The 72,089-nt window shown below is 34.6% G+C and overlaps 3 protein-coding genes across 6 annotated transcripts in view; 2 read left to right on the forward strand and 1 right to left on the reverse strand.

Annotated features, from left to right (window-relative positions):
• The window catches only part of LOC136038696 (B-cell CLL/lymphoma 7 protein family member B-like), a 17,877-nt gene extending 17,584 nt beyond the window's left edge, over positions 1-293 (forward strand). Inside the window, exon 5 of the mRNA XM_065721997.1 lies at positions 59-293. Coding sequence (XP_065578069.1) covers positions 59-159 — 101 coding nt within the window. The 3' untranslated portion in view covers positions 160-293. The remainder of the gene's footprint in view (positions 1-58) is intronic.
• Positions 294-2,855: 2,562 nt separating this feature from the next.
• LOC136038697 (CCA tRNA nucleotidyltransferase 1, mitochondrial-like) lies at positions 2,856-50,616 on the reverse strand. Its single transcript, XM_065721998.1, has 9 exons — positions 50,504-50,616; positions 45,170-45,324; positions 35,375-35,658; positions 30,343-30,469; positions 25,770-25,963; positions 13,386-13,504; positions 11,099-11,202; positions 7,896-8,068; positions 2,856-3,090 (listed from the first exon to the last, which is right to left on the reverse strand). Exons 1-9 carry the CDS (start codon positions 50,591-50,593, stop codon positions 2,960-2,962), a joined length of 1,377 nt encoding a protein of 458 aa, XP_065578070.1. The 5' UTR covers positions 50,594-50,616; the 3' UTR covers positions 2,856-2,959.
• A 2,212-nt stretch (positions 50,617-52,828) lies between these two features.
• LOC136038699 (facilitated trehalose transporter Tret1-2 homolog) overlaps positions 52,829-72,089 on the forward strand; it is a 78,986-nt gene continuing 59,725 nt past the window's right edge. For 2 of the 4 annotated variants that reach the window (XM_065722008.1, XM_065722009.1), the window contains exon 1: positions 64,566-64,955. In XM_065722008.1, coding sequence (XP_065578080.1) covers positions 64,917-64,955 — 39 coding nt within the window. In that variant the 5' untranslated portion in view covers positions 64,566-64,916. Of the gene's footprint in view, positions 52,952-60,883; positions 61,039-64,562; positions 64,956-72,089 lie in introns of those variants that run through there. The other 2 variants (XM_065722007.1, XM_065722005.1) reach the window with 2 other exon arrangements.

A 72,089-nucleotide genomic window follows, 5' to 3' on the forward strand; every position in this document is an offset into this window, starting at 1 on the left:
AGCTCTTTATAATGAGACATCAATTTGTAGTAGTAAACTAGTATAATATTTATTTTAGGCTTTTCAATGAACAGTGAGAGTCAAGGACCAACGGACTTCAATGCTTCCATTGTTGGAATGTCAGAAGATTCGAATTCAAGCTTTCAACCAAATATGTAGAAGTCATCACTTCTAGAATTTGTACATAAACACAAGAATATTTACCTAAATTTGAATACTTTTAAGACTTTTTGAATGTTTTTAAGCAATCACCTTTGTAAACTTTTGAATAAACATTTTGACGATTTTTAAAACTGGACCCTAATTAGAGCATTTTGACTATTTAGAAGGTTACTATGCTACCTCCCGAAGCCTAAGTCGTATCTCAAGAGAACTTTTGGCTATGAGTATTTTGTGCATCTTTTAGAATTGGCTTTTTCTTACATGTCTTGTTTGTTCCATCGTTATTTATGTTATTTTTTTTAATATAAAATTTCAGGTAGAAAATGATTTGAGAATGCACCTGAGCATTAAATTATAGCCAAGTTCCGCGCTCTCATGCCGATTCATCAGTGACTACTCAACTTTTACAGTCATTTCACGAGGTCAAAGAAAATTTTCGCACGCAAAAAAAAAAACCCTATCAAAGAAATGTCTTCTCATTGTCTGCCTTAAAGTGTGATAATGTATTCTTTACATTTTACAACTGATGATGACAGTGGGAATATAGAGGGAGGTAGTAATAAAATGTAATCCAATAAGAGTGTTAATCTAATCTAGAATTATCTTGGTTCACATTTAATGCATTACTGTTGCCTCTAATCAATCAATCAACAACAATACAAATTATACATGACGTGGAAATGTGCAGCCGAGGATGGTGAATACATTTCTATATTCTAACTGTCCAAGGAATTAGTCAAGATAGTTGACACGTCTCGAGTTCTAAGCAAAACACATCAAGCAAATTTAACCATTAAACTGGGATAAATTAGACCAAAACAACATAAGTAGAATAATTCTGGAGACTTTTGCATTGATATTTCCTCAGATAGTTCAAATTGTTTTTAACAACTAAATACTCTAAGGAACTCAAATGAAATATAGATATTTACCAAGGCATTGGTCTGTATAAGTAAAAATTGTCCGACATCGTGAGCTTGTGATTTAATCTAATTTTTGTCTCACACTTTATAGGATGGATGCCATCTCATAACCATGTTGTGAAGATCTACACTTCCGCACAAAAATTTATTATTCTATTAACACTATCATTGGCTTAAATCTGACAAGCTAACAAAGTTATTTTATCCGCATAAAAAATGTCGATGCCAGAAGGCCACGTGACAGTCCACGAAAGCTTATTTTATGAAGGTGAAGTTAATTTCTTTCCCACTGATGTTTTCTCTTTCATTTTAATCTACATTACGTAATCGTAGTTAGCTAAGATTAAACATACGAGAATAACTTGGGACCACCTATTCTGAGTGTTCAAAAATTTAAAGAACAAATCAGTGTGCCAACCTCTTTTTTTGTATCTTAGAAACATCGAGGACTTTAATAAAAGATTCGAATCTCTCTTGCGTAAAAAACAAGACTCACAACTCTTAAGCCAATAGCAAAATATGTTTAGGTAGAAGCAGCAGATGAATTCATGAAATTTTTATATTATCTGAGATAGCATCCTGAGATACCCCGCTCAGGCTGATGAGGACTTTTAGAGAATCAATTAAACCAGTATTTCCTAATAGAAAAGGTGTCTCCTTCATAAATAATCCGTGTTTGCTAGCAAAATAACAAACACCTTAGGTGTGTATAGTAGATAGCTCTCTCGAAATAAATAGATGGCTCTTTCGGCGAGTTCTCGAAAAAAGACCTCCGAGTAAAGTCTTTTCAAGCTAAATTTTATTTCATGCAAGGACAAGATTAAATAGAAAACCTTGGATTTTTTGATAATTCAGTATTTACTTTCAACTAAATTCTTGCCTTTTTGATACTATAACGATTACCAGAAACAAATTAAAGAAAATAGAATATGTTTTCTTTAACATTGTATTTAACTAACAGCAACAAATTTAATATCAGCTCCTTTAACTAAAACATATTTGACAAAAGTTATTTTTCCTGTGCCCGAAATATGAAACTAACCAAACTATGAAAATTTACCTAGTTTTACTTCGCTATGCCCAAAATACTTTTTCCTTGTTTGACGTTGCTGCACACATGTACAATCTCCCATATGTCTTTTTCTTTGATTTTCATGCATGAAATTTTGCCAGACAAATGCCCAGACAAGGATTAAAGCTACATTGCCATGAAAATATTTCCATAATGTAGGGAAATCTGCGGGATATAAAATTAAGTATGTAGCGTTTGTAGTTACTTTACGCATGAATAGCGATACATTTTTATTAGAAAAACAATCAATTTAACATTATTTATGCTTATTTAGTTTTTTTGGGGTTTAGTCAAGTGAACTCTTCAAAAATTAAAAAGTGTAAGAAATAGCTGTCTAATAGGTTAACGCATCTCTATATCTAAAAATTGTGCCATTGTTAGACTGGGTTTATTTTTTCATCACTAAGCATGCCATGTTTAAAATCTAATAAAGTCGTATGGTTTCTGGTACATTTTGTCACTCAGGGTCGACACATTAAAAGCAATAAAGCAAAAATGATAAAATCAAAGAGCTTTAATTTGATATTAAAACCTCATCCACAAGGAATGAAGTTCCAAACTCGCATGTATTTGGCTGACCACTGTCAAGGCATCATTACGTTCCACCTATCTAGATTGCTTGAAATGGAAAACACAAAGCCTGATTGGTCCAAATTTCTCTATACAGTCATGTTAGTTAGTTAAGCATGAAGACTCTCGAGGTTTGCATAAATTTTACTTCTTTGACAATAAGGGTTTTATTGAACGATAGAAAAATCAATAATAAAAAAACAAGACTAGAAAAACAGATGCAAATCAATTATTAAACTTTTTTGTTACTCTCTTCTAGAATGGCAGGGATCATTTTAGCCAGGTCCTCAGGTGAAATGTTGCAATCGGTATCTATCCACTTGTCCTTCAATTTATCTATCACAACAGACATCATCCTCCCACCTGCAAATAAGAGCATAGATGAAAAAAACACAGGTAGAAAATTGGTTCGAATCTACATTGCACACGTAATCAAGCCTTAATTATGTTTTTTTTCATTACAGATACTACCCCGATTATAGCCCCATGCTAACCACCCTTCCAATATGGGCTTAGTTATTTTCGAAATTGGGCCGCACTACATGTTGATCTGTCTGTTGTTACGTGTATGTTTATTTTTCTTTCCTCTTATGACCCATTATATTTATTGCTTTGCCTTGTCCATTAATCGTTACTCTACAACATTTCGTCCACCGAGCACTGCTCTCTGCTAACTTATGATACATTTTGTATGACGTTTGTTCTAAATAAGAATCTATCTATGAGAACGCCACGTTTTGCAGTGTTGTCATATCTTCTAAAAGAATTGAGTCAGTTAGATTACACGTAAGATATTCTAATCCCTGAAACCAGGGGCGCCAATAAGGGGGGGGGATATGGGTTAATTGCGCTCCATATAATTTGAAAATACATATTTTATGTATTTTCATTAAAAAAGAAGAACGCCCCCCCTCCCCCGTAGATTTTGAAAAAAAGTAAAGAAAAATCCTTACTTTACCTTCCGCTACCCCTACATTTTCGTGAATTGGCTCAAGAATTAAAACTAAATCTTTATATTAATCGTTATTCAAAAAAACTGAGGAATCTTCATTGAACGTCTATATCATTCAACATTTTATACCATGAGGGATCATTATCCAAACAAACTTGTGTCATAAATCGATGCACTTCAGCAACCGTTAAAAGCTTTCAAATAAAACTTAATATTAGCCCTTTGCTATATGATACTTTTGCAGCTGTTGTCTAAAACACAGTTTCATTTCTATTACAATACACCTGCTTCTTTCCATTTGATTTCCTGAACATTCGCCATAATGCAAACCGAGATTTATATTTCCAGTGAATGTTATATAAGCTAGAGAAGAAATATTTTGAAGAGGTCCTGTTTACTCTGAGATAAACTAAGCATTAAATTGTTCAAAGAAAAATGAAATAGAAAGGAAAATGGAGCAACACTCTCTAGAAATAACAAACAGATAACAAAACAGAAATAACAAACAGATAACAAAACCAAGCGAATACTTGCAATCTTGAGTTACAATGCTAGTGATTATCATCATTGGAAAGACAACAAAAGCCAAGTATCTTTCTATGTACTTGTATCCTGTATTTAATGCCCATTATGTGACACTAACACACTATTAACTGCTAATCATAGCACCAAATCATCGAGGCCAACACAGTGGCATACCCTCCTCACACCTTCGCTCTTTACTTCTTCTCATTAATTTCCCGGTTTCGTTCAAATTCTCCTTTTTACCTCTTCCCAAGCCATTCGAGGATACCCTGATTTTCCTTATTTAAATTTGGATTCCTACAGCATGTTTTTTTTTACAACTTTTATCCTTCATTCATAACAAGTGACCCAGCCATCTTAACCTTTTATTCATTATGTTCCTAGACATAATGTATAGTCTAGTACCCTATGGTAGGACAGTGGATTGATGATATGATTGGCCGAAGAGGGTCCAGAAACAATCCTCGTTGCCCCAGGGTTGGGCGACAGGCTTCCTGCTTGTCTCTGTAAAGACCTAGCAACTGAAACGTCGTTCTGACACCATGTGCGCCAACAATGATTTCGGAAGATCTTTAACCACTTTTTTTTATCCTAAATGATGGAATCAAACCAAGCTTTTCGCACAGCTTATTCCTTGATATACAGTCGTTCAAACGAGTACATAAAATTATCCTTAGACAGTGTAATTGCAAAACTTACAGCATATCTTCATTAAGTTTTTAAAGCACCCATGTGTCAAAACCACACTCGACGATGGACATTACAAAGGGTTCTAGCATACCAATTTTAATTCCAAGAATTGTCTTACTATTCCTTTGAATATTTTTCATCTCCAAAAACAACAATCTGAGCATGTAGTCTAAATTTTACATCTTGGCTGCAACTACTTTTCATCTTACTAAAGAATCCTAAGAAAAAGAAACCATCCACTCAGTCCATTTTCAGAACACAACTCACATAATTTTAAGAATTCAGCCCTAAGGGCCTTGTGATAGTGACTTCAAAAGAATACATTATTGCCTCTTCATCTCCATTTGTTTTTTATTTAGGCAGCTTATCCCTTTTAACATCAATTTTTAAAACTAAACTCGAATCCAGCACTTTTACCAACCCCCAAAATTCCTTCCTTTCACTAGCCTTTTTTGTTCTACCTACCACTTGCAGATCATCAGCAAAAGTCTAAGAGATTGTAACCTCTTTATTTAATAGAATATTCTCCCATAGCCTCTACCGTGTTCTTTAGGAGAAATCTATTAAACATCGTCATTGTCAACTATAAGCGTCATGAAAATGGGGATATAACACAGCCCACCCGAAATCCTCATTCCACATGAACGAACTACTAACCTCCCTTCCTAGATTAGCCACAGAACTGTTATTTTTGGGTACTTCATTAATCAGTTTTACATATCTATTTCGTAAACTTGATAAAGGACAGAACATTGACTTAAGGTTTTCTATCTCTTAAATAAAATTTGTGTTCATAGTGTACAGAGTATAAGACTAAAGGAATCTGATTGTTCATATTTCTTGACTATTACTCTAGGTATGAAAATTGGGTCAATGCACCCTTTCCCCCATCAAATACCGCACTGTTTTTCGCTTAAATCTTTAATTGTAACATGTCTTAGGAAAATCAATTTCATCATGCTAAGTAATTTAACTCATTATGTTATATGCCCAATTGAACTCAATTTTGTGTTTTAGTCCACTCGAAAACAACTGTTTATAACAAAAAAAAAGAAAAAAAAAGAATAAACAGCTCTAGGAGCAAAATTATTAAGCAAAAGGCCTTATTAAGCTGATGAAAAGTTGGTAAAAGAAAGTTCATAAATATCTCAGTAGGCCAAGCGTAATGAGAAAGTATATGTAGAAAGCGTAGGGAATAATTATACGCGACTTGACATCGCATGGACCATGACTCGTTGTAGTCAAACCGGTAGGGCTGTGGTACTTATTAAGATGATGAAGTTTTGAAGTAATATTTTCATCACGTCATCATCAGAATTATTATCAATTAATACCATCGTCACGATGCACTTGAAGAGGAGAAAGAAATAAGACTCTCTGAGGAACACTATCTACTGCAGAAACAGGATGATTAACAAATTGTAAAATTCTAAGTAGCATACCACGTGTAGCATTCATCCACAGAGCTTAAATTTTAACCAGTATAGATTCAAATTCAGTACGGTGGCCAAGCCCACTAGCACTGAGGCAATTAATAAGATAAATTCACGATGATATTAAGATTACCCGAAAAAGAATAGACAGTACACCTTCCTGGCAAATAACATTTGCTGGAAAAAAAGGTGGACTCCTTTCAGAACCTCAGTGTATCATAAAACGCTGTCTCACAAACCAAACAGAAAAAACTCTTAAGCAAAATATATACCAAGGGAGTCGGTATCCCCCCCCCCAATTCCGGATAATTATCCCAACATAGCAATTTCTTCCACAAAAAATATTGAGCAGCCACAGATAAATTACAAAATATGTACCTCACGACGTCGACTAGATGTCCTAAGGGGTAACAAAAGGACGATATATCAAAACAGTTTTAGGATAGGGGCTGGTTAGTCTCCAATCGCTTTCGAATTATAAAATCGGACTACAACTCTAAATTTTCAATCGAATGAGCATCCTCTGAAGTTTCTACGACCACAAGGAGGACGTTGGGGATGGGGAAGCAGCCCCCCTCCTATAAAGAATAAACTCAGCGAATTTTGGTGTGCAATGTTACTCTTTACTTTCATTATAGCAGCGTAAACCACAAGTATTCCCAGAAATCGAGAGGGACTAAATTTCAATTTCTAAAGATTAAAAATCGATTTGTAATATCACCAACATCTTTTGCGAATCTCTTCGGTTAATAAGGGTTGTTTTGCATTTGATCTGATCTCTGAATTCTACATTCTCTCTGACCAATGAACTACGAAAATTTTTCTTATGCATTTTTCTTTGAATACAAAAAAAACTTTCCTCGGCTATTCTAGATGATTCGCAACCATACAAAAGCACCAAGAGTACGTTACTATTAAGTAACTACAGCTTAAGCTTCTAGGAATACCTAGAGTATCTCCATTCATTATTACATAGGGAGAATGTTGCCCTATACACGCTATGGGTAGTACAACCTTTCTATTATATTTACTATCTTGTGTGTTCACACTTCAAAGATTGTTAAATTCAATCGTCTCATCAGAATCACTAACTCCGAATTAAAGGCTTGCTGATAAACTATTATTTACTAAATTGTACAGCCTTCGCCTGGCTGAAATTTGTTTGGAGAGGCTCTCACTGCAAGGTTATTTATATTATTCTGCTGGTCTTTACTAAAGTTTGTTAGTAAACCGGAATTTGTGCAGCATCACCGTCATGAGGGGACCACTCAGGACTGAGTTGGATTCCCCCATGAAACTAACATGCTCACAGAACAAAATCAACAGCTTTCAAGTATTAATGGACAGAACAAAGCTTTGCCTTACTGCAGATTTAACTAATATTACTTTGAAGCGCATTGCTAAAAAGACTTGATAAACTATAATTTATCACGTGATGAGCAATCCTCTTAAATATTCGCAAACAAGAGGGTTTCATTTCAATTTATAAGTTTTCTTCTATTCTGTCTAGCTTGAAAAGGTGGCTAAACGTTACAGGCGTATTTACCAGCTAAATTTCAAATGCTTACCTGGAACACCATTTTCTTTCAGCACTCCTCCTTTTACTGGGAACTTAGGAGGTTCCCACTCTGAAAATTCTTTAAAGAGTGATGTTTGGCCTTTGTATTTTATCAGTTCCTCTATGTATATCTTTGCATCTATTGGGGGCTTCTTGCTTTTTAAAGTCAGTTTTTTGTAACGCCTAAAAAATAAGATAAACATTCAGTTTTGCTGCTTTTTCTCTACTACATAGCGACTATGCCTCTGAACATTTGGAATTGGAGAGACAATGAATTTCCGCAATTTACCAGGAATTCAAAGAAAAGAAAGAAAAGAGAAAATGCCTCGACTAAGTTAGGAGACTACCACAACAAGCAAATTGATAGTAAATTATTTTATTTAAGCTAAAGAAAAAAGAGTTAAATTTAGCTGTATTGCATAATCAATAACCAATTCGTTGCAAGATAGTATTGACAACTTTTTGTCTCCGACCAGTCTTGTTAGTTTTCTGCTTGCTCTGAACTATCTAGTATGAATATCTTTCTCTCTTCGGATACTTATTTTCCATTTCATTTCTTTTTCAACAATTTATTTTCTTTTGGTGGGAAAAGACAACACAATTTCATCATTAGTGGTTTTACCTTCTAAGTAACAAAATTCATTGTTGCCAATTTTAGCTTATTCGTTTGCTTTAAGCTTATCAGAACACACCTTCAAAGCAAATATAAAAAAAGTAAAATAAAGAAGGGATATTTTTTTCAGGTTAATTCCCTTTAAGTACAGGCTCAAAACGGGCAGCATGGAAATACCTACTTTATAAGGAAAGCTCACATGGCTTGAAGCAAATACTGCAGAACTGTTTCATGTGAAAATCGCTACTCCTAGACAAAGTTTAAATGTTTAAAATTTAATGACAAAATCCTGTAGGCTATCGGAAAACAAAATTTCGGATCAACTTGAACCAAGAAAGCAAGAGGAAATAAAAAAGCCCTATAAACAATTCAAATAGTTTTTTATTTAAGGTCCCATAGGGGGTTAGACAAGAAAAGAAAATGAACATATCGATTCTTCTCAATCCAGCAGAGCGGTTAAAGAACTTGTGGCTGCTATCTAATCCTCGGCCTACACAAAATTCCCGGAAGTGAAAAGCAGTTTGCTCACAGCTGAATAAAAAATTTAAAATAATATGATTACATTAACTTGACATTACAGAAAAAAAACGTTGCTGCCTGTTTATACTGAATTAAAGCCCACAAAGCACTGTGTGGACAAACACTTGAGCTTTTTAAAGCTTTCAGTAGGTCATAGCCTGATGATAAGCCACAAGTCATAGCTATTATCTTTTCGTTTTTGACTTCTCTTAATGAAGTGGTTCTCAACCTTTTTGTACCCCTTTTCCCTTCTTTTTATCTTGGTGGACCCCTTCATAGCTATTGGACATAAGAACAATTTTCTATTATTCACTAATATAAATTTTAAGGTTTTAATTATCAAAGAAATAGTATACGATTAAGCTTTATTTTTAAATGAAAACTAATTTAATACGAATAAAATGTTCTACTATACTAATAATAATAATTATTATCATTACTATTATTGTGTTAATAACTACAATATTACAATGTTTCTTCCATGGGCAAGCAACACAAGCTCATGGAGAGTAGAGCTCCTCAGGCAGTTTAATTCACTCCAACATTATGTAAATTGGAAAAAAAAAGAGTTGAAATTAAGTGTGTGATTAAAAAAAAGGAGAAGGCATGTTTATTCAATGAGATTCCTCTGGTTGATTCTTCTCGGTGAGTTTATTTATATTTGGTTCTAGTGATGTTAATGATAGTCGAAGATCCCATCTTTTGATAACATTTGAGAAACACAACTAAATCCCGCTTCAACAAGATAAGATGTAGGAAAAGCAATAACGTAGAACTGCACTTTATCCCAGAGCAAAGGGTACTTAGTAGCAACAACATTTGTTTTCCATATATTGTACTTTCAATCTTTGAATTATGCATGCATTATTTCATCACTTTGTATTTTGTTGAGGGACTCTTGCAAAGATATGTCTATTTTGGCAAAATTAACTTCGAAAGGGATAGAAACCCAAATCGGTATATCCATCCCGAGCAGGTCGCCAGCCCAAGTTTGCATATCTTCATGTAAATTTTCCAAATATTCACCATATAATGCAAGATCTTCATCTTACAAATCTCTGTTAACACAGGCCAAACAAGGAAACTGTTCAAATGCATAACGCCTGATATTATTCGTATACAGCTATAGTTTCCTAAGAAAAGCAGCAATAGCACTTTTACTAGATATCAGATCAGAATTGTTTTCTTGGAGCTGTTTATTGAGTGAATTAAATTTTTCAAATATATCTGATAAGTAAAACACATCACATTTATTAGCAAGCAGTTTTGCTCCAAGTTGTGTGTCAGCAAGAAGGGAAACAATAGAATCCCAAAGTGCAATGAAACGCTCAAGACAATTCCCCTTTGATAGCCATCTCACCTCTGTATGTAAAACACGCCGCCCAAACTTTTCTCCATTTTGCTTACAGAATTCCCGAAAAAGGTGGTATCAGAGAGAATTTGAAATAATATGGTTAACTACTTTTATTACAACAGTAAGGGAATCATGCAGACATGCACTCGTTTTCTTTGCAACTAAGTGTTGACGGTGTATCACACAGTGAACACAATATAAAGTGAACAGTAAATTACAGTGGAAATTGAATTTTTAAAAATAAACGGCGTTCTGAGTTGATTTTTTTCATGGACCCCCAAAATATCATTGTGAACTCCCAATTTGTTTTGTTTTGCCTATGGACCCCCGGAAATATTACATAGACCCCGGTTGAGAACCACTGTCTTAACGTATAATAACCCGAAAAGAAAATAAACAAAACCATCGTCCCGAATCCCACGAAGGGCACAAGTAACCTAAGGCTGTTTTCCAGTTCTCGTTCATCGCCAGTCTCCATGAATAGGCAAGCAATTTGTTCGAATATAGATCCAAGATTCTAACAAAGCACGGCTCTCCAATTTTAAAATAAAACTCTGAACAAAAAAGAACATTTTATGACTTCATACCAAATTGATGCAATTATCAAAACTAGCCTGAAAGGCCTGAACTCTTATATTCATTTAGTGAATTACATCCTAAAGAGGGTGTTATGAAAAGGCAGTATACTATCCTATTTTTATCCTATAAAGAAAATGCTATTGTGTACCTGAGTGGGTTGACATCAAGAGTGTCTTCTCGATTTTCAATGAGGAACATGGCCAAATCACGCTCAAATGCTGAAAGCTTCAACCGTTTGTGAAAATTTTCTACCTTTAATGAAACATGTTATTTGTCACAAAAAACAAATAAAAGAATCGAAATTTAATACGGAACTCGCATTTTGTTACATCTTTTGAAAAATTTTCATAAGAAAATTAGTAAAAACCCTCTGACATGCTTTTGTCAATTGCCTTTATCCATTGATCTGTCATTTCCTCTGAGTATATCTCAATGTTCTTTTCTAATTCCAAAAACAAGATTGTCGAGATATCAACTTGTTTTTCTTTTAAATAAAAATGAGTAGAGAAATTTTTTCAAATCTAAATTTTTTAAGGTTATCCCTTAAAAGAAAGCGTCCATTAAAAATTGTTTATCCCCTATTATGCAAAAACTTACTGAGTTCCAATTAATTGTTTTTTTTATACATGATTTGCTGGTATTGTTTTCTCATGTTGAAGTTATATCGGGGACAAAAACAGTATCTATAACTGGCTACCTAAAAATGCATAATGCATTGCTAATTGAACGCAGTTAAAAGACCCTAACATGTTTGAATTGTCTAAGATGGAATTCGTCTAATACTCCTGGAAGTTTTGGCTGTGTGCCAAGGAAAAAAAAAACAACTTTCTTTTAGAAGAAAAGACAGTAACTAATATATCACAACAAATGTTAAGAAAAAAAAAGCAAGGTCAATGACTTTATTATATTTACCTAAATGAAGCTACATTATGTAACACAGTCAGTGCTAGTTTTATTTTCTTAGTGTAAGCAACATTGTAATATTGTCAGTGCTAAAGTATGCCACCAGGCATATGCACTGGTTTTTCATGTTTATTTATGTAATTATTGGAAATAAAAAATTATCTATCTTTCTATCTACAAGAAAAATATAATTTCATTCCTTTGATCTCTCTGAAGTTCTGACTGAGTTTATCTACATGAACGTAAAATAAGTAATTATTCAAATGGACTCTTATCTTTTATAGACACAAGAAACACAAGTAATTTAACAGACAAATTTAAGCAGAAGGGAAAATGCCAGTAATTTTAACAAGGGTGCTGCAAGGTGACACCTCCGTTCTTATTGAATGGTTTTGGCGTTTATTTTAATCCTTTATTGACGTGAAGTGATTTGCTGAACAATGCAGTAGTCTATTATCAATAAGGGGTGGTAGATTGGTGTATAAGGAAGGGATTAAGATACGATACCAAAAGGATTACATTTCAGTGACCTAATTTTCTAAGCTTCAGATGAAAGCTAAACGAGTTTTTGAGACTTTTTGTCTAATTCTTTAAGTTCCCACGTATATTTTCATTGTATGCCTTTATTATAGGTTCCAAGGAGGGGGGTTTTAGTAGTTTCCTAGCATTGGTTACTTGTAGTTTAAATTTTTCTTTCAATGAGCCCTCTCCCTAAATTCTAGGACCCTTGGTGTGATATAATCACAGCTGAGGCATATTTAGGTAACTGAAACTTACTCATTTTGTTATCCTACCACCCCCAACACAAAGATCTACCTCCCATTCTTAATAATTTTTCACTCAATTATGAAGCAAATCACTTCAGTTAAATAAAGCATTAAAATAAATGCCAAAAATACATCTGTGCAATAAGAAGGTACCTTGCAGCATCTTGGTGGACAATAGCCACATTTTCTTCACAGAAAAATCTTCCCAGACAATTTAATCCCTGCTGAAAATTGATCTCTGCTTTTGGTCACTTAAAAAAGGCACGAACAAAAGAAATTCCCATTCGAATGAGCTGTTACACATCTCTCTATGACGTTCTAGTCACCCCCTAAAGTTTGCATTGCAAAAAATGAAGTTTTTCTATATACGAAAATTAGGAAATTACTTTTAAGCCCGGAGAAAAGTCAGAATCTTCATTTATTTTTTAAAGGTGTAATTGAAAGCGTTTTCAGTAAAAAAAAGGGGCTAACTTCCCCTACTGTTTATGGAGTTTATTTTGTCTTCTTATTAACTGGCTGCTTACTACACGCCATTGACTCAAAATATTCATGAGACACAAACAAGAGTGTTGAAATACAGGTAATGTGCTTAGGATTTTATAATAGGATTATAATAAGGATTTTATGATTCATGATTTTATTCTTTGATGAAACTTCCAACCATTTGGTCAATACCAGATATTGCACAACAACTGTAAATTGTTGCGCACGCTTTACTACTACTACTACTTACTACATACATTTTGAATCGAATAAATTACTCACATCTGTTGTATGATTCATCAGAGATGCAACGAGTGTTATTGGATGAAGGTCTAAATCATTATTCTCACTTCTTGAGGTAACTATTTCAAATTCCTTTACATTTGGAGATTTCGGAAAGCCTAAAACAATGGCCGTGTTAGTCATGTTCAATTACAATTTTACCACGGACCTAGGGGTGAGCGTTTGTATTAATGTTCGCAAAGATTGCCACGAATTCTACCAGAATTCCCACAGCAAGCAATGCTACAAACATTTCAGCAGCAAGAGTTGCTGTCTCACGGTTGCTTTCACTTGGTCTCGACAAATTTTAAGGGGAAAGTATTACAAGCGTTCATTCCTAAGTCGCCGCCAAAATTGAACAGAAATACCACTAATTGATTAAATTCAATTGAATATTTCTTGAGACTCTAAGTCTAGCCATTGGATTACCTCTTTTGACGTTCATATGGCCATTTTCTAAAATAACAACTAACACTATATTAAAAAAAAAGAATACTGAATAATATTTTTGGAGGTAAAGCTGACTAAGTTCGTGCTGAAATGTAGTTCTGGACATTATTCATACTTAAAACACATGAGTAAACGCAGAAAAACCTAGAATTTTTTTTCCCGGTGGATTGTTTGCAAAATATAATGAGAACGAACAATGTAACTTGGGCAACGAGCAATGTGCTTAATAAATAAGCTTCTGAGCAGGTCGAAAGAATCACGAGAAAACTACCCTGATGCAAACAGCCACTAAAGTAGATGCAATATTGCTTAACAGATACAACAATAAACCGGAAATATTCCAGTTGGGGAAAAAATTTCAAAGAAAAAAAAACACCGTTCCCTCCCAAAATAAAAAGAATACAACAAAATTTCGAATAATTACAAGCAAAGGAAAGTGTAGAAGTAGGGCTAAGCCAAAATAGTAATAAAATGAAAGACGGAAGATCCCGAAAAATAATACACAAATTTACGAATTCCCGACATCTCGAGCTAGAATTCAAAAACAAAACCTGACATAAAATCAACTTTCCATATTTAAACATAAAATAATTTATTATCATCTTCCATATCTAGATTTAATTTGCTTTGACAGCATTAAGTCGTTCAGCAGCCTTTAGTCGGCTTCACTGATAATTTGGTTGTAGGAATAGCACTTTGCTTTTGTTTCTTCGTCAATAGTAGAAGACTTAGCCGTAAAATCCTCAAACTCTTTTAATAGTAAGTCTTAGAAGAATAGGCTCTTAAAAAGAAAAACAAAAAAAAACAGGAATTTCCAAATATAATATGACTGCTTAAAACCACATCTGTTTTCTAGTTCATCACAACCAATCGATGTTTTCTTTCCATACACAACGTATATAAGCTAATGCTGTACTAGTTTCCCCTGAAACTTTATAACTCTGAACCAATTTTCGAGTTTCTCTAAAAATGCAACATGTGCACATTACAAGCAAACGAGGGTTTGCTTAGTAAAAACAATTCAAATGGTTAAGATCTGGTAAAAAGTCGGTGGCGGACGGTAGGTAGTTGTTAGAGGGACAAAAGACCCATTTTGTGCCAAAAGTTATATAGATTAAGAATCATTGTACATTTTTGATTTAAACAAGAAGAAATAAACCTACTTTTTAGCTGAAAATGTCAAGCCAAGAGGGGCTGGGGGAGTTATACGGGTCTCGGGATTGCTTTAGCCACCCAATCATAAGAGATTAAAAATTTTGAATAAAAATTACAATTGTAAACAATACATTAAAAACAGAAGTAATTTTTCGATAGACAGTGGAAACAAGAGCTAAGTGCTAATATAGCACTTGTGACGCAAGATCGGATCAGGTCCGGTTATGTCAATCACACATCTAGAACTTGTGCTTATTCTCGAACTCACCAAAGCACTAGAATTCCCTCCAACTCCCCATAAGAGATCGAATCTGCTCCGGTTATGTCAATCACGTATCTACAACTTGTGCTTAATTCTTCCCATCAATTTCCATCCCGATCTCTCCACTCTACGCGTTTTCCAAGATTTCCGGTTTCTAAGATTTGAGTTTTCCCGTCCACCCCCCTATGTCCCTGGATCCGATCCGAATTGAAAATGGAGCATCTGAGACATAATATCTTTCTATATATCAAGTTTCATTAGCACGCATTTGTAAGATAAACATACCTCAATTTTCATGATAATACCAAGGTAAGTACCAAGTGCCATAAAAACTCAAATTGAATCGGTGCTCCCGTGTCATAGCAATTGCAAAGGCGTCAGATGGATTACATTTAGCTGACATTCTAGTATTGCGTGTTCAAGGTGTTAAACCCAAATCTCCTTCGCATATCTATAGAAAAGTGATCTAATACGCTTCTTATAACTATCTGTAAAAGTAACCCGAACAGGTGACAGCGCTAGCAAACGGGGGGCTACACAAGCATCTTAAAAAGCAAAAAAATGCTAGGATTATAACATGCTTTATTAAATAGTAAAGCACCATATGCCTCAAGAGCCTTTTCAGCAAAACTTGCAATCAGGCTTTCACAAACTGCCCTTCACATTAGGACCGAGTGAGTCATTGATTCAATTCATGGTATATAACTGATTTGGAAGAAGAAATCACCTGATCACTTAACTTGACCTCAAGCGAAGCAACATTATTACTCTTAAGGTCCAAAACAAGTACAACACTTTTGCTAACATTAGAGGAAAAACCCTTTGTAGCACATTCATCACTTAAAGAAACATCAATTCTGCAATAAATACAACTATTGACCAGATACGAAATATAATCATTTAAACAAAATTTAACATGGCAATGTACCAAAGCACAAACAATGAAGCGACAAAGCAAGAAGTATGCTATACGTTTATTATTGTGTGTCAAATTGTCTTCTGATATTTTCATTTAAATTATTACATACGACCTAGGTTAAAATCCAGTAAAGGTTAAGGAATGTCATGTATGAAAAATTTAATGAATCTTTTGCATTGCTAATCTAGCACAAACTCGTCGAATTTTTCCAAATTTTATTTTATCCTGACCTTTACTATTAAAGTTCAAACTTGTGTAGGGATGCTTATACAAAACTTCTTGATCTTTTGCATACGGTCCTAAAAAAATTAGCCTAATAAAAAAATATTCGGATTTTATTATAGCTAAATTTTATAGTTTAATTTTAGTTATTTCTAGACAACAGGCTATATCCTATTGAATTTTCAGCAGTACGGTCATTTCTTCCGTTTTTGCTTCCATAGTTTTAGAGGTCGACATTGCGTCAAGTCAAAATACGCAAAAATACCTTTCGATTTGCCATTCAATGTTTGTTCCAAATGTAAAAGTCGCTGCCGTCATAAATTTTGTTTAGAACCCTTAAAGAGACTGAAAATGTATCTCAAGATGTCATCTCAAGAGAGGAACTTTTTATCTGATCAGGCTGAAGTTCAATAGGATAAAACCTTCAATATAGGAATACCTAAAAAAACAAAAAAAAACCTGGAAAGTTTCAAGATTGTGTTTTGATTACCCATTATTAGGGAATATACATTATAATTTCAGTATGATTGGATTTTCGTTTTGACTTTGCTAGAAAATTCCTGGTGCCCTCTCTAAACAAGAATTTTTTTTTTATTTTAATACGCTCAGTCTCTAACCTAAACTCCACTATCGCAGAAAGGATCTAAAAAAAAAGAAAAAAATCTGGGAAATATACGCCAGAACGAAGATCTTACGGATTCACAATTTTTCTGTTGCAACGAAAGAATTTGAAAAGAAATTTATGACGGTGGCATTTACTACATTTGAAAAGAGCGTTGAATGGCAGATCAAAAGGTCTTGCAGCTAGAGGAATAATCAATGCTTTGAAGTATTTACCACTGTTATACAATCTTAATAAGTAGTTGAAGAAGATTAGCGAAACTCTCAATAACGGATCAAGCCTAATTGTAAGAAATGTTATTTTTTCTAGTAAACTTGATTAGCATTGTGATTTTTTTTTCTTTGTTACTGATGTTATCAGATGCAGCGATCTGGCGTTGCCAATAGCAAAGACCCATAAAGTTTCAATGCATAGCTAGTACACATGGCAATGGGGTTTGGTTTGGTTTACCGGCTTCTAAGTGCTGTTTCTGAGAGGTTCTTTGGGGGGTTTTGAATAGTTTATGGCACGAATAAGAGCAAAATATTTAGACTGTATTTGATCAGTTGATTTAAATTTTAACATAATACATCATAATGGTGTAAATCTTAATTTCTTTGATAGTTTCGTCACTCTGCTGGAATTCCAACTAGAATGACTGAGCATTTGGCAACTTTAATTGATTTTTTTCTATACCTGGAAGTTCAACTTTTAAACGTTTTTATGATGTGGCGATTGTGTCGGAATCTGATCATCTCTCTAAAATTCTTTCAGTTAAGTCCTTGAGTAAAGCGAAGTCTCAAAGTCGAGAAGCAATGAAAATAAGGGAACTTAAGCCGGCTAGTTTGAGATGATTTCAAGAGACTGTTTCTTGTTGCCCGCTAAAATTGTGAAGAAATTGAAAAAAGAGCAAAGAAACCCATAGATTGAAACTGCGGTAACAGAAAATATTGAAGAAAGAAACAAGCTTTATCATTTTTATCTGGAATCTAATTCGCAAGAAAATAAGAAAAAGTCCAAGCGAACAAGGAACAGGGTGAGTTCCCCTTCGGGGAACCTCTATCTGAAATAATTATTTTGACAAGGTTAGTAAAAACTCTGGTGATATGACAGGTGCTTGACAAATCATTACTGATATATTGAAGGTATTCTTAAAAATTATAAAATTAATGAAATTTCGGTTAATGAGAATGAGTGGAAAGACCAAAGCATGTTGCTAATGAGTTTAGTAATTATTTTGCAAATATTAGTACTTAAATTAAAAAGGACATTGATCCGTCTAGTGATATGAATGTGAGTGAAGGTTTCATTGAGGAAAGAGGCCTGGAAATACAATGGTTATTAAGCCTTGTGTTATGTTGAAACTTAAAAATATTATTAAAAAAATGCAGTCGAACTTTGCTAGGACAGATGGCCTAAACCTTGAAACTTTTAAAGCAGTAGCATGATATATATATATATATATATATATATATATATATTTATATATACATATATATATATATATATATATATATATATATATATATATATATATATATATATATATGTATATATATATATATATATATATATATATATATGTGAAGTTGCTGATGGTGTCCTAGGGAAGAGTGCTAAGACAGCAACTAGGAATATTAGTGAAAAAGCTTTAGGTTTAATAGAGAGTAGAAGGGGTTTGTATAAGAATTATCTGAGCGATAGGTCGTATGAAAACAAAAGGAATGTAAAGAAAGTGGAGAAAGCATTAAAATATGAACTAAGGAGATGTGAAATGGAGGCGATGGATAAAATTGCTGAGGATCTGGAAGATGCGGCTAGACGGCATAATAGTAAAATATTATACTGGCATGTTAATAAATTGAAAGGGAGTAGCCGATCCGGACTAGTCCCAGTTAAAGATAGAAATGGGGTCACAATTAGTGATAAGGAAAAAGTTAAAGAAAGATGGGTGGAACATTTTGAGAATGTGCTAAACCGAGATACAGTTGCAGGAAAAGATATAGATGAAAATGAAAAAGTTTGTGATACCTTGGATGTGAAGGAAGATTTGTTTAGTGAGGAAGAATTAGCGACAGTACTAGAAGGATTAAAAAATAATAAGGCCCCAGGTGCTGATAGTATGATTAATGAGTTCCTTAAATATGGTGGCTCTGAGGTTAGGAATAAGCTACTGAAGATTATGAACATGATTTTTGAAAAAGGGTAAGTACCCAATGAATTTAGGAAAACCTTAATTAAACCACTGTATAAGAAAGGTGACAAGAGTGAATGTCAGAATTATCGAGGCATTAGTCTGGTCTCTGTAGGTAGCAAATTACTGAGTAATATGATACTTTTTAGACTGAGACATGCTGTAGACAAAGTTTTAAGGGAAGAACAATGCGGTTTTAGAAAAGGTAGAGGATGTGTCGACCATGTTTTCACTCTTAGGTTAATAATTGAGAAGTCCCTTCGTTGTCAAACACCTTTGGTCCTTAGTTTTATCGATTATGAGCAAGCTTTCGATTCTGTTGATAGAACAGCGTTAACAAAGGTCTTATCGTTATATGGTATACCAGAAAAATACATTAAAGTGATTTGCGCTATGTACGAGAATAATACTGCTGCGGTTAAGGTAGGAAATGAGGTTAGCAACTGGTTTTGTATTAAATCAGGAGTTAAGCAGGGTTGTGTTCTATCCCCCTTTATATGGATCATTTTGATGGACTTCGTCTTAAGGAGCACAGGAAAGGCAATTGGAGACCATGGAATCAAATGGGGAGGAAGAACGCTCCTGGACTTAGATTATGCTGATGATTTAAGCATATTAGATGAAAGTGTGAGCAAAATGAATGAATTTTTAGAGGTTTTACGAGTTCAGGGTGCTAAAATAGGCTTGAAAATTAATGTTAAGAAGACTAAGTCACTAAGGTTAGGAATAAGTGAAGATGAACAGGTGACCTTAGGTAACGAAAAGATTGATCAGGTTGGGAGCTTCAGTTACCTTGGTAGTATTATTAGTACAGATGGTGGGAGCAGTGAAGATGTTAAAAGTAGAATAGCTAAAGCTCAGGGTGTTTTTTCACAGTTAAAAAAAGTTTGGAAGAATAGAAAGATAAGCCTACAAACCAAGATTAGAATATTGGAAGCTACAGTGATGACAGTGGTCAAATATGGCTCTGAAGCATGGACACTCCGAAAAGCAGATGAAAATTTACTAGATGTTTTCCAGAGAAATTGCCTACGGATTGTTCTGGGTACCCGGCTGACTGACCGTATTTCAAACAGTAGGTTGTACGAAAAGTGTGGTTCAATCCCGCTTTCTGGGGCTATAATGAAAGAAAGGTTGAGATGGCTAGGCCACGTTCTACGGATGAAGGATGACAGATTACCGAAGATTGTCCTTTTTGGCCAACCGTCTGGGGCTACACGGAAAGCAGGTCGTCCTTGTCTGGGTTGGGAGGATGTCATAAATAAGGATTTAAAGGAAATGGGAACTTCCTGGGAGGGTGTAAAGAGGGAGGCTTTAAATAGATTAGGTTGGAGGAGGAGCGTGCGTAGCTGTGTTGGCCTCAGGCGGCTTGGTGCTGCAGTGAGTTATTAGTAGTAGTAGTAGTAGTATATATATATATATATATATATATATATATATATATATATATATATATATATATATATATATATATATATATATATATATATATATATATATATATATATATATATATTACCCTGTGTTTTAATTGGATTAATCTTTAAATTGAAAAAAGCCAATTTCCAGATGTTCTGAAGCAGGCCCATCTTATCTTTACTCTAAACACGACGCTGAAGGAATTTAACGAATGGAGAAGACATATGTACATATTCTTCGTTGACTTCAAGAGAGCGTTTGATTCAGTGGATTGTCCAACCCAGTGGAGAATCTTAAGTTTCTACGGCATTCCCGAGAAGCTAGTCCGTCTAATAGTTGCCATGTACGAAGAGACGGAATGCTGTGTTAAAACCTCTGATGGCAACATGCACCACTTCAAAGAAGATGATTGTCTTCAAGCTAGCCTGTGTTCTGTCACCCTTTCTCTTCCTCCTGGTTGTACACTACATTTTTAGACAGATAAATGGAAATGGAATCCGAATTGCAGGAAATCGTCCCTAGGACGCCGACTACGCCAATGATGTTCGGCTCATTAAAGCCGACAAGCAAAAGCTTCAGGAATTCCTGAACAACCTCACGAAGAAAGATGAACAAGAACTCAGGAACAAGAATTAGAAGTTCACCCATGCAAATCCAAGTAGGAGTAAAGAAATCAAACAAGTGACAGACTTCAGATGAACAAGAATTCACGAACAAGAATTAGCAGTTCACCCATGCAAATCCAAGTAGGAGTAAAGAAATCGAACGAGTGACAGACTTCAAGTATCTAGACAGTACAGTAACTTCCAGTGGCGATTCTGATAAGAATTGCACGCCAGAATCGCTCTAGCTATGAATGCCAAAAGCTAACCGCGGAATAGGAGAAACGTCTTACCGCCCTACAAAATAATTATTTTCGCTGGATCCTAATTGTCCAGTAACGATAAGATTCGTACTCGCACATGTCAACCGATAATTGCCTTCGTTCTGAGGCAAAGAAGATGGCGATACCTCGGACATAACCTCCGCATGCAAGATCATAGACTTCCCATAATACTTCTTCACTGGTAACTGGAAGGCACCCGTAACCATGAAAAACCAAAAGAACACGCTCCTTAGACCGTACAATAGGGACAGAAGAGCCTTCCAGACAACTCTCATCACAGAGTGGGAGGACATCTACGCAGCAGCTCACTTTACGCAATATTGGAGATTTCTTAATGACGCCTTGCGCGCCTCAAGAGGCACTGGAGGAACCAGAGTCTAAGGTAAGGTCTAAAGCAGACAAGAAACACACTACTGCATAAAGGTAGAAATAAGCAACAGATCATTAATTGGAGACCAATATCAATCCTACCATCATTTTCAAAAAATGTTTGAGAAACCTAATCACAAGAGAATATACGGATATACGGAGTCATTGGACCAACTATGCAATACTCAGTTTGGATACTCAGTCAGTTTGCCATTCCACAAGTCATGCAGTGTATCCCTTGGTTGACAATATCAACAATGCATTTGAGAGTGGAAAGATTCCGTTAACATTTCTATCGATTTTACAAAGGCAGGTTAAGGGGGTTGTTCAAAAGCAGTCGGAGGGCAACCATCCGCTCTCTTACTTACCTTATTTGAATGACACTCTAAAACACTGATTGATATTTTGATGAAAACAAATTGCACAGAATAGTCAAAAAGTCTAATAATTCATCCAGTAATGCTAAGCGCCCCAGAGCCCCCGGAAAAAGGTTGTAAATTATGCAATTTGTCCATTCTTAACACACAGGACTTGTCATTGAGAAAGGGGGGGGGGTTGATTCTGGCCGTGACCGGAAAAGAAAGGATACCTAAGGTGAAACTTCAGGGTATGTAAAGGAGGATGCTAAACAAAATCAAAACCGTGTGCATCCAGGCTCACAACAAAAACATATCTGCAATATCTTTGGAATGGCCAATGGTATCAGCTTAAAAACTTTAGAGAATATTGAGGGAGTCGTTGAACTAATTCTAAAAACACTCTGCGCATCCAGGTTGTCGAAATGACCATAGTATGGAAATATATTCATACAACTTACTGAGACAACTTACGACTGTGTCTGCAACTGCTTCCAACTGTGACCACTTCTACTTGTGACTAATTTCAGGAGCTGCTGAGGGTGTCGAACAAAATAAAAACGCACTATATGCCTTCTGGTTCAAAAAAGAGCGCATTAGCAATATCTCAGGAACGGCGGAAGGTATTAAGCTGAAACTTTCAGAGAACGTCCAAAACAGTGCTTGGAGGCCAAAGGACTACCATTGTCCTTCTTAGATACTCCCTCAATACTGATAAACTTTTTTAGATAGCCCCTTTGTTCAAAATAGTCAAAAGATCCAATATCTATATCTCTGGGCATCCCACGTTCTATAGGGAAAGGTTTGTAAATTATACAATTTGCCCATTTCTTATATACAGGATTCATCATTAGAAAAGGGGGGAATGTTTGATCCTGGGTGTGTCAGAAAAGGCTAACGGTATTAAGAGGAGACCTGAGGGAATATTGAGGAGGATATTCCAGGTTATCAAAATGTTACATCTGTAATATCTTAGGAACGGCTTAGAGTGTTAACATGGAGCTCTCAGAAACACTAATACTGCTACTAATATAACTGCAACTGCGACTGCAACTATTTTTGACGGCGACTGTGACTACATGCAACTACTTGCAAGTGTGACTACTTGCGAATTTGACAATGACTACTTGTGACTACTTACGACGGTCACTGCGATTTCTTATGACAGCAACGGCAGCTGCTTGTGATTGCGATTACTTGTGACTGGGCCTGTGACTACTTGCATCTATAACTGCGACTAATCGCGACTGTAACTACTTGCGACTCCGCATTCTAATTGTGACTACGACTGAGACTAAGGTTATTTGCGATTGTGAATATGATTAGTTACGACTATGAGTATCTGCGAGTAAGACAACTTGCAACAGTGACTACTTACAACTGTGATAACGTGCGACAGCGACTACTTATGACTGCAACAACTCATGGCTGACGCAGAAACTATTTGAGACTGCAAACACAATGCGACTAGACTGCTACTGTGGCTACTTGCAACTGCAATTGCTACTACCGGCAACAATGAGTACAAAAACTTACGGCTGCGAATGCGACAACTCGTGACTGCGACCGCTACTACTTACGACTGTGACTGCTATTACTACTGCGATTGCGACAATAAATGCTGCTGCAAGTTCCGCTATAACAACTAGAACTAGTGAACTACATCAAAAGAGCTTAAATGCATCCTGCTTGTGAAAAAGCTTATCTGTACTTACGTCGAGAATGGCTAAGGTTTTGAGTTAAAAATTTCGGCAAATATTAAGGGGGAGGGATTGCATTAAATCTTAAGACGCTAGGTGTCTCCAAAGTGGCCAAAGGACATATTTAGGCGTATCTATGTTGATCTTGGAAACAGCAACGTGTATTAAATTAAATCTTTCAGGGATTGCTATGGACGATGTTTAACGCAATCAATAAACACTATATGCATCCAGATCCGGCAACCATGGAGTCGTGTTTATGATTGACCACCGTACATAAAAAGCGCTTCTTGCATAGGATCCAGTTAACTCTAGAATAACCAGACTACAACTGAAAGGAAGACTATCCAAAGGAAGGCAGCTGCTGTCTACGCACCAACGACAGAGGAAACACATGCTGATAATGACTCCTTCTATACTAATCTGGAGATTACAATGCACAAATACCCCCGTGTTGGCCCAACTGACTCCAGTGGATCGCAATATTGTTTGTCAGTTCACTATAGACAGCGATGCTCAAATAGGGATAGACTACTCCAGTTCGCAAGATCCCACAGCCTTACCATTACCAGCGCCATGTTACAACACAAACCCTATCGATAGATAATTTGGCGCTCAAACAATGGCTCCATAGCTACCCAAATTGACCATATATTGATCCGTCGGCGTTGGCACTCCTCGGTCATAGATTCTAGAGCTTACAGAGGAGCTTGCACGGGATCAAAATCTGGAAGAGATCATACGCCTATAGGTGCAAAGATACTCCTGAAGTAGAGTGCCAGGAAGAGACAATCCCCAAAAAGAAAGTTAGACGATGAGATACTGAAAATTCAATCAGTGAAAGAAAACTTCCGCCGTAGTGAAAAAGTCACTACGTAAACATATTAAAATAAGCTTACGTCGGGATCATCAGCCATTCTGGGAAGAGGTTGCTTTTAATATGGAAAAAGCAGCCAGATATAATAACGGAAAAAAAAGTCACCTATTGCTTAAAAGACAGCGTGCAAAAATTAGCTGAAAAAACAAAGCATCAATTTTTGATGGAATAAAGGAGTAAAATTGAAATTAAAAACCAAAAGAAATTATTACTTGGTAGCATACATAACATATATCTATAAAACCAGCTCAAATGGACAAATTCATGACATTTCCTCATATTTGCAAGATTCTGAAGAAAAAACTAGCACTTAACTAAAAACACAAACCCACAGAAAAACAGGATGTTGCTTAGGAGTAGAAAAGTCCTTAAGAAATGTAATTTAGCACTATTCGAGATCAAAAATTAATAAATCGCAACATAAACTCCTGAAATCCTTTATTTTTTACTATATTCCAGATATGGAATATATTGAAGGTTACTAGCCAGAAACATTCACTTCAGACTTGTCTCCAAAATATAATAAACGATTCGTATCAAATTAAGCGAATTCCAATCGTACAAACACATCCTAAAACACACAATTTTTCTACTGCAAATCACGTCCTAAAGCGGATTATTTAGTTAAATAATATATTGTTTTGTGTTTGAGCAAAGCGCTAGTTTTTCAAATTCTACGAATGTACTGAAATACCATGAATTTGTTTATTTTAGCTAGTTAAATATATTATGTTGAATATGCTAAAACATGAATCTTTTTCCCTCATTCTGGAATAAAAAAAATTAGCAAACACCCGTTGAATGAGAGCAGTACAAATTTATGACTTCAGCTTCTTCACTTTTAAAGATAGTCTAATGTAAACTTTGAAACCTCTGAATTTGTCTTCATTAAAAGTTGTCAACAAATCGTTATATTTAGAAATTCGTTGCAATCATGTTTTGACTTCAACTGTAGTTTTGCTAGTAACACTTACCTAAGTACACGGCTACGCCATCTTCAATAATTCTGTGGACTAATTGAACCTTAAATCTTCCAGAGAGTATTTTACGAAGCTCAACCCAAATACGTTCACCGGAAATTGCTTCTAATCCTTCAGCATTATCTTGAATAGCTTTAATAGTTTCCAAATCATGAGAATTTTCGCAGTGTGCAAATCTTCCATAAAATCTGAAACAATAAGATGAGTGGTTTAATACCTTTGTTTATTTGCTATGATACAAAAATTCACCGCCTGTACACTCCTAAAAAAGACTCGTAACAAGATTAAGTCACCCCACAAATTCACAAAGGCCCCTCAACCAACAGCCAACCCTCTTTAAACTTCCAGTTTTAGCCACCTCCAACAAAATCATCAAGGTTTTTAGGTCATTTCTATGATGTCATGCAAGACTAATTAGAGGCGTCTTGATTTTCTTTTCCATTTAAAAACAATATCCTAAGGATTCAGTTTTTGAACAAAACAAGGACATACTTAAACCGTTTTAACTTCGTTAGGGTCGACATGAATATTGAAAGGGCTCGAACCTTTTCATTCGCAGAGTAGCGTTTGTTTATTCTTTCGTCCTTTTCTAAAGTGACAGTCAAATAATTTTTTCCTAAAAACAGCGTCTAGAATATCCTTTTCTTCCTCCTTTAGCATCCGTGCATCTAAACAGAACTTGGAGTCAAAATACAGATTGCATTTTTTTTTTTTTTTTTTTTTTTTTTTTTTTTTTTTTTTTTTTTTTTTTTTTTTTTTTTTTTTTTTTTTTTTTTTTTTTTTTTTTACAGAAATAGGGACATTTAGAAACCTTCAGGACACGGCAAAAGAGATCAATAAGGACATCGATCACCTTTTTAACTTTAAAATGACACGACCAATATCATGCTTGACATTTATACCGATCGCTCCAAAATCTAAAATCAGGACGGTCAGAAACAGTTGCATGTAGCAAAACTAAAATAAAAAAAGAACAAACTAAAAATAATACAAGCATACAAACAAAAACGCTCTTGCTAATAAAAAAAGTATTTCGCACTAGTTTGTTTTGATTCTCAGAACGTTGAGGAATATGTTGAACTAAATTAAAGACACTATGTACATCCAGGTTATCATACAGGCGTGTCTGCAATAACTTACGAACGACTAAGGGTATTAACTTGAAACTTTCAGGGCCAATACCACTATTACTGCTATTATTACTACGACTACTTGTGACCACGACTGCTACTACGACTATATCTACTTGGGACTGCGACGCCTTTTATTTTTGACTACTTTTAGGAAATTTTGAGTAAGAAATTGAACAAACCAAAAATACATTACGTGCATGCTCGGGAACAGCTAAGGGTGTTAAGTTGAAACCTTTAGGGCTTGTTGAGAGGGATGTTTGAGAGTGGTGACAGGACAACGAGCTCCCCTGCCCTTTTAAATACCCTGCCTCAACTCTGATCGAAACATTGAAACACGTCGTTCAAAATTGTCAAAAAATTTAATATCTATGCCCCCGGGGATACCAAGACCCCTGCAGCCCCCGGGGAAAAGGCTGTAAAATATGTTATTTGCCTTTTACTACATTGTTTAGATGTCATATGCACCAAAGCCCTGATCACTATTTTGGAAAAGGTATTTTGTACAATACGGCCAAAAGGTCTACAAACTATGCCACCGGAAATGACATGCCCCCCTCCCAGATCAGGGGTAAGAGTAATAAATTATGTAATGTGTCCATTGTTTACATACAGAGTTTGTAATTGGGAAATTGGACATGTTTGACCCTGGGTGTGTCCGAAAGGGCTAACGGTACAAAGGAGAAACTTCAAATAACTTCAAACAAAATCAAACGACACAATGTGCATCCAGGTTATCAAAAAGACGGATCTGTAATAACTTAGGAACAGCTAAGGTTATTAACTTAAAACTTTCAGGGGCTCTACTACTTATAAAAATCCAACTGCGATTGCGAACATTTGTGACTACGATTATGACTACCTGCAACTACTAGCAACTGTGACTACTTGCGGTTTCCACTACGACTACTTATGACCTGGAATGCGACTACCTGTCTGTCACTACTATTGACGGCTACTGCGGCAAAATACGACTGCAATTGCAACTGGTTTGCGACTGTGACTGCTTGCGACTGCAACAACTTGCAACCACGGGTGTACTTGTGACTAATGTGACAACTTGTGACTGCCATTACTACTACTAGCACTGCTATTACTACTGCGATAGCGAATGTGACAGCCAAGATTACAGCTATTTTTACTGTTACAACTAGAACCATTGAACTAAATCAAACGAATTTATGGCATGGTGCCATAAATGGCATGGTGCATCCAGGTTGTCAAAAGGGCTTATTTGCAACATCTGACGAATGCCTAAGTATATTGAAGGTAGAAAATTTATTGAAAGTTGAAAATTCCAGGGAAAGTTGCACTAAATTAAAGACATTGGGTTAATCCAAGTCTTCAAAAGGGCGCATCTGGATGTATTTATACTGAGATCAGGAGCGGCTACAGGTAATACGTTGAAACTTCGAGAGAACGCTAAGGGGGATGTTAAACCAATCAAAAGACACCATATGCTTCCAGGTTGTCAAAACAGCATATTGTCAGTATTTCAAGAACAACAGGAGAAGGGTATTTCGTATAAACTTAACGAAAATGTCAATTGGGATGTTGAACTAAATAAAAAGACATCATACGCATCCAAGTTGCCAATATGGCATATCTGTAATATCTCAGGAACAGTTAAGAGTGTTAAGTTGAAAATTACAGAAAATACTGAGGGACTTGTCAAAAGGACCTGTCGGCAATATCTCAGAATCGGGTGGTAGTAGCCTTTTTAGTTGAAACTTTTAGGGAATGTTGAAGGGACGTCGAAGTAAATAAAAAGATATTATTTTCATTGAGTTTGTTAAAATGCTGTTTGCAATCTCTCAAAGAGAATTAAGGGTATTAAGTTGAAACTTCTAGGAAAGTTGAGGAGTATGTTGAACTTAATAAAAAGACACTTTGTGTATCCCACTTCCCGAAAGGATGCATCTACAGTACCTCAGAAAGGCAAATGAAATGTACTTGAAATTACAGGAAATGTTGAAGAGAAGGTTGAACTAAATCAAAAGATTTTATGTGCATCCATGTTCCTAAAATGATGTGTGCAAAATCTCAGGAACAGTTAAGTGTATTAAGTTGAAACTTTCAGGGAATGTTGAGAGGATGTTGGACTTAATCAAAAGACACAATGTGCATCCCGGTTGTCAAAAAGCTGTATCTGTGATATCGTAGGAACGACTAATGCCATTTAGTTGAAACTTTCAGGGAATGATGATAGATAGGTTGATATAAATCAAAAGACACTATTTGCATCTAGGGTGCCAAAAGGGCTTATGTAAAACATCGCAAAAACGGCTAGAATATTAAGTTTGAGCTTCCAGGGAATGTTTAGAAATATGTTAATGTCAACGAGCTCAACCAGCTTAGGTTTGCTTAGGTTGTCACAATCATATTTTTTTCCACGCCACACCTAGCAAACACTCACGTCAAAGTCACAAATAAAGGAGTTTAAAGGGTCATGAATAAGGAGAGCTAAGCGACGTCTCTGATTTTCATTCATTCCCATATTATATTTTTATTCATCTATAATATTTGGAACAGACTCCCAGGAGGATTCTTTCAAGTGTCTTATCTTCAAATTGCTGTTGAATCAAAATCTTAGTTCAAGAACCGTTCCAGTCCTTTATTTAAAATTGAAGGAAATTTTACATAGTAACTTTATATAAATTTATATAATAATTATATTAAATAAAATCAAAGCCAACGCTCAGATCACCTTAAGCAACTTTAAAACTTAAAATAGAATCGAAAATTTTAGTTCTTAAGCCTATAACCTGAAAAACTGGATAAATATTCACTATATGAAAAAATAATAAAACTTCAAAAAGCCAACAAAAACGAACAAAAATTAATTAAACAAAAATTCTGAAAATAAGTTTTTCAAAGAAAAGTTAAATGTTTTATTAAATTTGACACGATCAAAAATAAAGTCATATTATAGTTCAAATTTAAAACAACTGGATATTATTATAAAATCCAACACGAAAACGAAAAAAAATAAAATAAATATAAAGATAACATATATTGATAGAGATGAATTAAGAAATCCTGAAAGGTAAAAACTAAATGAGTAAAACCAGAAAGGAGTGCTAGAGGATTGTTAAACGTCGTGAGAACTAAATAAATTCTTAATCGTGATGTTTGGTGTACAGACACAACCTGAAACCTGTGGAAGGGAGGAAGAACAAAAATTATCCTAATCTGGATATCTACCGGAGAGAATGTCAAATCACAGGCATATTTCCTGGAGAGTAAGAGTAAATGTCAAAGTTTTGCCTGTTGAGGGATCCATACCGGATCCAACCCCAGTGAGGGTTGGGATTCCTCTACTGTTTTGGTAGCGATATCAGCCAGAACAAGCTATCACAGTTGCTGGGTCAGCAGTACCGTAAGGCATTATACAGTACTTAAAATTTTATGGAAAGATATTGGAAACAATGATTCACCTGTAGTATCTCAGAATCCTTAAAAAATCCTCTTGTATTCTCTGAGCTGGGTCACCAACAAATTTAATGCGGCGGTCTCTCAAGTCCTCATATCCACCAAAATAATCAACTAAATTGCCATCCAGGTCTAGAAAGGGTGAAGAATAAAGACAAAATTAGTTTTAACGTAAAATGCAACGTAAAATTAAAGTAAGTCCTCGTACCCACCAAAACAATCAACTAAATTGCCATCCAATTCTAGAAAGGGTGAACATTAAAGACAAAATCAGTTTTAACATAAAATGCCACGTAAGTAAATGCAACGTAAAATTAACGTAAGTCCTCATACCCACCGAAATAATAAACTAAATTGCCATCCAAGTCTAGGGAAGGGGAACAGTAAAAACAAAATCAGTTTTAACGTCAAATGCCACGTAAGTAACGTAAGTAAATGCAACGTAAAATTAGTGTAAGTTCTCATATCCACCAAAATTATCAACTAAATTGCCATCCAAGTCTAGAACTCTAGGGTGAACAGTAAAGAGAAAATCAGTTTTAACGCAAAATGCAACAGTGAGCCCGTAGTTATTTTTCGTTTAAATTAAGATATAACGTACTAAATCTTTAAATTTTAATGTATTTAAATCGTTATTTAAAACCCGTATTTTAGATCAATATTCCTTACAAACACAGCAAACCCATAGCTAAGGGTCTTTTACAGTTCTCATCATCAGTTAAATTAATACACAAACACAGAACCATTCTGCGGATACATATATTTGATTTCCTCAGCCTAGATATGAATATTCAACGGCATCGTGTATGTAGATGACCCCCCTCCCATATGTCACACAATTAAGTAAAGGAATTGGGATCTTCAAATTGAGGCACAAAACAGTAAGATTTTACAGCGATTTTACTTACTTTGCTACAAAATTACAGAGGATTAAAAGAAAGATTTTTTCTGAGGAGGAATGGGTCAAAAGACTAAAGTGTATCGTTATGCCACTAATTTTTCTGAAGGAGAGAGGACTTTCTTTCCTTGACTCAAGCGCCTTTGTAGTCTAGAAGCGTCGTTAATCAAAAGATGAATGAATAAGTTCATTCCAATTATCATTCATCCCAAGCATTCCAATCACCGTCGATTATTCTCTTCAGGCTCTTCCAAAACTACGCTGTGTATTTTCAACCTTTCATTAAAAGCTACGATAGTTCTTTCGCTGAAATTTAAAAAAAGCCCAGCATAAACCATTCTTTACCAATAAAATATTCAATTTTCTGTTTCACTCTTTTGGTTAGTATTTCATTATCATCCCATTGCTTTACGCTACTTTAGCTTTTTCGAATATTATTCAAACGTTTTATTAATCTTTGCATTTCTCCAGTGATACAACGGAAGCACTGTGCCCGGGGTACTCAAACTAACGAATCCTTTACCTAATCACAAACAAGATGTCAGATTATGGAGACTTGCAACCTCTGTGACAAACCACTGGACAGCAAAATGGTCATGGGATAGTGTCCCATAAACGAAAACGTGACCCAAAGCAGGAGGGGGACAGTGGAGTCAATTGGAGGGGATACTTAACCCTCTCCCCAATTTTTACCTCCTATTAGAATTTGAAATATATGGTTTTTGGTATTTTCATTAAATAATAAATCTTTATGTATTTTGATTAAACCTTTCTCAGGTTCTGAAAAGCTCAGTTTCAGAAGGGTTTACTGACGATGTAGCACTATTTACCTTTGCTAGCTTCTTCGAATGAAAAAATCTGCTTCTTCGAAAACACAGAATCTGCAAAAAGTGTCTTTAGAAAGAAAATAAGATAACCAGATGAAATGAGTCAGTCAGCTCAACTGAAATTTCAACTTTGGTTTCCCATTTACTGGAAAAGCACAGAAGGCATCTTATAATCACTTCCTCTTAGCTCGTAGCAATTAGTTCTAAGCGTAAAATAATAATGTTTTACACAATACATGAACTGTTGGAAGCAATAGCTTAGAGATTCCCATTTAGGTTTCAAGTTTAAAACCTAGTTTTTTTTTACCCGTATATTTAAGACCAATTTACGAGTCACAGAAAAATACTTTTTTGAAAGGAGCGGATGGCTGGGGGTCAGACTATAATCCCTCCCCTAGATACGGCCCTGATGTTGCTGCATCAACTAATTTGACTTTGGGTCATAAATAAAACTACCACAACAATCTGCCCCCGGATCTGTTCAAAAGGATTGTTTTTAAAACTTAGGTCTGAAGTTGTGCATTTCAGATCCCAAAGTATAAAGTGAAGACTATATGCACAATTTACAACCAATCTGGGCGTTAAATCAATTACTGAAAAGAAAACTGACCCTAGTCCTATGATAATGGCAAGGGCAAGTTGAAAAATTCTAAATCGAAAATTATCTTTATCTATTTGACTCTTCGCTATCAGTTAATATCGAAACTTGGGTCATAAATCAAACTACCGCAACAATCTGCCCTCGGATCTGTCCAAAAGGATTGTTTTTAAAACTTAGGTCTGAAGTTGTGCATTTCAGATCTCTAAGTACAAAGTGCTGACTATGTGCACAATTTACAACCAATAATAAGGTCGAACATCAATTGAAGTCCAGTTTTGTTTCGTGGTAAGAGAATAATATGCACTAGTCAGTGTCCCAAATTTAAAAAATTTGATGCTATTCGGACCTCCGAATTACTCCTGTCAAGCTAACTCAGATACTTCTGCTGATTAATTTAGAAATTTTTTTTCCAAAAAATCCAAAGTGACATGCGAGCAGTTTCAGGGTAAATATGACTTACTTCTCGTTCGAGTTTGAGTTGCCTAGTCTCTACTTAGATAGAGTTCTGAAATCTGTTCCTAAAGTTCTTGTCTACGGCTGCGCTGTTTCATTAGTTCTACGAAAGACCCAACAGTGTAAATTGTGGCAAAGCACGATCCCTAACTGGCTCTGTGAAGGACTCCCGTCGAATATTCCCTTTAGTGATCAACTTGTTTCTTTTTGCGGCAATAATGATTTTTAGACCGTTGACAGTTTGCTTTTCCCCAGGGATAGTTTCACTTATTGATTAACTAGTAAGCTTCTAGGTTTTAGCATAACAACACTACATTGCTTCAAAATCTCTGCTTCCAAGCGTCTGTGAAGTTCGGGTGTTGTATGATATTATTGAGTCTGATCACTTCCCTCTCTCGTGTGCTTTGAATCTAAAGTATGTTTTTGTTCCTATTGTAGGTTCTATCAGTGCCAACCTTCTGAAACTACACAGGAATGGTGCACCTGGAATTCAGCTGCTCGAACATTTAATGCTGCGGTTTCCGAACTCCTTATAGATTAAATGATAGACGATGCGATTACCAAATGCCATGACCGTCTGTGCTCTTAAAAATCTCACAGAACGACAGTTTCCAATTTACATAATGCTAAAATGATTTCTGTCGCGTTAGCTACTGTTCTTTCTGATAAGTCTCAGATTTTTCAAAAGAAGTTTATAGTGCTGTGTTAGTCTCTGTATGTAAAGCCCTTCTCCGGAGGATCTAAGAAGAATGTCATAATGGTGTTTTTTTGTTTTTTGTTATATTACACGCGTCGGATTTGAAAATCGCAGGTTCGGACTGCACTCTTGTGGGTGCAACGCGCTAATCAGCTTGCTGCCAATTTATTTTAGAAATTTGGGGTATTTTGGCCAAATATTCCTACTTAGAATCGTAAAAGTAGCTCCCTCCTTCCGGTGGTTGAAGGAAATTCATCCCCTCGATCAGTAAATCTGTTCTGGAGGGATTATTTTGAACGGATCTTCAATTCTATTGTGATTAATTTTGTTTAAAGTTAGACAGGAAATTGTTAGGAACAACCATTCTATTTGAAAGTCCAATTCTGACGGCGGATCTGATGGTATATTTTTAAACCATTTAGGAAACTGTGCGGTAATTGTTTCTCTGTATCTTGAAATTGTTTTTTGTTCAATTGTTATTCATGGAATAGTTCTCGAGTCTTTAATGATAGTTATCTGGTTCCAATACAGAAGAACCGTATGCATTGTTCTGGTTGTGCGGATAATTTTCGGCCAATAGCATTAGCGTCGATGACGTCAATACTGATTTTCGGGTTGTCTCTTGTTTATTGTCCCATTTATGGTTGATGTGAACTTAAAGTTGCGTACAATGATACCTTAAGTTTCCTGCGTGAACTGCCTCTTTATGTTAATACTACTGAACTGTGTGCTGAGTTTCGTTTGCCAACGTTTACCCAGCTACATTTACATACGTGTTTTCTGTTCCGTGAGCGTCTACTGGGATGAGATAATGAGCTTGTTGGTACATTATGTGTCCCTCTCTTACACCTTCCATTGCCAATTTAGCAAAAGCTGTGGAAGCCTCATGATTCCTGCTAACCAATTTTTTCGGCATTTTGCTTTTTCTTTGTTTTTTTCCCCTTTAGTGTTGTTTTTATAGACACTTAGATGAAATAAAATTATTGAATTGAAATGAATTTGTGAAAAGCGACTTTGAAATTCCTACTATATAGTATAAAAATCAACTTTAGCGGGATCCCAGATGCCCGTGGGCCATGACAAACTTCTACTTGGGTTGTTGGTAAATCTGGTCCCCTCTAATTCAGTAGCCCCTCTGGATACGGTCTTGTGTAGGAGTCCTACGGGCTTGGTCCTAATTTAGACTCTATGATAGGCAAATATAACGTTAAAAGAAATTCAACAGACGCAAACCTGCCAAAAAAAAGCGACAGTAAAAAAAAACAATTCGACTATTAACACATCAAACTCGTAGTTTTTACCATCCTGACATCATAACCGGCACCTATATAACATTATAAAGGCAGTCAGGTCCATAAAAGAATTGTGTAAATACAATAAATTGGCAGCACACTGAATTTAAGTAAGAATCAGATTGAGGTATCATATCGGGATCAGGAGCATGAATTGGAACAATATCGGATTTTTTTGGCATTGTCCCACATTTATTTATAAGCGTCTTACTCGCAAGTTTAGCTTTACGTTCTTAGCAAAAATAATTTAAAAAAGACCCAATAGCTACCAAGAAACATTGCATTGATCGTAAGGTCTCTTCTTCCAGCATCAAGAGCCCAATCTGTAACAAACTCAACTTCTGCGTGTCTTCCATCAGTCACTTTGTCAATCCTCAGGGTAGTAACTTCATAATTTTCCTTGTCATTGATTCGTGCTGTTATTGTCCCATGTTTCTCACCACGATTATTAATCATTCGAATGCCTTCCTCGTCAAACATCTTCTTCATTTGAACAGGTGTGGCAGTTGTCGCGAAATCCAAATCATGAGGTCGGTGACCGAGTAAAATATCCCTAGAATTAAATAGAAGGCTAGCATCCGACAAAATAATTTTTTAGAGAAGCAGTTACTTTTTTTTTTTTTTTACAATTCTCTAATTAATACATCCCACGTTTGTCTTGTCTATTTAAAATAAATAGCTAAACGATGTATATTTATTGATGAATTAATAACATGGTTTTTAATATCATAAAATATTACCCGTTTTTTTACATCAGGTCAATGTGAATACACTGAGACATCTCCTACTGAAAAATCTTTTTCCAAAAGAAGAATTAACCCCATGATTCTTAAACAGTAAGCTAAAAGGACTCGCTACTGTTTCAACTTTCCAGTTGCCATTAGAAAAATGTCCCAGCAACGTATATGAGTCATTTTTGACGACCTCAGCCATTGGCATCTTTGACATTGTGGTCAAAAAATTGAACACAGATACTTTAGGTACAGCTAACGAAATCTTGTTTCACAAACCTAGGAAAGAGGAGCTGTGTATCACGGATCAAAAATTCAATCGATATGACCAAAAAAGACAAGTTTTCAACAAGGAGGACTGAGAAAGCAGGGACATAAACAGGCGGATAAAACCGAAAATAAACACAAAGATTCGAGCAGCCATCATAGATTAAAACTGAAGAACTTTGAGTTCTATGAGAACAAGTTCAAATCTGCAAACAACCACAATGCTTGCGAGAGAGTAAAAAAAATTCTCGGCAGAAAAGCCAAACTTCACCGTTTGTATCCTGGACTAAGATATACCTTGATAGTAGACCCCTTTCAGGTTACTAAAAACAATGTGAAAAGCTACTTAAAAGACATTGAACACGCTTTTTACCTGTAACCATAGTAAACATTGAGGATCTCCAGAGCTGGAGTACAGTTCCACTTTTACTTTGCCTTTTAATAGAGCCTTCGCTTACAGAGAAGGTGTTCCTTTATCTTCAAACAGTTCGTGGTAACGAACTGTAGTAAGGAGCAACCCGCCTCAATAGTAAACGAAACTCTAAAAAACGGAATTTTGATGCTAATAGATACATCAAAAGAATCAAATTTTTATGGTGATTTTAAACATATAAGTTTAATCAAACCTAGTATTATCAATCAAAAGCTAGGAGCCTGAGAAAACTTGCCTTATTTTGGAAAATAGGGGAAACACTCCTTAAAAGTCATAGAATCTTAACGAAATCACATCATCACATTCAGCATATCAGAGAACCCTACTGTAGAAGTTTCAAGCTCCTATCTATAAAAACGTGGAATTTCGTATTTTTTGCCAGGAGACCGATCACGGGTGCGTGTTTATTATTTTTTGTTTTATTACTTTTTTCCCAGGGGTGATCAAATCGACCCAATGGTGCTAGAATGTCGCAAAAAGGCTCATTCTAACGGAAATTAAAAGTTCTAGTGCCCTTTTTAAGTGACTGAAAAAATTAGAGGGCACCTAGGCCCCCTCCCACGCTCATTTTTTCCCAAAGTCAACGGATCAGAATTTTGAGATAGCCATTTTTTCAGCATAGTCAAAAAACCTAATTACAATGTCTTTAAGAACGACTTACTCCATCACTGTCCGGGGGGGGAGGGACTGCAAGTTACAAAATTTGACCAGTGTTTAGGTATAGTAATGGTTGTTGGGAAGTGTACAGACATTTTCAAGGGGTTTTTTTGGTTGGGAGGGGGGTTGAGGGGAGGGAGTAACATGGGAAGATCTTTCAATGGAGAGATTTGTCATGGGATTAGATAATTTCCACGAAGGGAGCGCAGGATATTCTAGCACAATTTAAAACAAAAACAAAACAATTAAAAAATAAATATGGAAAAGTTTTTCAACTGAAAGTAAGGAGTAGCATTAAAACTTAAAACGAACAGAAATTATTACGCATATGTGGGGTTTAAGTCCTCCTAAATACCTCGCTCTTTACGCTAAATGTTTTTAGTAATTTCAACTATTTATTCTACGGCCTTTGTGATTCAGGGGTTATTATTAAAGAATTGGAACCGAATTTAAGCTTTAGTGTAAAGAGCGAGGTATTAACGAGGGGGAAACCCCCTCATATACATAATAAAAATATACAAATATAGAAGTTCGTTATGTAAGTTAATTCGCAAGTTACGTATATTTTCTACAAATAAAAACGTTCGTATAAAATTAAAAGCTCCATTTGCCTTTTTAGGTAACCAAAAGATTGGGGGGCAACTACGCCTCCTCCTTCACCCCTTTTCTTCTAAAATCTTTCAATCAAAAGCCATTTAGAGAAAGGAGAAAGCCATTTAGCCAAAAAAATTAATATGCAAATTTCGTTAATTATTCATGTGCGGACAGCCAAAATAAAAATAACATATTAATTCAAAAACGTTCAGAAATTAAATGAAAAAAACAGGTTTTTTTTAACTGAAAGTAAGGAGCGACATTAAAACTTAAAATGAACATAAATTACTCCGTATATTAAAGGGGATTTTCCCTCCTTAACACCCCGCTCTTTGCGCCAAAGTTTTTTACTGTTTTAAAAAATAAATTTGAGAGAAAGAGTCAAACTTTAGCGTAAAGAGCCGGGCGTTGAGGAGGGAAAAGCCCCTTCAATATAGGGAGTAATTTCTGTTCGTTTCAAGTTTTAATTTCGCTCCTTACTTTCAGTATAAAAACTTGTTTTTTTTTCATTTAATCACTTTAAAGAGCCATATTGAAACCTGAAACAAGCCTAGATAAAGTCATGTAACAATCCAATCTTAAAACGAACAAAATTTACTAAGACTGAAAAAATTAAATCCAAAGCGAACAGAAACAAAATGAATTATCGCATCAAATACAAAAATAACAGATACAGCAGATGAATAGATGATCCTATAACCAAAATAAACCAATATGAAGAACCTAGTTAAAGTTGAAGCAAACAGGAAATACCCCAAATAAAATTAGGAAGGTAATATCACGAGGCAAATCAAGTTTTACAAATAAACGCTAATCCAAACAAGATCAGGGCTAGGTAGTCCTCTTAACCCTTTAAAAAACCTGAATGTCCCATCTGCACTTCATTAAAACGTTTTATTTGCCGAAACCTTGGCAAGAAAAAAAAGCAAAGAAAATCACAGTAATAATCAAGATTAAAACAAAGAAAATGAAATTCTTAGAATCACTACAATATTAAATTCTAATTCAGTTTACTATTTTAAAAAGACACTTTTTTGTTGTTAAAACACTCTCTTTTGATTTCATTTGAATCAAACAAACAGAAAATTGATAACTAAATAAAACTTATTCTGAAAGTGTTAGAATTTTAGATTATTCGATATCATAATGACGGACGAGAAACTGTTACCAAAACAAACACACTTTGTTTTTAATCAGTTTGTGATAACTAACTGCAAGTAAGAGACAATGCGGCTCAATAGTAACGGAAACTAAGAAATAGAGTACAAAAATAGAAAACTTTGCATTTTTTTTGTCAAAAGAGAGATCACGGATGTGTTTTAATTTCTTTTTTGTTTGTTTTCCCAGGGGTTATCGTATCAAACCAGTTATCCTAGAAGATCGGCAGAGGGCTCATTAAATTAGGAATCATAACTTCTGATGCCCTTTATAAGTGACTAAATATATTACAGGGCAGCTAACCCCTCAATGCCTCTTTTTTGCTCAAAGTCGTCTGGTCGAAATTTTCCGACAGCCATTTTGTTGAGTTTAGATTTAATAACTGTGTCTTTCAGGATAAATTGACCCTCCTTATAGCCCCGAGGGCTGCAAACTATTAACTTTGTTGATTGTTTGCATATAGGATCGGCTATTGGGAAGTATAGGGATATTTTTCGGAAGGGATTTTCTATGGGGAGGAGTATCTGTTTGGAGGAAATTTCAGGGGTTGAACATTCAGGAGGTAATTTTACACCGGGGGAAATTTGCTAGAATTCATATACAAAATTTCCTCCTTTTCCGTGGGAGAAATTCTCCGTTTAGAATTACCAGCAGGAATAATTCTCTGCCGAAGAAACTTCCCATCGGAAGAGTTGGGTCCGTGAAAAATGTTCCACATAGGGGTGATTTCCGGTATAAATTGAATACAGATAAGAAATTAAATACAATCGAGTGTTTTTTTTTTTTTTCAAACGAGAGCATGTTAAGGAGAATTTTTCAGGTGGAATCGTGAGCAAGAAAACTTTCTGGGGAGAATTTACAGCGAGGATGGAATTATACGGGACAATTTCCCTGGAGGAGCGACTTACGCGGGGGAACTTTCCAAGAAATAATTTTTCTCGGGAGATATTTCCATGGAGGGGAGTCGGGGTTCAGGCATTATTTGAAAAACGATAAGAAATTCAATTTAAAAAAAAACAAAACAAGTTTTTTCAACTGAAATTATGGAGAAGAATTAAAATTTAAAACGAACTGAATTTATTCCTTATACGACGGGTAACCTCCTCCTCAATACCACGCTCTTTACGCTAAAATTAGAACTTTTGTCAAAAATTCTTAAAGAATGACTTCTGAAACACAAGGACCATTTAGTTAGAACAAATAATTTTTCTAAAAGTGCTTAAAAACTTACCGTGGAAAGATGGACATCGACGAGCAGGGAGCCGCCTCATATACGGAATATTCAGTTGAACGTCTTTTTTTTCAATTTAATTGAGTAAAGCACCAATCACAAGCTAAATTTTAAAGACTCGAGGTAAAAGTAGTACTTCTATTATTTATGGTGGTTTCTGTTCGTTTTGAGCTTGATTGATAATATTCATTTTAATTTCTGTCTGTTTTAGATTCCATTACTTTTTTGAAAATTTCTTTTTGAAACCTCTTCTTAGACTAATTTTTGTTTGTTTTTTAGTCGACATAGTTTTATGTCGACTAGTTAATTGTAGGAATATCTGTGAAGTTTTTTTTTTAGTTTTTCTGCTTAAGAACTAAATGTTTAATGATAATTGAAATTTTTAGCAAGATTTGAATACTCAGTTACAATATTTGATCAACAGTAGTTTTGTGCAATAATTTCTTAATAATATTTTCAACATAAGATTCGGGGAGGACAGAAAGGGGAATTTTCACTAAAATAGACTGAAATCTGCTTAGTTTTTTTCTTCTAAAAAGCTGAATCCATTCTGGCCCTCATCATATAGGTACACTTAAATATACATGTATCTTAATCTACCATTTTATGGAAATTTCTTTTTCATATTCTATTTGTACTAACTCAAGGCAGAGTTGTGTCAAGTACTTCTATTTTTTATTTAAGTACAAGTACCAAGTACTCAGAGAGAAATTTTTACTTAAGTACAAGTATTAAGTACTTCTCTAAAAATCTACTTAAGTAGTAAGTACTTTTGAATAAGTACTTCAGTACTTAAGTACTCAAGTATTTTGATTTTACTACAGTATTTAAGTACTCAAGTACTAATCTTTTACTTACAGTAAATAACACGCAAAACACTTCTTTAATAACAGTTTCCTTTCCAAGTAGACAAGATAAGCAAGATTCTGATAAGAAATCGACCGCTTTTCAGAAAAACCAACAGTTTTCATGAAAAAAGCAACTGATTTCACGAAAAATCAAATTTTACTGTGGTTAAGATATAAAAAGAAAATAATTTACAAAGAAAATTCATTACAGTTTCATCATAACTTAACTTAATTTCTTACTTGCTCCTTTCAACAGCAGAAGCTTTTCAAACATACTGTCTCCGAACATGTTTCTTTTTGGAGTAAATATTCCACCACCTACCGAAAAAAAAGTTGTTCTGCAGGTGCAGACGAAGGAATGATACAGTTTTACTTGCTGAAAACTTTCCTTACCCTTGGGTACACTTTGAGCACAGATACTTCCTTTCGCCTCTCATTCAAATATGACAAAACATCCATCTTCACAGAATTGTTTTCACGGCCACGGTTGCCAGAATTATCGCGCGTTGTTTTTTCATCACTAAGGTCAAAGTATTCATCTCCAGACAAAAATCTTCCTTTATCAGCCTCGTCAGTACTTCTGAAATCTTCGACCTTTTTCGCTTCGTCCACCAAGAGTTTCACTGCTACATCCTTCTGGTTATCAGGAAACCACTTCAATTTGAAGATAGGAAGACTTGCAGTGGCAACAACAAAGTTTCTTGCATGAAGAACTCTCTCGTCTAGGATCGTGGGGAATCTTTTTTTCGAGACCCACAAGTAGAGCATGTACCGACTATAGGCAATCTTTCAGCTTTTTGAGCTTCCTTTCAAGCGATTTGATTGTAGAATAAATAGCACCAAAATAGCATTTTTCCTCCCCCTGAAGAATGTCTAATGCCACTGCTACTGGCTCCATAGTTTTCATGTGTTTTTGAAGAATTTCAACATCACGAGAAGTTAGCCTTGATTTTTGCAAAGTATCACATACGTCAGCAAGCTTTCAAATTTTTTGACAATCCACCAAACGTTTGACAATGTCATACTTCGAGTTCCGCCTGGTTACCACAGGTCTTATAAGCTGTTTGTCATATACCTCTTTCACAGCATAAGCAGCTTTTTAACTCTTATTCACGGCTTCCCAGAGAGCAACACACTTCGGAAAAGCGGAATGGTACTGCCTCTTATATGCAATATCACAAAGAGCTTTATCAACATCAGTGGATGCAAGCAGGTTGAGTGTGTTGCTGACACACCTGAAGTGTGGGGGAAGTTGGAAACACTCGGGGTTGTCATGAGAATCGAGTATCTCTATAACGCTTGTAAAAGAGATGAACCATTCTGGCCTGCTTCATCTTCATTTTCTTCATCACTGATTTGAACATCTTCAATGGAAACCATCGGATATTCCCTGAATGCCTCGCTAAAGTTAGAGGTGTTATCAGTCAAAACCCCTCGTACCTTTTTATCAACTGCAACTTTGTACCTGGCAAATACGCCATTCAGTTTTTCAGCAATTATGTCTTAAGTGTGTGAGCCCTTGAACTGGGAACAAGCAAGGGCATAAGATTTCCATTTCAAATCCTCGTTGAGCAAGTGTGCAGTCATTCCCAAGTAGCTTTTGTTGTTGGCAGACCAAATGTCTGCTGTCAACGACATGTTGCTTCATTTTGCTTCAATTTGCACAGCTAAAGCTTTTCTTCCTGGGACCTTTGCATAAGGTGCAAGATCTGTTATCAGATTTTTGAACAATGGCTTCTCAACAGTGCACAGGGGTTGCATCCCATCCAAAATATAATCCAGTACCAAAGAATTCACTTTTGACTGTGTCAGTTTCAACAGTCTTGCAGCAAAGACATCTCCCTTAACATGTCGTATCAGGCCTGCGTCATGCTGGTATAATTTTTCTGTGCCTTGAAGAAAGTACTTGAGTACTAAAGTATCCTTAAATACTTCAATTTTTACTTAAGTATAAGTATTAAGTACTTTAGAAATTTTTTACTTAAGCAGAGTACAAGTCTCAATTTGTTTACTTAAGTAATAACTTAAGAACTTTTAATTAAGTATTTCCCAACACTGGCTCAAGGATACTAGCTTCAAGCCAATCGGGGAAAATATTCGACCTTACTGGGGCCCATGTCCCCAGACTAGATTAATTTTCGCAAAAAGTTCCCCTTGCCCATGAACTTATGGTTTTAAGTTTCAAGCCATTCAGAGGAAAAAGCTTTCAGACCCATTATAGGGCCCTATTTTCAAGGGAACTTGTACTTTTCTCCAATTTTTCCTTTTGCATTGGGGCCCTCTTAGCAGAAGGGCTCAATAATATAAGTCTAGAGCCAATCGAGAAAAAACCTACTTAACTCTTTATTGGGTTCCATTTTTTTTGGGGGGGGGGCTCTTTCCTGAAACACACTGTTTAATGAATCTTTGGCCATGAGACTTCTCTTGGCTCAAGACTTATTGCTGTAAGTTTCAAACTAATCTGGAGCAAACTGTTTCGGCCCATTTCTGACCCCCAAATTGCCATCCTCCTCCAAAAATACTCTTGGTTCAAATAACCAGGTAGTTTCATGCTAATTGGAAACCAAAGATCAAACATGCCCCACTTTTCCACTATAAAATCTATCTATAAGCAATTGGGAATTTGCATAATTTACAGCCCATGAACAGGGGAAGCGGAGTCATATAATACCTCGATGCGAAATTTATTGGAGGTAGCAATTCTGAAAATAAATTGTTATCTCAAGATATTCACCAGATGTCTCGGGGGGTTACAGAGGGAGGGAAACATAGCAAAAAGGGTATGGAAAAGGGACCGGAAATCCTCCAATAGCCTTTGATCCTTACAAAGAACAAGAGATCTTTCAATTTGCAATGGATTAACATCCCTACAAAACCATCCATTTCAAGCAATATGTTCAGAAAAAAACAAACAAATAAATACCATAAATAATACACTGAAGCTAAATGGCTCTGTACAAAGAAAACTCTGAAGTGTTGCATTTGACCAATTATTGCATAGGCTGATTTTGGGGACTCTTTTATTAATCATAATTTTTTGGTTAGATATTTCGGCATAAATTTAAATGAGTCTTCACGCTTTCATTAAATAATCAAACGAGTATCTTTAACAAGAGCCAAAAGCTCATATGGCACTTTTGGCGAGGTCGAAAGAGCCAAAAGCTTCTTCCTACCAAGTTTCGTCACGATCTCTCCACTTTAAGCGTTTTCCAAGATTTCCGGTTTCCCCCCAATGTAACTGGATCTGGTTAGGATTTAAAATAAGAGCTCTGAGACACGAAGTCCTTCTAAATATCAAATTTCATTTAAGATCCAATAACCCGTTCATAAGTTAAAAATGCCTCATTTTTCTAATTTTTCCGAATTAATAGTCCTTCCACTCCCCCTCTCCCCCAGGGGGTCGGATCGGGGAAGCGACTATTTCTAAATCTGATCGGGTCCCTGATATGCCTGCCAGCTTTCAGTGATCGCTATATTGATCACGTATCTAGTTTTGGATCTTCTTCTTGTAAAATTTGGGGTGATCAGGGGTTCGAAAACTCAGACCTCTCAGACCCTGAGCGAGAATCATACCCCTAGATCACAAGCCATACTTAAAAAGAAGAATCATTTGCTTTATTGGGAAATAAAATTCTTCTCAGACCTGGTAAATACCAAGTGCCATAAAAATTGTTAAGAATATGAGAAACTTAAGAAAAGTTAAAATTTGTTTCTCACTTCACTGCTCTTTCTTATCTATTCTGCTCCTTATTGATAACTAAATTTATTGTTGCTCAGTTTGACCAGTCATGTTTGTGTCTTATTTGAATCCTTTGTTATTTGGCAGAACTATGTTATATGTGTGCTAACTATTCTAGACTTCTTACCATCAATAAGTCTACTTAAAAAAATGTAACTTACAGTATTTTGTCTTTTGTTTTTTATTGGGCACTTTTTGTGTTTGATATTCTGCATAGTGAAATACCTGATAGCTTTAGTGGTATATTTGTGTAAGTCTATGACCTGCACAAATATTATGCTAGAGGTTCAGTATTGTTCAGGCCAATACTTTATCTCATTACAATGTGCTTCCCACTATTTGGTAATATATTCCAAGGAATTTGGCTTTGGAGGTAGATAGAATAGCTATCTGGGGTACACCTTACCTTACTGCACCTCCAGCTAACTTTACTTCAAACTTGTGTTTTAAAAATATACTCGAAAGACATCGCAATTCTTCTGTAAATATGCTCTTGAACTCAGGACTTTCAATCTTCATTTTAAAAGGATGCCCTTTGTTCAGCTTCTTTAGAAATGTAACCTTAAAAAAGAAGATAGATATATTGACACGTGACCACAGTTAATCAGACTAAATACAATCAAACCCGCATACAGAAGGCCCAAAGGAATCTCTTCGCAGTTATTGGGAAAATAGGGCATCAAAATACATTTTTCATGTTTTGACCAATGAGCTCTTTCGCAAGCAATTAGAGCCTAACCTAAACAAAATATAAATGCTCACAGAAAGATTCTCCTTGCCTATGGGACCTTATCTGATTGAGACATAAAGTAAGGCCCTTAAATTTTGTTATTTATTTTGTTTTTAACTTCCACTGATGAAACATTCAGAATATATGACCAAAAATACAGTTGCTGAACAGATAAGACGACATACTCACATACACTAACAAACTTGCTAACATATATAACTGCTATGACTTGTTAACAACACACACTAGTATTTCAGTAAAGTGCTAGTGTTTTACAATTTTACAAATATAGAGAAATATCCTGAGTAGATTCATTCAAAATAGTTTATATTTATAGGCTGCAAATCAATAATTTCATCTTCCCTCTTAACTTCTATCAGCATTTTTTAAAGTTAATTTTTTATTGTTCTTTTGAATATACCTAATAAACACGACAAAAACATGTTTGTCAAGCTAAGTCAATGATATAAAAAAGATTAACATCGCTTGATGTGCATCCATGCTATTCAGAAAAGAATCCCAAGTGCTATTTTATCATTGCTAATTTGAAGACACAGATAGAAAAATCAATTAGCCTATGGTGACATATCTAGCTTTAATTCCACCATATTTTTTTATGAAATATAAGGTTTACTCATTCAGTGAATAGTATCAGGAAGACTTGTGCAAAAAGCACTATTGATATTTCGTTTAAATTTCCAAATTAGCTATAAAAACTTTCATCAAAACTTTCACTACATCTTTTTTTGATAAAAAATGTATAATTTTGTTCTTTGGGACTATGACATAAGTCCGTTATCAAGTAAATAAATGTTGAGGAGGGGATGGGGTTGAAGAAGAAAATTTGCCAAATTGGCAAAAACAGGTAAAGTCTCTAAAAACAGCACACAAATCTTTCAGCCCATATACAGACAATATCTGTCCCTCATTTACTGGTTTTCCATTAATTTTTCCTCATTACCACTGGTTGAGAGACCAGTGGTTTACAACACAGCAGGAGAAAAACGGTTGTTAGTGTTGAGTTTTATAAGATGGTTTGAACAGCTTCCTTTAATGTCTTCTCCTGTCAGTGCCAATATTTTGAAAAACTGACAAATGAATTCAGGGGGGGGAGTCTTGTTACTGTCATCTTATATACTGCCTTTGTGGATCTCCTTTTCAGCCATTCCAGAAGCTGTACACCACCCTTGTATCCTGGTGATGCTAAGCACATTCCAAAGTATTTTACACTATGATTTACATTTTTTCTTTCTTTTCACCAAGGCATTTCACATGGAAAGAGGTGTTAAAGAAACTTTGGGAAGGCCTCATATCACTAGAAATCAAAAGTTCTAGTTCCCTTTTAAAAATCAAAAGTGATTGGAGGGCAGCCAGCTTCTTCCCACCCCTTCTTGCTGCACTCCTATCACAGTTATCCAATCAAAATTTTTAGATTTTGTTCATTTTGTTTTAGCCATTTGGTTCAGTGTTTTTGAAGGGTCTGATAATTGTCCATGTTATTATGACATGACCCCCACAGTACTTGGGATGAGTGCTGCAAGTTATTTAATTTCCACATTGTTTACATACTTTACCTTACTTTAGTTCCTCCTGTGCTACCAGAGGCACCTAGGACATCCAGGCAGAGCTGCCAATCATCCCTCATATGTACTTCTTCCCATTGGGGTTGGACTGTTGAACTGATAAACTTCAGGTCCTGCTGGTTTGTACAACAAAGTGTATTTTTTGGCTTTCCTCTCCTTTGAGTTTCCCCTGGTTGCAACTTGAGTACCGTTCTGGGGAGTGTTTACATACCATGAAGAATTTATTGTTGGGAAAGGGAGGAATGTTGAATCTTGTTTTGTTTTTTTTTTATCCTGGTCTTAAGTTGGAATTATGAGGGTATATTGAGGGGATGTTGAACTAACCAAAAGGCACTATATGAATACTACTACTATCACAACTACTCCTACTAGGGTATATGTACTGATGGACTGACAGTTCAATTTTAGAACCACTATCAAAATTATCCTTCAAAACAGGATACCTCTACTTAGTCATGACTTGGAACACCATCCTTTGAAGCCTTCATTATATTTTTACACTGCAAAATGTGGACACTATATCTAAGACACCCAGATAAGAAAAGAATTTGATTCAATTGGTTTCATGTTTTTTACACAAAATGATTTCCCAACATTTTTTTAGCTATGTAATATTCAAACTGTCATTACTTGTTTTTTTTTGGCAAAAAAAAAAAAAAATTGGGATCAGCACCAATGCATTAAGATACATCTGATCTTCTGTAAAATGTAGCTATATTGCCTTGTTCTTGATAAAAAGGAAGCTAAAATTGCAGCTAATATTATATTAGAAAAACTATGTTCCAATTGTTGAAAATGCTTGTCTGATTTAGTGGAATACCAGACCAACTAAATGCTCCTTTAGCCAAATTCAAATGTAAATATCGTCTTCCATTATGAGATTCATTTCTTTTGAGAATATCTTGTAGTAGCCTTGTCAAAATTTTTGAAAATTTGTGTTGAAATTTAAGGAGGAATTGGTGTTGAAATTCAAAAGTCCTCTGATGAAACATAGTTGTCAAATTTATGGGTACTTTCTCAACAAGAGATTTTGATGATTATTATTTGTAATAATATTTCACATGAAATTTTTTTTAATCATAGTTTTACTGATTTGATGCTAGATTTTTCCATCATCTGAGGAACTGCTACCTGGCATCATGCTATGTTCATATTCTTAAACATTTGACTAGGTGGATCACAACACCCTAATTCATTTATCACTGAATAAATTTGAAGTACACCCTCTCTTAGTAAATTTTGTATGTTTTCTTTCAAATAGATCTCAAGCTGTAAAATACAAAATATTCTCTCTGAACCCATCCCTGATTGGTGTAGAATTCCTATCCCATCCAAAATTCTAATAAAACATGTTAAACTCTTCAGTGTCACAAACTTCTAATAATCTTAAGTAGGACATGCATACTTCAAGAATTCTGACCTTTCCAGACAAAGGATAGTCAAAACTAAATTTTTTTTTAAGTGAATTAAACTGGTAGATTAACTTTGAAATGGCCAATTTAACTGTGATCAACAAAGAAATATTTGCTGGGCCATTAAAGCTGAAAAAAAGTGGACCATTCCAGATAGCATTTATGAAGAGACCTATATCACACATTATATCATAGAGAACTTGGTCACACATTTACACTCTATATGATTATCCATTTTCTTCCTTATACTTGAGGTAATTATTTCAGTTTTTTGCTTTTACTATCTAAATAGTATTATATACATTTGGAAACTGAAAAAAGTTGAAGAGAAACAAAGAAATAAAGTAAAAAGAAAAGGCATTTCAAATCCACTAGAATCCACCCACAAGCATTCCCCAATTATTTTGACATGTCTCAAGTTGGGTTCCAGCATACATTGAAAACAAGTAACTTTTTTGTTCTGTCAAAATTGTAGGTGAAAATGCTCTGATTTAAGAAAATGGGAGTTTTGTACCCTTTTCTGATAAAACATCAAACTTCTAATCAAACAGTTAGATTTGTAGATATTTTTTCTTCAGACTGAAACCCTTTTGAAACCAAAAGTCTTTAAATTATGCCTTCTAGAGTAGAAAGTATTTTTTTTTAATGTTGAATCATTGGTACTTTTACTCTACTACTGCTATTACAACTACTACCATTGTCAAGAGTATCAATTGTTTTTTGTCTTCAGAATTTGTAAAAAAAAAGATCTCTTATGATATTTATTATTAACATTCTCTACTTAAATTTGAACAACATAATCAACAAAACTTTTGTTGGTTACTAGAACATGGTTATTGATCAACAATGTCTCACAAGAACAGATTGTTGATCTATAATGTAACTAAAAAGGGCTATAAGCACTTTAATAACTAAAAAATCCGGCTTTGGTAAAATTCTAGTTAATTGACTTCTTGCTATCTCAGAAAGGGTTTAGGTTAGGAGAATGAAACTTTCAGGGATGACTCTACAGACTAATGTATGTCCCAGGAAGGTATTTTGAAGCAACTACCTCCACTCCTTCTCCCTGTAGAGGGCCCTGACCTTTGATGACCTTTAAAAATATGTGTGTTATAAAAGTGAAACCTTGCAAAATAGATCTTCAGCTTAATTGAAGTACAACAAAATTGTTTTCAGCTTCATAACTTCGCTCAATTCCATTTTATGAGGTTTTAAATTATATATCCTCAATTTTGAAAAAAACGTTAATATGGCTAAAAATTCTGCTCAAATAACAGGAATTGTATTTTCAGAACTAAAGGCAGAGAAAAAGTAACTAGTAACTGAAAATTAAGGTAAAATGTTGTTTTGTCAAATTTCAATAGGTATAGACCTGTAATGCAGGCAAATTTCAGGACCCTCTAGAGGGAGATGGAGTGAAGGTGGGTACTTTAAAATACCTTCCCAGGACATACTTTAGCCTGTAGACCCATCCCTAAAAGTTTCATTTTCCTAACCTAAACCCTATCTGAGATAGCAAGAAGTCAATTAACTAGAATTTTACCCTATGCATCTCTATGCATTTTTCCATTTCTTCATTTTGTTGATGTTACATCTTTGCCACTAAATCTATTTGAAGAAAGGAGTTATGTAGCTTAGGCTATGAAAAAAACATAGAAAAATATAAGATGGGCTGCATCTTTGAAAAAGAGAATGGTGGTGGTAAAGTAAATTGGAGCAATTTTAGGAAAGACAAATAGCCTAAGTATGTACTGTATAATTTAAAAGTTGTTTTCAGACTTTTATGGCATTTTTTTTCAAAAGACAAGTGATTGTATCCTAGCATCATATAAGATCAAAATACATTAGGTAGTTGGAACAAAGTTTAGGCTTTCTATTGCTAGAAGTCTTTCATCCAAGTTAAATAGCCTGCCTGAAGGATGTAGGCTAACCTGTCCTACTAGAATATAACCTATGAATATACTATAGAGAACAATTTATGTCAATAATCAAAATACACTTGGTATCAAGATTACCTGAGTTTTGGAAAAAGAGGCTGTCTGAACAACAGTAGTGGGTAAAAGTTTTTGCAGAAAATGCCGCATTAAGTGTATTTTGAATTTCATAGGCTGTGTTGTCTATAACGAGATAAATAAAAGATCATACTAGATAGCACGGCGCGCTGTGGAAAATATTTCTGCATCCCACCGCCTGCGAAGAATCCGATAAACCGGCATGACGCCGACATAGTCGTTGGCAGCAGCCCACAAGGAATCTTTACTGCCAAATTAATTTCTAAGATTATCTATTCGAATAAAAGGCAATAATAAAGCGAAATCCACAGTTTCATAGGATTAACTAAAGAACCTTTGGAAAAAGAAGGTTTTCAATGAAAAGTAACTTTACCTTAGACCTTAGATCTTTCTGTGTCTCTAAAGACACTTAGGGTCTTACTAAATCTGTTAAACACCTGTTTTTAAACGCAAGGAGTTTATTTTCAAGTAGTTTATCTATGAGACAAGTTTCAAAACCATAGCAAAGTGCTAAGAGGATATTTCTGTTGAACAGCAATACCAATGATATGATACGAGCGTTTGACATCCAGACAGCCTACAGTATGTTTTATTATTTCCGATATCTCTCTCTAAGGCTATGGGGGATTACTTGATCTCCAAAAGAAAAGTTATATGAGCTTTAGAAAATTTAAAGGAAGCTGTCTATTTCAAAATTTGGATCAAATCTTTTGCATGGAGGGCAACTAAAAAAAGCATATGAAGGGGCTTCTAAACCTCTAACTAAGCATCGGTACTGTTTCTGTTGTTCAGAAAAATAGAAACAGACAAAAACAGATGCTAAAACACAACAGAAACGGAAACAAGTCCGGCAAAAACAGGTAACCTATTTTGATTTTCTATTCTGTTTTTCGGAAAAACAGATAACAGCTGTTCTAACAGCTGTTTTTCTTATATCTTCCTCTTTTTTAAGATGTTGCACCCTGTCATCTATACTGAGCAAGTTATACGCTGTAATTCCCAAGCTTGCATAAAGAAACCACTTTGAAACCATCCTCAATCCACTAGTCCATCTTATTTTTAATCGACTACACCCGCATATAGTACGACCCCGAATGCAAAAGTGATTCTATGAAAGTTCTTAAGCCGAATTGGCTAGACATGACTATAAACAACAAAGAGAGACACAAATGACGCAAAAGACTTTGGACTTTCACGATTAGGTAAAGTAGTAGAAACCATAGCCAAGTTTGCAATTTTTTTATTTTTACTTGAAATTCAGTTTAAATTTCACTCGTTTTAAGCTGTATTTATTCATTTGTGTTAGCACATGTTATCCAAATTTATGCTAATTGTTTTTTTTTTAATTTCTGTGCATTTTGGGTTTTAAATATTCTTTAATAGTAATTTATGATCATTTTCAGTTTGAATCACCATAGAAATGTAATTCTGTTCGTTTCAGTTTGTATTTTTTTTAATTTAAGGACACTGCCCAACCTTTTGTCCTTTAGATAAACGCCAACTAAACAAAAAGTATGGCGAAAATTCGGTCTTCACTCAACCTAGAATACAATAACCAGACGATAAAACAAGTCTTGGAGTTCATGTACTTAGGAAGTACCATCTACAACTCAGGATCCTGTCAGCGAGAAGTCAAGCTAAGAATTGGCCAGGCTAATGCACCTTTCAGGAAACTCTCTCAAATTTGGCGCAGCAAGAAGTACTCTTTCCAACTTAAACTGAGGCTGTTCAACAACAATATCCTCTCAACACTTTGCTTTGATTTTGAAACTTGGCTCATAGATAAACTAATTGAAAATAAACTCCTTGCGTTTGAAAACAGGTGTTTAAGACAAATCCTAAAAATACACTGGTTCCAAAAAGTAAGAAACACTAGTATACAACAAAAGACATCTCAGTCATTGGTAACCAAAGTGATTCAAAATAGGAAGTGGAGATACCTTTGTCACGTGATCTGCGTGCCAGAAACTTAACTGCCAAAGCTCGTCCTTCAGGGGCAACCACGTGATACCAAAAGAAATGGACGCCCCAAAAACACCCTACGACGCAGCTACCGGGCTGTACAGAAAGATCTAAGGTCTAAGGTAAAGTTACTTTTCATTAAATTCTTTTTCTAAAGGTTCTTTAGTTAATCCTATGAAAACGATGGAATTCGCTTTATTATTGCCTTTTATTCGAATAGATAATCTTAGAAATTAATTTGGCACTAAAAATTCCTTGTGGGCTGCTGCCAACGACTATGTCGGCGTCATGCCGGCGTATAGTATTCTTCGCAGGCGGTGGGAAGCAGAAATATTTTCCACAGCACGTCGTGCTGTCTAGTATGATCTTTTATTTATCTCGTTATAGACAACATAGCCCAAGAAATTCAAAATACGCTTAATGCGGCATTTTCTGCCAAAACTTTTACTGACTATTGTTGTTCAGACAGCCTCTTTTTCCAAAACTCAGGTACTCTTGATACCAAGTGTATTTCAATTAGTGACATAAATTGTTCTCTATAGTCATTACATAGGTTACATTTTAGTAGGACAGGTTAGCCTACATCCTTCAGGCAAGCTATTTAACTTTGATGAAAGACTTCTAGCAATAGAAAGGCTAAACTTTTTTTCAATAACCTAATGTATTTTGATCTTATATGGTGCTAGGATACAATCACTTGTTTTTGAAAGAAATGTCATAAAATTCTGAAAACAACTTTTAAATTATAAAGTATATACTTAGGCTATTTATCTTTCCTAAAATTGCTCCACTTTACTTTACCACCACCCTTCTCTATGTACAAAGATGTAGCCCATCTTATATTTTTTTTTATGTATTTTTCATAGCCTAAGCTACATAACTCCTTTCTTCAAATAGATTTAGTGGCAAAGAAGTAACATCAACAAAATCAAGGAATGAAAAAATGCATAGAGAACACTAAAAGCCTGATTTTTGAGTCATCAAAGTGCTTATAGCCCTTTTAGTGACATCATAGATCAAAAATCTGTGCTTGTGAGACATTGTTGAGCAATAACCATGTTCTAGCAACCAACTAAAGTTTTGTTGATTATGTTGTTCAAATTTAAGTAGAGAATGTTAATAATAGATATCATAAGAGATCTTTTTTTTTTACAAATTCTGAAGACAAAAAACAATTGATTTGTCATATTGGTTGTTATATTATTGTTAACTTGGTCTCTTACCTAAAATGAGACTAAAAAATGTAATTTCTCTTGAATTACAGGTACCTTTACACTCTAAAGGGTAGTAAAGAATTTTTTTTTGTTTTTTTCTAGAAAATTTCAGAACTTGTTGAGACAGTGAAATGGTTTATAAACTGTTCAAATTAGCTTACAGCAATAATATAAGTTTAATTGAAAAACAGTAAAACAAAGTACAATTTATTTTGAAAATATTACTGTTTATTTTCAACAATAATAGTAATTTGTCAAATCATGAAAATTACTTGTGATAAGTAATTCTTTTCTTGTAATTATTGGTTGACAATTAGTTAGTCAGAAAAGGCCTTGGCTCTTACAGCTCACAGATGTTTTTTTTTCTTCATCAGACTGCAAAGCTCTTATGGCTCATTTACAAATAGAAAGCTAAAGCAAGAATTTGGTATCAGTATACAGTCAAGGCTATTGAAAAGGAAACACTATAAAATTCTGAATGTAACTATAAAAAAAGATGTTAGGATACCTGTTTTTTTATTCCTAAAAGTTATCCATTTTATTTTACCCCCTACCCTAATGTCCAAATGTATTGCCCAAACTATATAATCCTGTACATATTTTCTGTTTCTTCATTTTGTTGAGACATGCATAGAAAATATATAATGTGTACAGTGTATTTGCACATTAGGGAGGGGGGGGGGGGTAAAGTAGGCTAAAGTAAATTGCTTTTAGGAATAATACAAATAAGGGTTTTATGATTTTTAAAAGTTGTTTTCAGAATTGTATAGTTATTTCTTCTCAACAGCCCTTTCTACAGATTGATACTAAGAATTTTGATTACAATCTCATCAAAGTCAATAGACCACTGATCAGATTAAAATAATGAAAGATGTTTGAAAAAAAAAAACAGCCTAAGAAGTGAGATCAGAGCCCTCAATTTTTTTTTAAAGTGTGTTTTGGTTAAAAACATATTGATTTGTTAAACAAGTGGCTGCAATTTGGGTTGCATATTTGCACATTAGGGGAGGGGATAAGGACTGATAAAGTAAAGTAAAACACTTATAGGAAATGATCTAAGTAAGTGTTCATAGTTTTTTAAAGTTGTTTTCATAATTTATTGGATTTTTTCTGTGGAGGCCAACTGCTACAATAATACTAGTTTCTTAATAAGTATAGTATTAGTTTGAATGTTTAATTATATAAAGTAGGGCAATACTTCTATTAGGCCTTTTTTTGCTTTAGTTTAACAATAGCAGCAGTACTATTAGTTGTATTAACAATATTGGTTATAATATTTGCAGCCCTGAAAGTTTTAGCTGGCAAATTTCTAGATTTGGGGCTTCTATTCATCTTGAGAAGTCATTGAGTTGGGTGAATAAAACCTCCAAGATTAGGTCCAGAGCCTTCATGGTCCCCTAGGAAGGTGTTTTGAATACTTCTTCCTCTCTAAGAGGTGTTGATGACCTTTTACAATCTTAGTCTTATAAAGGCAAACTATGAGAAATAGACTTAATGCTCAAATGAGGCCCAAGAGAATTTTTTGAATATACATCTTAGATTCTTGGGGAAGACCCTGATATGGCTGAAAATTCTTCTGAAGTAATAGGAATGACATTAAAAAAAATAAATAAATAAAAATTAGTTTTTTTTAAATATTGAAGACCAGTGGTGGTTCTAGGCCTGAGAAGGGGGGTTAGCTGCCCCCAGTTTTTTGTAACTAACATTAAATTCCTTTTATTCTTACTTTTACACTCCTTTGGTGTATCTTGCATGTGTATTGGTGTATATTGATTCATGGTTTGTATGCTGTATTGGTGTATATTGATTCATGCCTGAAAGTCTTATTCACTTAACTCAGCTGCTTTCCAAGATAGCAGAAGCCCCTAAACTAAAACTTAGCTTATTACCCTAAAATGTTTCTGAAATATTGTTGAGACAAAAATTTTGACAACCTGCTTGCATGTAGTATGTTTTTGTATAGTTCGAAACCCCCCTAACCATTCCTTAAAATTTTTACTTTAGTACTCTTGACAATGGTAGTAGTTGTAATAGCAGTAGTAGAGTAAAAGTACCAATGATTCAACAGTAAAAAAAATACTTTCTACTCTAGAAGTTTTAATTTAAAGACTTTTGGTTTCAAAAGGGTTTCAGTATGAAGAAAAAATATCTACAAATCTAACCGTTTGATAAGAAGTTTGATGTTTATCAGAAAAGGGTACAAAACTCCCATTTTCTTAAATCAGAGCATTTTCACCTACAATTTTGACAGAACAAAAAAACTACTTGTTTTCAATGTATGCTGGAACCCAACTTGAGACGTATCAAAATAATTGGGGAATGCTTGTGGGTGGATTCTAGTAGATTTGAAATGCCTATTCTTTTAACTTTATTTCTTTGTATCTCTTCAGCTTTTTTCACTTTCCAAATGTATATAATACTATTTAGATAGTAGAAGCAAAAAAACTGAAATAATTAACTCAAGTAATTGGGAAGAAATTGGATAATCATATAGAGTGTAAATGTGTGACCAAGGTCTCTATAATATAATGTGTGATATAGGTCTCTTCATAAATGCTATCTGGAATGGACCACTTTTTCTCAGCTTTAATCAATCAATCAATATTTATTAATTCAATTTAAAAATATACAAAAACAATATTATGCCCCAACAGAGAGCAGAGCTCGTAAGGCTGGGGCAGCACAATTGCATAAAAAAAAACACAACATCTCATCATACTAATAATTCCAAAAGGAGAGAGAAAAAACTAAGACAAAAAAAAAACATACAAGAGAAAAAAAACATACAAGGTAGGAGATCATAGAGGAGGCCACCCCAGTGCAAGAACACCACAGCAAAATACATACTAAAATCTATTATTAATCAATCCTGACATCCAGGCAAAGAATTATTTTTGAAATATGTTTTTTCAAAGGAAATCGACTTGTGAAACTTCAGGACAATAATTAATGGTCCAGCAAATATTTCTTTGTTGATCACAGTTAAATTGGCCATTTCAAAGTTAATCTACCTGTTTAATTCACTTAAAAAATTTTTAGTTTTGACTATCCTTTGTCTGGAAAGGTCAGAATTCTTGAAGTATGCATGTCCTACTTAAGATTATTAGAAGTTTGTGACACTGAAGAGTTTAACATGTTTCATTAGAATTTTGGATGGGATAGGAATTCTACACTAATCAGGGAGGGGTTCAGAGTGAATATTTTGTATTTTACAGCTTGAGATCTATTTGAAAGAAAATATATACAAAATTTACTAAGAGAGGGTGTACTTCAAATTTATTCAGTGATAAATGAATTAGGGTGTTGTGGTCCACCTAGTCAAATGCTTAAGAATATGAACATAGCATGATGCCAGGTAGCAGTTCCTCAGATGATGGAAAAATCTAGCATCAAATCAGTAAAACTATGATTAAAAAAAATTTCATGTGAAATATTATTACAAATAATAATCATCAAAATCTCTTGTTGAGAAAGTACCCATAAATTTGACAACTATGTTTTCATCAGAGGACCCTTGAATTTCAACACCAATTCCTCCTTAAATTTCAAAACCAATTGTCAAAAATTTTGACAAGATTACTACAAGATATTCTCAAAAGAATCTCATAATGGAAGACAATATCTACATTTGAATTTGGCTAAAGGAGCATTTAGTTGGTCTGGTATTCCACTAAATCAGACAAGCATTTTCAACAATTGGAACATAGTTTTACTAATATAATATTAGCTGCAATTTTAGCTTCCTTTTTATCAAGAACAAGCCAATATAGCTACATTTTACAGAAGATCAGATGTATCTTAATGTATTGGTGCTGATCCCAATTTTTTTTTGCCAAAAAATAACCAAGTAATGACAGTTTGAACATTACATAGCTAAACAATTGTTGGGAACTCATTTTGTGTCAAAAACATGAAACTGACTGAATCAAATATTCTTTTATTATCTGGGTGTCTTAGATATAGTGTCCACATTTTGCATTGTAAAAATATAATGAAGGCTTCAAGGGATGGTTTTCCAAGTCATGACTAAGTGGAGTTATCCTGTTTTGAAGGATAATTTTGATAGTGGTTCCAAAATTGCACTGTCAAATCATCAGTGCCTTTACCCTAGTAGGAGTAGTTGTAATAGTAATAGTATTCATATAGTGCCTTTTGGTTAGTTCAACATCCCTTCAATATACCCTCATAATTCCAAAGACCAGGATAAAAAAACCCAAGATTCAACATTCCTCCCTTTCCCAACAATAAATTCTTCATGGTATGTAAAAACTCCCCAGAACGGTACTCAAGTAGCAACCAGAGGAAACTCAAAGGAGAGGAAAGCCAAAAAATACACTTTGTTGTACAAACCAGCAGGACCTGAAGTTTATCAGTTCAACAGTCCAACCCCAATGGGAAGACACATGGGAAGAAACACATATGAGGGATGATTGGCAGCTCTTTCTGGATGCCCTAGGTGCCTCTGGTGGCACAGGAGGAACTAAAGTAAGGTAAGGTATGTAAACAATGTGGAAATTAAATAACTTGCAGCACTCATCCCAAGTACTGTGGGGGTCATGTCATAATAACATGGACAATTATCAGACCCTTCAAAAACACTGAACAAAATGGCTATCTCAAAATTTTGATTGGATAACTGTGATAGGAGTGCAGCAAGAAGGGGTGGGAAGAAGCTGGCTGTCCTTCAATCACTTTTGATTTTTAAAAGGGAACTAGAAATTTTGATTTCTAGTGATATGAGGCCTTCCCAAAGTTTCTTTAACACCTCATTCCATGTGAAGTGCCTTGGTGAAAAGAAAGAAAAAATGTAAATCAAAGTGTAAAATATTTTGGAATGTGCTTAGCATCACCAGGAAACAAGGGTGGTGTACAGCTTCTGGAAGGGGTGCAAAGGAGATCCACAAAGGCAGTATATAAGATGACAGTAACAAGACTCCCCCCCCTGAATTCATTTGTCAGTTTTTCAAAATATTGGCACTGACAGGAGATGACATTAAAGGAAGCTGTTCAAACCATCTTATAAAACTCAAAAGTGACAACAGTGTTTCTCCTGATGTGTTGTAAACTACTGGTCTCTCAAATACAACAGTTCAAGCAACAATAATGAAGTTTTCGAGAAGTTATTAGATGTCAAATGGAACGATGTTCCCTGGAAATGGCAGGGGGATACATTGGATGATTAATTGTTCACAGCATCAAGTATAGAGCAATTAACAGATCAAGATGGATATTAATTTGCTCTGAAGTGCAAATTAAGGTAATAGAGCCCATTTTGCTCTTTTCTTAGACTGTGCCATTGCACTGCCTTTATCTAAGTACACTCTTGCTCATTACAATCTATAATCCATCTGCTGATGAAGTCAAGAAAGAAATTGCATTACTACAAAGTGTCATTTTCTACCAAAAAAGAAAAACTGTGGCCAAATAGAGCCAAAATGCCAGCCATCGAAAATTAATAGTTAGCCAACTAATTGCAATTATTTAAAAAGCTCTGTGTACCCCCCTCCCCCCAAAAAAAAAAAACAACATCCCAATCCACGCTTTGTTTTCCAAATAGCTCTGAACTTTGATGAACTTCAGCAAGAATTTATGATTTTTTGTTCATTTTCAAGTTTCATAAATTTTGTATATTTTAGTAGGCCATTAACACATGTGCACAAGCAAGTCTTAAAAGGACAGGAGATATATGGTATATATCTCCAAATATGGTACAATTCGATTTGCTGTTAGATTCTTGTCCTAAAATTGTAATCATTTCTATTGTGAATATTGATGGTTAGTTTTCATGAAAAAATCCTTAATTATATGAATAATTAAGATTATTTGTTCAAAATAAATCTCTATAGATGCCCAGAGTAACCAAGCTGCTTTCTGAACAAAGTGTCCTGAAAGTTAAAAAAAAAAAAACATTGTTGAGCTAAATGAATAAAACTTACAGATGTTTTCAGGAACTGAAATGTGTGCTAATTCTAGAAAGTTTTACTTTCTTTCTTTCAAGCATTGAAACAGGTTTGTCTGGAAATTCTTTAGTTAAATGAGGGACAGATATTGTCTGTATAGGGACTGAAAGATTTTTGTGCTGTTTTTAGAGACTTTACCTGTTTTTGCCCATTTGGCAAATTTTCTTCTTCAACCCCCCTCCCCTCAACATGTATTTACTTGATAATGGACTTATGTCATACCCCCAAAAAACAAAATTATACATTTTTCATTTAAAAAAGATGTAGTGAAAGTTTTGATGAAAGTCTTTATAGGTAATTTGGAAATTTAAACAAAATATCAATAGTGCTTTTTGCACAAGTCTTCCTGATACTATTCACTGAATGAGTAAACCTTATGTTTCATAAACAAATATGGTGGAATTAAAGCTAGATATGTCACCATAGGCTAATTGGTTTTTCTATCTGCGTCTTCAAATTAGCAATGATAAAATACCACTTGGGATTCTTATCTGAATAGCATGGATGCACATCAACTGATGTTAACCTTTTTGTAGCATTGACTAAGCTTGACAAACATGTTTTTGTCATGTTTATTAGGTATATTCAAAAGAGCAATGAAAAATTAACTTTAAAAAATTCTGATAGAAGTTAAGAGGGAAGATGAAATTATTGATTTGCAGCCTATGCAATGTAAATATAAACTATTTTGAATGAATCTACTCGGGATATTTCCCTGTATTTGTAAAGTTTTAAAACACTAGCACTTTACTGAAATACTAAACCCATACCAAAAAACAGGGTGTTAGTGTAGGAGCTAGTATGTCTGTGTATGTTAGTGTGTGTTGTTAGCAAGTCATAGCAGTTATGTATGTTAGCAAGTATGTTAGTGTATGTGAGTATGTCGTCATATCTGTTCAGCAACTGTATTTTTGGTCATATATTCTGAATGTTTCATCAGTGGAAGTTAAAAACAAAATTTAAGGGCCTTACTTTATGTCTCAATCAGATAAGGTCCCATAGCCAAGGAGAATCTTTCTGTGAGCATTTATATTTTGTTTAGGTTAGGCTCTAATTGCTTGCGAAAGAGCTCATTGGCCAAAACGGGGCACTGGATATCCTGGTCAAAACATGAAAAATGTATTTTGATGCCCTATTTTCCCAATAACTTCGAAGAGATTCCTTTGGACCTTCTGTATGCGGGAATGATTGTATTTAGTCTGATTAACTGTGGTCACGTGTCAATATATCTATCTTCTTTTTTTAAGGTTACAATTCTAAACAAGCTGAACAAAGGGCATCCTTTTAAAATGAAGATTGAAAGTCCTGAGCTCAAGAGCATATTTACAGAAGAATTGCGATGTCTTTCGAGTATATTTTTAAAACATAAGTTTGAAGTAAAGTTAGCTGGAGGTGCAGTAAGGTAAGGTGTACCCCAGAAAGCTAATCTATCTACCTCCAAAGCCAAATTCCTTGGAATGTATTACCAAATAGTGGGAAGTACATTGTAATGAGATAAAGTATAGGCCTGAACAATACTGAGCCTCTAGCATGATGTTTGTGCAGGTCATAGACTTACACAAATATACCACTAAAGCTATCAGGTATTTCACTATGCGGAATATCAAACACAAAAAGTGCCCAATAAAAAACAAAAGACAAAATACTGTAAGTTACATTTTTTTTAAAGTAGACTTATTGATGGTAAGAAGTCTAGAATAGTTACCACACATGTAACATAGTTCTGCCAAATAACAAAGGATTCAAATAAGACACAAACATGACTGGTCAAACTGAGCAATAATAAATTAAGTGGAAAACAAATTTATATTTTCTTAAATTTCTCATATTCTTATCAATATCTATGGCATTTGGTATTTACCAAGTGACATATAGCGATCGCTTTTTCTGTTGATCTGTCTGTCTTTCGGTCCTGCTTTTGCTAGTTTGGGCACTTCCAGATAAGCTAGGACAATGAAAGTTGGCCTGCGTATCAGGTACCAGACGAGGTTAAATTAGAAATAGTATCTTCCCTGATTCGACCATCTGGGGGCGGGGGTGGGGGAGTGAGCGAACAAGGTAGCTGAGAACAATTTTATTTTCCGATGAAACACAGCTCCTTAACTATAGACCACTGCATAATGAAGAAAATCACTTTAGTTATATAAGACAGAAAATGAAGGCCAGCAACATTTCTTTGCAATATCAAGAGAGATTTTACCTTTCACCACCCTCGTGGACATTACCCATATTTATCTATGGACTCTGTTTTGTTACAGTAGCCTTCTAGTATCTGATAGTCAGTAGGCGATTTATAAAGCCCTGTATTCATTACGATTTTTCAGGCGAAGTTGGCCGAGAAAAAATAGCTTTTTAATCATAGAAAAACAAACGTTCCTCGACAAAACCATTTCAAATGCACCAAATTTTTCTTTTTGAGCCCTAAAACGTATCAAAGGAGACTGTGGTTGCCTGATCAACTAAAAAAGCACGGGAGACATTGCCTGAAAAGCCCTTATGAAAACCAGGCCCAATTAATATTAAGATGGCTGGGAGGAGGAATATGATATAGGAAGAATTTATGAACCTCAGAAATAGGGTTTTGAACCATTGAGATTATTTTTTATTAATAGCATCCATTTGATTATTACCAGCCCTTCTGGAACTGGTACCCAAAGTACAATTTTTGGTGTCATATGGCCCTTTATGATGGTGCTATCTATTCGATAGCGTAATAGACTAGATATATAGTTTTTTGTGTAGGATCTTATCCTACTCCTCCATACCCAAGGATCTACTACCCCCTCTTAATAAAAGACCACTGAATTATGAAGCGAATCACTCCAGTTAAATAAAGGATTAAAATAAAGACCAGAAACTTTTTTGTGTAATAAGAAGGGAAGTATACCCTTGCAGCACCTTTGTGGATATTACCCATATTTTGCCACGGAAAAATGTTGCCAGACAATTTGATCCCTGCCGAAAATTACTCCTGGACAATTCAGTCGTAATGTTCTCTCCATGATTGTGCAGCCAAAGAGGAACAAAGGCAAATGAAAACAGATCAGTAGGAGAATTCAGATAATTCTTCATATAATTTCGGAAATTAAAACAAACGCAGTTTTTAATACCATTTATCGTACCTTCATGAGTAATGATCTTTTTTTGAAATTTCGATTTATTTCTAAGTAATGAGTGCCTTTTCAATTTAGGGACAGGTCAATAATCTCCCTAAGCTTAAAGACACATTTCTGTCGAGCTAGCAAAATTTTCCACAAGCATATCGATATGCAAACATGTTCGCTTAGTTAACCTTTTGTGCCGAAGCTACTCCCCTAGAGCTACTTTCTTAATTGCTATAAATTTATTTTTTAAACAAAGAATTAAAGATCTATTTTTATTTTTTTTTATTTTTACAAAAAGAAACGAATTATTTTTTTTTACTCTAAGCTTATTTTTTCCTTCAGTTCTTGTACGGCTTCTTCGTTCAGCTCCTTGATAGGGATTGAGATGTTTTATCCTTAATAGGGGTTGAGGAGATTAAAATTGTGTAAAAAAATAATTTTTTAACTGAAACTAGAAGCAAAAATAAAAAAAAAACGAAGCAAAATTATTCCGTATAAATAAAAAAGATCATGACAGTGTTGTTTCTTCATTAAATTTTAATCTAAACCGAGCAAAGATTAATTCAAAAAAGCAAAGTTTTTTTTTTCCGAGGGAAGTAAAGAACGAAGTTGACACTTAAAAAGAACAAAAATAATTCCTTCACAGCTATCTAACATACATCAATAAATATAGTGCAAATATATCTACTGGTGATATATCCTTATGTCTGTAGGAATACAAAATACAAGCGTTTTCATGAAAACAAAAAAGCTAAGCATAAAAACAAGGATATTGATATAGTAGTCAAAAGTAAGTACGTAGCCTCTCAACAACAAACTAGTCAATAATACTTTTTGTAAGGAGATGTAATATCAGTAACTTTCAGTATACAAAATTATATTAAAAATTTAATCATAAAAACAATAAGTTTAAAGTTATTAAGAAACATACAAAATAATAGATTGATTTATCAGGTAACATCTTGGTGTCATCTAGTATTACTCGAAATGAAAAACATATCAACCGTGATATGAACTCTGGAGATCCGGCTATTTTTCTCTATAAAACAGAGAATTTCATATTGTGATACAAATTCTAAGGCGAGTCTATAGTTTTAATACTAAAAAGATCACTTCACTTCGAACTTGTCTACAAACTAATCATAAATTGTACTTTTGAGATCCAAAACAACAGTCAATCATTGAACAGGGCTCATTGTTTAGAAGTGATGCCAAATTAAAAAAAAAAAAAAAACAAACATCCAGTATTTACTCCACTTTCAAAGGTTTTAACAGAAGAAAATCTAACTTAGAACTGAGAGATTACAGATAAAAAACCCATAAAAATGAAGACAAAAATTGGACCTGAGCAAATGTTGTAAAATAAGAAGTATAGAACATTTTTGCAATCTTGCGATTAACTAGGTTCGCCTGCTATCTTGATGATAACGCTCTGGGGTCTATATCTGATATGGTCATATGTTGGGAAATCGGAAGTTTCAAAGGAGGTATGTATGCATAAATGCTAATCTGGAACATCTTAGGGGCTGTAGTGAATGATTTTTTTTTATTAATTAGTTTCTTGTATGATTTATTCGATTGAATCATCAATCTACGCGCTATATCGTGAACGCTAGCTAGAAGAAAATGACTAGGCAACATAAAAAATCACTAGAAATCGTGATAATTTAGCCGGGGTGGCAGCCCTGAGTAGAGTAGTGTTTATCCATAATAATGAACCAAATTTGACTTTCTCCTTACGTTATTCAATGATTAACTTTGTCAGATTTGTATTACGACATAAGAATTACCGGAAATCCAAATTGTATAAGAAGACGGGTCATAAATAGGCTAATTCCTTCAGTTTTTTTTTTTTTTAATGTGACGCACTACATTTCCGGATGATATGATTCACGATTGCTTCTGTCTAGCTCTATTTAATGAATCAAATATGGGTCTATTCTAGATTGCATTCATTTATTGGCTTTCCATATTGAAAGTAGCTGATTATGCATTCAGGATTACTAAAGTGCTAAAGTCCATATCATGCCTTGGAAAACTATTAAATTTATAATAATCCTTTTTTATCACGTATGTAACCTATAACTTCGGTTTTAATTGACTATACCTGATCATACGGTTGGCAGCCATGTATAATAAAACTGGATGGTTTTTGTTGATTCATATTTAGTTTAGGATGTTCCCATTTCAGAATGCACAAAAAGTACTGCCTCAGGTACGTGAAAATTTGTATTCGACTTATTGTCATTTATTGTACAAAATGCCTGGTCATTTTGAGTTTGAGTTATTGAAGGTTTCTATAAGCTTGATTGTTTCCCATTCTGCCTGTATTAAATGTGCAATTCTCCTTTGTCGTATTATTTTTATTTTCACTTTCCCTTGTCCTCTTAAACTGATTTCTTTTCTCTCTCAAGCAGTTCTGAAGACTATACCGCTCTAAGTTTTCTGCCTAAGAAAACGTAACTATTATGTCTAAAGGAAAAATAACATTGCAGATAAGGCACTTTTCACTATCTAATGGATGTCATTTTAATACAATGGTTAATTTGATTAAAAGATGAAGATTTAAAGAAGTTCCATTAAAAAATAAACTTTTAAAAGACTTTTATAAAAGTCAGGTACGATAAATGAAAGTATTTGAACCAACGGCTCAAAATAAATAATCAAAATTATGTAAAACGTGGTAACAAATTTGCCTGGCTACAGATCTGCTCTAAAATTTCATTCCTAAGAATAATTAATATTTTATAATAAGGAACAATCCGTGGTAACGAACTGTAAGCAAGGGGCAACTAGGGCTAATAGTAACCAAAACACAATAATAGGAGTTTCTATAACCATTAACGCAACCAAAGCATTGGTTTTTTTTATGTAGATTCCAAATATATAAAATTCATTAAGTTTAGGGTTATCCATCAAAAGATACGAGCTTGGGATATTTTATGAGCCTGAGAAATACCCTGAACAAGCAAGTGAAGATTGTTCCACAGGAAAGTGGTATTTTCTAGTATTTTGTGGGACAAAACTTTAATTCCGGCCCAAAAATGGTCAAGTTGCTATTGTTGTGAAATATGAAATTATGAAATAGCTAATTGATAAATTGGCACCAGACGCCTCAAATAGTGCATATTAATGTCCAAACATACTAACTCTTCATGAGCCTTTAGGCAAATATAGAAAGGGGTTATCTCCGTTTATTGGGACTAAGCCTGAATAAGGTTGCTGTGAAGTGAAAGCTTCTTTGTTATTGCAGGAAAATCTTTTCTTCTGTAATATAAATTATCTCATTATATGCTCACTGGCACAAAACTTGGAGGAGAGGGAGGAGGTAAAATTCATGAGCACTTCAAGGAAACTTAAGGGATGGGGACGCAACTAGCACCAGGAACCTTGTTTTTATCAGCATACAAATAGAAATACTCACGTTGTTTTCTTTCAAAATCCACCAAGGCATAACTATGCCTTGGCGGATTTATCATTAGGAAAGAGGGGGGAAGTTTCCTCCTGAGTGTGTCATAAAGGCTAAGAGCATTAAGGTCAAACTTCAGAGAATGCTAACAGGGATCTTAAACTAAATCAAAAAACACTATATGCATTCACGTTATTAAAACGGTATATATGCAATAACTTGGAGTGGCTATGAATATCAATTTTACACCTTTTGGACCACTATTGCTACTATTACTGCGACTGCAGCTGTGGCTAGTTCTGACTGCGACTATGACTACTTCGAAATAGTTGTAAGTATTGCTACTTGTGAATAATGAATAATGAATCCAGAATAATGGATAGATTTATCAGGTAAGATCTTGGTCTCACCAGCTATAATACCAATAGTGAGTAATATACAATTTTAAATTGGAAAAAACACGCTTTACTATTACTCGAAAGGGTGACTAAATCAACCAAAACGTGAACTCGGGAAATCCAGTTGTTCTCCTATGCAACAAAGAAGTTCAAGTTATGATACAATTTCTAAAGATAGTCTATAGTTCTAATATTATCAAGAAGGCTTCACTTCAGACTTATCTACAACCTTATCCTGGAATGTCCTTTCAGAACCAAAACAAGATCCAATCTCCTAAAATTCTTGTAGCTTTTCAAAAAGTGTCCTTAATTGGGTTTGCTTTTATTGTACCAAAACTCCTGTATTGTTTTGTGTTTTTAGTAAAGTGCTAGCTTTCTACAATCAAACCAACATATGAAAATATTATCAGTTAGTTTATTTACACTAGTTTTATCAATGCTAGATGGACTGTCGTGCAACATTTTTTGTTTGTTTTAAGTTTCAAATTCGCTCTTTACTTTCATCAGGAAAACTTCGTTTAAAAAGATAATAATATTGATATCAGGAATGGCCATGGGTACAAAATTGAAACTTTTATGGATTCTTGAGGGGGATGCTAGAAAAAATCAGAAGGAACTAAATGCATTTTGGTCGTCAAAACACCATACTTTCGATATTTCAAAAATAATTGGGGAAGAGTGTAAAGTTAAAACTTTCAGAAAATGCCGATGTAGATCTTGAACTTGACACTATATATATTCCATTGCTAATGGGCGTAGCTGTAATACCTCAGGAATAGCTAAAATTAACAACTTGAAAATTTTAGGACATTTTTATTGGGGTGTCGTACAAAATCAAAAGACACCTTATTCATTTTTGTTTAAGAGTACCTTCTCCTCAACTTTCAGAGTTAAGGAGAAGGTTGAACAGAATCAAAACACAACTATCTGTATCCTGTCTGCCAATACTGCGCTTGTACCTTATTTGAGGATTGACTTGTTAATCGTATTTAGTTGAAAATTTCAGGTTATGTTGAACTAAATCAAAAGATAATATGCTGTCTCGTCCCAGCTTGTTAAAATGGTGAGCACTATATTTCAGGAACAGCTCAATCGAAAGATACTATGTGAATTTCGGTTATCAGAAGGGCTTGTCTGCAATATTCTATGAACAGTTAATGGTACGTGATCAAAACTTTTAGAGAATAATGAGGGGGATGTGGAAATAAATTAAAAGATACTAATATGAGCTAATAAATTAGAATCGGATACTTCAATTTTTGACCCGGGGGTGCGAAAAAATTGATAAGTATTAATTATGTTAGCCGATGACAAGGCAAAAAAAAACGAACAGAAGGTAATTGAAAAAAAGTAGGAAAAATAAGTTTTTCAAAGAGCCATTTTAACCTTAAGATCAGCTTTAATAGTTTCTTAAATATAATTTAAACTCAAAGCAACCAAAAATGACTATTAAAGAATAAATGAACACAAAACAAACAGGAATTAAAATAAGTGATCGTAACAAACGTAAACATAACAGGTATTAATACGGGTAAAGCTTAAAACGAGAAGGATTAGATTGTCAGGGATTATTGTTCCCCATAGAAAAAACTTCGATTCTTTGTTTTATAGACTCTGTCTAGTGTTTGATAGGCCCGACACATCGATATTGCCCTCTTCTTCATTAGATATTCGTGAAAGTGTGACTTACTGGTGTTTTGGCGGTTTTTTTGGTTTGATCCTTCCATTTTTGAGATTTGAATTATTTTGGATTTTATTTTGGTTTAACATTAGTATATTGTTCTTCGCTGATTTTCATCTCAGTTTCGTTATTTGTTATTGATAATATTGTCTACAGTGCAGCATAATAAGATCGGAATGGCGATACATTTTTGACCTTACAAAGCTGTTTCCATGTCAGAATCCAAAAAAAGAGCAGCCTCAATTAATTGACAATATGCTGTTACATTCCTCTCTGTTCTTTTCTCTCTCTTCTGTATCGCTTTACATTTTTCTCCCGTTTCTTTCCTCTGTTTTCCGCTAAATTGCTTTGAAAATGCTTATTGTCAAATTTATGTTACAGGTTTTCTTAAGCCAAAAGTACATTAGGCATATTTTACTATCAGTTGAAAAGAATTCCTTATTTATGATTTTAAAACGTAAATTTTAAATTTTATATTATTTATTTTTACTATTCGTTGCATTTTGAAAAAATAATCAGTTATTAATATGATTTTATCGAAGCATCAAGGCTTGAGATGGACAAGTTTTTATATTGAGTACTTACATACATCAGTCCTAGGCAGGCAAGTAGCTAAAAGGGGTACTTTGAGCCCAGCGCCCTAAAATCTTGATAATTTTTATTTGTTTTCATAATTTCTTGTAATCTTTTCATTATTTTTCGATTTTTCAATCCTTTGAACTTGTATCCCTATTGAAAGAAATCTTTTTTTGATGCATGGAAAAGCTATGCCCTAATGTACCTACCTTGGCAGCTAGGGATGTTTTTATTGGAAAGAAAACAACTTCGTTATAAATATTTTGCCGTGAATATACATTTTTAAGATTTTTAAATGATAAGTCGAACGTCTAATAATTCTGAAAATATTTTTGTGAATTTCTTCCGACTTATCTATCGAGCTTGTATTTTGCAAGAATTTGGAATTAACAGAGAAAGTTTTTGTTTATCTGGAGAAAATTCTTTTGAAGGTAAAATTAAGTTACCAGTAGATTAGCAAAATGAAGTAGATACAACTAAAAATGAATAAAAAGGGTATCTTTTCGGTATTTTAGGTTATTATTAATGGGCCCATTATCTTTTCACACACTCAGTTTATTTTGTTGGAAATTTATAAATTATTTTCGCTGTCCTTATAGACAAAAATGCGTGTTTTCTTTTCCAACAGTTCGGGGTAACGAACTGTAGTAAGGAGCAACCCGGCTCAATAGAAACCGAAACTCTAAAAAACGGAATTATGATATGAATAGATACATCAAAAGAACTGTATTTTTATGCCAATTTTAAATATATAGCCTAAGTTTCATCAAGTTTAATCTTACATATCAAAAGTTACGAGCCTGAGAAAATGTACCTTATTTTAGAAAATAGGGGGAAACGCCCCTTAAAACTCATAGAATCTTAAAAATCACAACATCAGATTAAGAAGACAGGTCACGGATGCGTTTTTATTTGTTTTTTTTTTCTCTCAGGGGTGATCGCATCGACCCAGTGATCCTAGAATGTCGCAAGAGGGCTCATTCTAACGGAAATTAAAAGTTCTAGTGCCATTTTCATTTGACCAAAAAAATTGCAGAGCACCTAGACCCCCTCCCACGCTCATTTCTTCCCAACTTCACCGGATTAAAAATTTTGAGATAGCCATTTTGTTCAGCATAGTCGAAAAAACCTAGTACTATGTCTTTGGAAACGACGTAATCCCTCATATTCCGGGGGCAGGGGCTGCAGGTTACGAACTTTGACCATTGTTTACATATAATAATGGTTATAGGGAAGTGTACAGACGTTTTCAGGGGGACTTCTTGGCGTTGGGAGGGGGGTCAGGGAAGGGAGCTACGCGGGAGTATCTTTCCATGGAGGAATTTATCATGGGGGAAGTTAATTTCCATGAAGGGGGCACAGGATTTTCTAGCATTATTTAAAAAAATATGTATTTTTAGTATTTTTTTTTGTATTTTTAGCATTTTTAATAATGTCAATTATTTATTCTACGACCTTTGTGATTAAGGGGTGGCTCTTAAAGAATTGGGACAAAGTTCAAGCTTTAGTGTAAAGAGCGAGATATTGACGAGGGGGCGAATCCCCTCATATACGTAATAAAAAATACGAATATAGAAGTTTGTTACGTAAGTTAATTCGTAAGTTACGTATATTTATTACAAATAAAAACGTTCGTAAAAAAACAAAAAAGTAGTTGCTTTTTTAAGTAGCCAAAAATTGGAGGGCAAATAGGCCTCCTCCCCCACTCCTTTTTATCAAAATCGTCCGATCAAACTATGAGAAAGCCATTTAGCCAAAAAAATTAATATACAAATTTTGTTTTAATTATTCATGTGCGGTGAGCCAAAATCGAAACATGCATTAATTCAAAAACGTTCAGAAATTAAATGAAAAACAGCAAGTTTTTTCAACTGAAAGAGCGACATTAAAACTTAAAACGAACAGAAGTTATTCTCTATGTGAAAGGGACTTTTCCCTCCTCAACGCCCCGCTCTTTACGCTAAAGTCCATTTCTATTCCATTCCATTTCTTTTTCCACTTCCATTCCATTTTTTAAAACAATAAAAAACATTAATGTAAAGAGCGGGGTGTTGAGGAGGGAAACAGCCTCTTTCGTATACAGAATAATTTCTGTTCGTTTTAACTTTTAATATCGTTCCTTACTTTCAGTTGAAAAAACTTTTTTTTTTTATTTAATTGCTTTCTTTAAACCATGTGTTATTTCTTCATTGACTATTTCTTAAATATTTTATTGTAACTCGCTCACGGTCAATTTACAATCGCCTAGGAAGATCCAGAATAATGTGGTAAGCATTTTTGGTTTCTAGATAGCTTCAATATTTATCAGAAATTAATACCCTCTATTTGTCTCCTGATATATCTAATTTCGAACAGCCCAAAGATGTACAAATCTAGTATTATGACATTAAATTTTCATTGTTTTTCTATTATATAATTGCAGTTACTCTGGTTAATTTATTTAATTGTTCGGTCTTAGTGGAACAAAGAAGGCCTTGCCGCCTAAGCTACTCTTGTGTAATTTACTCGATGGGCTCGATCCACTTCGCTCCGTAACGAGAAGCATTTGAATCCCACCAAGCATTACTACTAAAATGATTGCGAAATAGTTAGTATTTAAATACCTGCCATATCACTGAGTTCTTTTTTTGGTGCTCATGTATTTTCGTATTTTTTTTTATAGATGTTCGAAAACATTTAAAGTCTTTTTTCTTTAAATAAATGTAAGCTTTTTCTGAGAAACATTTTTTATAGTAGACTCTCTGTTAATATCTTTAATATCATAGGTTGATGTTTAGACCGGTAAATCCAGGAATTTATTGCTTAATGATATTGAGGACAGAGGGCACATAAAAGGATCACACACACATTACATCTTTGTGTCTAGAATTAATTATACATACTTCTTCAGACATCTAAATACATCTCTTCTTATGGTTCTTCCTTTTTTATAAATTTCACAAATTGGTGACAAGATAAAAGAGAAATTTTTTTCCTAGGATAAATAAAAACCAAAAGACATGATTTTGTGAAGACGAATCAATATTGAGACTAATTGCAATTGTCAATGACAGGGCGACTGTAACATCTATTTCCGTAGACAATAACCTCAAATTGCCCTGAAAATAACAAATAATTAAAGATAAACTTTCTTCATACAACCTGTCCTGCGTACTAACTGGAATCAGGTGTTCGCTGCTCCAAAGCAGTTAGTCAAGCTATTCTGAACTGAAGTTTCTTCAGCAAGTGCACTGAGCTAGACTTAAAGAAAAATTAACATCAGCTTTTTTTCTGCAGAGTGGATTT

This window comes from Artemia franciscana, chromosome 18 (genome assembly GCF_032884065.1).
Source record: "Artemia franciscana chromosome 18, ASM3288406v1, whole genome shotgun sequence".
Classification (NCBI taxonomy): domain Eukaryota; kingdom Metazoa; phylum Arthropoda; class Branchiopoda; order Anostraca; family Artemiidae; genus Artemia; species Artemia franciscana.

Coding starts and splice junctions, on each gene's coding strand:
- LOC136038697 (XM_065721998.1), bottom strand. CDS start 50,593: ATGAAATTCAAAATACACTTAATGCGGCATTTTCTGCAAAAACTTTTA. Junction 8,069..11,098: donor CTTGATGTCAACCCACTCAG/GTACACAATAGC, acceptor CTTATTTTTTAG/GCGTTACAAAAAACTGACTT. Junction 3,091..7,895: donor GAAAGAAAATGGTGTTCCAG/GTAAGCATTTGA, acceptor TCTTATTTGCAG/GTGGGAGGATGATGTCTGTT.